Genomic DNA, 72,089 nt, shown 5'->3' on the forward strand with positions numbered 1-72,089 from the left:
GATCGAAGGGTTAACAAGGTCAATTTGATGTGGGAGTCGTGAACATCATCCGTTGAATCGGCGGTTTGCCTTCAAAATAAAAGTCCCCCATAATGCCCATGGAAACGGATAGCAAAAGTGGAATCATGCCACAATTGGACTGTATAATACTAAACAAGGTTGGAATGTTATATAAATTCAACAAAATACAATAATAGTTAATTTGACATTAAAAAAATATATAATTTGAAATCATACTGTGGATGTAGTGTATTAGAAATCAGAATTGCTTTGGGGTTCATACTTATATGCACTGTACAGCCTTACCTCTGGATCTTGGGATAATTAAATGAGTTATCAGCCTACACATTCACAGATTACAGTTCCCAGAAATATTAGCGTCGTAACTCTTATTGTGGAACATTAACTGGGGGAAATCACCTCACTATTCAGACTATTTTGTGTCTTGAACTTTCATATTGCAATGTCCAGGCTTAAAACAAAATTAAATAGGGTTAGATCAGCTTTAATATTGCAGATAGATTTTGGTTTCCATCAATGTAATGGTCTGCATCATTTTCAATCCCCATATATATATTTTTGTAAATATTGTGGCGTACATCAGGTTAGCCGGCAGGGGGACACTCGTCAATGCCTGGTGATGGCTCTCTCTGCTGGACGTGCCAGGTCTCGACGGGCTTTCCGGCCAGGACTAATTAGGGCTGATTGTGGTTGGTGAGTAATCAAAGGACCGATTGCTCACCAGCTGAACGAGTCGCATAAAGCTGCCAGAATGGCAGCACATGAGAGAGGGGACTGGGGAATAGTCATGCGCATTACCAGAGATAACAGAGGGAGCTCGGTTTTGTTCCCCACAGGAAACAGCAAGATTCCCAGAACCCAGAAGACGGAATCTCCTGGAGGAGACCTATTATTTTTTCTTAGTTTGTTATTTATTAAACAGCCTTGAAACCGAACTAATACAACTCTGTCTGATCAGTGTAAACGTCTTGACCAAACCCCCTGGTCTGCCACAATATATATATATATATATATATATATATATATATATATATATATATATATATATATATATATTTATATATATATTATCCTTTATTATTTTCCCCTAACCCTACCACCCCTAATTGGAGTAAACTAATGTAAAACAACACTTCTACTTCCAGCTTTTACATACTATATGCATTTTAGAGACGCAGTATATTATCTTTTAAGGCTGTACAGCATCTATACCTGCCAATGACCTTAACCTCCATGTTAACTGTACAGCATCTATACCTGCCATTGACCTTAACCTCCATGTTAACTGTACAGCATCCATACCTGCCATTGACCTTACCCTCCATGTTAACTGTACAGCATCCATACCTGCCATTGACCTTAACCTCCATGTTAACTGTACAGCATCCATACCTGCCATTGACCTTAACCTCCATGTTAACTGTACAGCATCCATACCTGCCATTGACCTTAACCTCCATGTTAACTGTACAGCATCCATACCTGCCATTGACCTTAACCTCCATGTTAACTGTACAGCATCTATACCTGCCATTGACCTTAACCTCCATGTTAATTGTACAGCATCCATACCTGCCATTGACCTTAACCTCCATGTTAACTGTACAGCATCTATACCTGCCATTGACCTTAACCTCCATGTTAACTGTACAGCATCCATACCTGCCATTGACCTTACCCTCCATGTTAACTGTACAGCATCCATACCTGCCATTGACCTTAACCTCCATGTTAACTGTACAGCATCCATACCTGCCATTGACCTTAACCTCCATGTTAACTGTACAGCATCCATACCTGCCATTGACCTTAACCTCCATGTTAACTGTACAGCATCTATACCTGCCATTGACCTTAACCTCCATGTTAACTGTACAGCATCCATACCTGCCATTGACCTTAACCTCCATGTTAACTGTACAGCATCCATACCTGCCATTGACCTTACCCTCCATGTTAACTGTACAGCATCCATACCTGCCATTGACCTTAACCTCCATGTTAACTGTACAGCATCCATACCTGCCATTGACCTTACCCTCCATGTTAACTGTACAGCATCCATACCTGCCATTGACCTTAACCTCCATGTTAACTGTACAGCATCCATACCTGCCATTGACCTTAACCTCCATGTTAACTGTACAGCATCTATACCTGCCATTGACCTTACCCTCCATGTCACATGTACAGCATCCATACCTGCCATTGACCTTAACCTCCATGTTAACTGTACAGCATCTATACCTGCCATTGACCTTAACCTCCATGTTAACTGTACAGCATCCATACCTGCCATTGACCTTACCCTCCATGTCATGTCTATCAAAGTACAGACCATTCTTCACAACACTTAAATTCATTTGTAAGAAGTGTGTAAACAATTATCACCTCGCCATTGTTGACATATAAATTCATGGAATGCTAATGTATGTACAGCCTTTGAATATGTAATGTACACGCGGGTTCGCTTCACACTGTTCACAGAATAATCACATACATTAACCTCTAATTACACAACAACGTCCATCTTATTAACAATGACGGCCAAACCCCGGGCGACGCTGGGCCAATTGTGCGCCGCCCTATGGGACTCCCAATCACGGCCGGATGTGATACAGCCTGGATTTGAACAAGGGACTGTAGTGATGTCTCTTGCACTGAGATGCAGTGCCTTAGACCGCTGCAACATACGGGAGCCCTAAGTGTCTAGACTGGGAGCCAGTACGTTGTTAGATTGCCTATATAACGTCTTATGAAATTGTCATGTTTGGCGTGCCAATGAATGACAAGGAGTTGACAGGATAGCAGAAACCGACTGACACCCAGGCTGTAAAGGGTCTGAAAGTCTTCAGAACATGGGCAGAACCAGGATGTATCACTGTTATTGACCTCGGTTGTTCCTCCTTCAAGAGAGACAGATGGTAGATAGAAGGTGACACAACCCTGAACCATGTATAGATGACTCTTATATATCCCTGATAGAACCCTTCTACTGAGCTGCTGCTGCTGCTGCTGGGGGACAGACACTGTATTGATGACTCTTATATATCCCTGAAATGGTGTATAAGAGATCATACAAAACGTTTTTTTTTTGTAATGATTTCCTATGTTGAAAATATTTTGTTGGTCTGTAATGTAGACCATCCTGAAGCTGCAGTTGATTAATATATGAAATTAATTCTTTAAATGTTTTGATAAACATGCACCTGTTAAGAAACTGACTGTTAGAACTGTTAAGGCTCCATGGATTGATGAGGAATTGAAAAACTGTATGGTTGAAAGAGACGGGGCAAATGAAAAAGACGGGGCAAAAGGAGAGCCTAATAAGCACCCTTTACTGGTTCCAACAGCTGACCAATCAGCTTGCTGACAACAGCAAACTTTTAGGAAATAAAATGGTGACCAGACACAATGCTATTTCTCTGTAAACAGACTTTTCGCATGCTTATAGAGAAGGGCACTCAACATGTACCGCACTGACACAAATGACTGACGATTGATTGGAAATACATAGATAATAACAAGATTGTGGGAACTGTACTATTAGATTTCAGTGCAGCCTTTGATATTATTGACCATAACCTGTTGCAGAGAAAACGTGTGTGTTATGGCTTTTCGACCTTACTACTTGACGCAGTAAGGAGAGTGAAGTTGCTAAATAGTGTAGCCCGTAGTGTGGTGAGGAGGAGGAGTCTACTGTGTCCAGAAGCGACTTCACTTTTTAATTTTCTGTATTCAGGATCACTCAAACATTGTTTTAGGCTTTGTTTTACTATTGACAGTTACAGCTGAGTTCAGGATTGTATATCGATTCGCTCTCCTTAAATATTTGTCATGTGATGTATTAGTTGCAAGACTACAAAGCTTGTAGGGATTTGTAGTCTTGCATGATGTCTACTTTGAATCTCAGAGTAAATAGAGTAGAATATATTGCTAAAAGTCACATTGTCCAAGAGAGATGGTTATCAAATCGTCACCCCAGGGTAAGCCTACACCAAACACAGGTCTTATCTGAAGTGTTTTTAAAATCCCCTTTATAGGAAAAAATGAATGGTTGAAAAACGATTAGAACCATTTCCCTGTTTGACATCCAGGTTTTATGGGTATTATGACACTTCCACTGTGGGACTCTATAGCTCCAATGAATGGCTAAATTACTTCCGGACATGAAGGGTCCAAGGAGCTCCTCCTCACCACTTCATATCAGGCTGACAGTTAATGCACATTTAGTGTAGTGATTTTCACCCCTAAAAAAATAATACATACTGTACATCTACAGTACATAAACACCAAACAATTTTTCAGATATACTGACTTATTCTGAACACACTCCCAACTTCGGCAGACAAGTTACAAATTCTCACTGAAGTTTCTAGCCACTAGCTAGCTTGGAAGGGGCTCATCAGGAGGACTGACTGAACTGACTGAATCAAATCAGGTGGCCTCCATTTGACCTTCGCTGCGCAACATAAGTTATCAATTTTGGCAGCAGGTGTGTCCGTATAGCCTCTCCCATATCAGAAAGGTGTGTAGCTAGTTCCCCAGTGCTACCTAGCGCCTACTGTATGCTACAGGAGTTTGAAAGGTGATTCATTCTACAGGTGATTATTTCTAATATCGGAAAGGTGTGTAGCTAGTGCCACAGTGCTGCCGAGCGCCCACTGTATGCTACAGGAGTTTGAAAGGTGTCACATTCTACCCCTCCTTTTCTTTTCTCCAATAGTTCATTTCCTGGTTGTGTTTTTTTTTCTTCAACAATTCAATCCCCAGCTTCAATTGAAATTGACATGGTTTATAATAAGTGCCTAATTCCGGTATATATTACTACAGTTTTTTAGATGTTTTGAGTTTTAGGTCCCGCTCCAAATGATGCACAGCTTATAAAAGCTTCATAAAGGCTTCATAAAGGCTTCATAAACACTACATAAATGTTGATTCCCAGGACCACCCATACGCATGACTGTAAGTCGCTTTGGATAAAAGCGTCTGCTAAATTGTATATAGTATACTATATTTCACTAAAACATTTGCAGGAAGGCCCAACCTCTTTCCCTCCTGGGTGCATAGTTAATATTGGACATGACCTCAACTTCCCCCACAATGCTGTGCTGCAGGATTACACACACTCTAAAGTGCAGTCACGCACAGCAAAAAACTTTGGTAGGGCCTTTTAAAATCCGTACATATTTTTTTATATTTTTTCTCCCAAATTACATTTTCTTGGTTTTGTTTTTCCAGGTTTCGGATTAAATCCCATTTTCTCTGGTTTAACCCAGTTTTTTTCACACTTTTTAAATAGAAAAACATCTAAATGGGATTTTCTGTGTTTACAACAATGCTTAAACCACATCAGGGGATTTTTTGGTGTATATTTTTTATTTCACCTTTATTTAACAGGGTAGGCCAGTTGAGAATAAGTTCTCATTTACAACTGCGACCAGGCCAAGATTACTTTTGAGGTCTGGGAAAAATCTAAGAACCTTTGATTTTTGAGTATAGTTGCCCTTTATTTCAGTGAGCATACCCTGAACTGTTGTTTGACTAGTGGGTTTTCTGTAACACAGTAAAACACACGATGTGATTCGGCCGCCAATAGAATGGGTGGATTAAAAATCTAATACAAAGTTGTGCTGCCACTGGACAGCGAAAACAAGTAACTTAACATTTATTTATTGTAATTTAAAATAGTTTTAGTTGTTGAGTGTTGAGTTAGATTACATTCTGTAGCTACCTCAATCGTTATTACAAATAATTATGGTGACCTTCACAGCAATCGCTAGCTAGCTGAAATTTAACTAGCTAGCAGGCTAAGCGAAATACTGTACAAGTCCCCCTAGATATAACCACATCTCATAGACACGTCATGAGATTTGTATTTGAAAGAGGAATATGATAATACAAATCAAATGGAGTTTCCCATCTCCCCATTTAGAGTTTCTGCCGCAGCACAGACCGTATCCAGATGGTGTGACAAAGACATTTCCTAACAGACCTTATCCAGATGGTGGGACAAAGAAATTTCCTAACAGACCTTATCCAGATGGTGAGACAAAGACATTTCATAACAGACCTGCTAACTTTCTTTGTTGTCATTTTTAAGGTTGGAACCAACATGCAGTACCTTCAGCTGGAAGAGAGGCAAGAACCATTCGTCCACCAGCTCAGGGACAAGCTACACTATTCACAGTCCTGTGTAATGTTCAATGTACAGTACCAGTCAAAAGTTTGGACACACCTACTCATTCCAGGGATTTTCTTTATTTTTCCTATTTTCTACATTGTATAATAATAGTGAAGACATCAAAACTATGAAATAAAACATATGGAATCATGTAGTAACCAAAACAGTGTTAAACAAATCAAAATATATTTTAGATTTTAGATTCTTCAAAGTAGACACCCTTTGCCTTGATGACAGCTTTGCACACTCTTCACTACAATGTAAAAAATAGTAAAAAATAAAAATAAAAACCATTGAATGAGTAGGTGTGTTCAATCTTTTGACTGGTACTGTAATTGCAACGCTGGACTTCATGTATTTGTATTGTTTAAAAAATGTACAAATAAAAGCAAATGTATGGTTTTAACATGTTTATAATGTTTAGTTGTTTTAGCTGTTAATGATAATTCCCTAAGTGTTTAATACATTGGTGTTGACATCGTTAGGGCTTTATGTATGTGTTATGAACTACCAAAGTGGTCAGACTTTAAATGAAGTATATAGAGTCTTTATGTATGTGTTATGAACTACCAAAGTGGTCTGACTTTAAATGAAGTATATAGAGTCTTTACGGATGTGTGTCTGTGTCTGTGTCTGAGTCTGAGTCTGTGTCTGAGTCTGTGTCTGTGTCTGAGTCTGAGTCTGTGTCTGTGTCTGTGTCTGAGTCTGTGTCTGTGTCTGAGTCTGTGTCTGTGTCTGAGTGTGTGTCTGTGTCTGAGTCTGTGTCTGAGTCTGTGTCTGAGTGTGTGTCTGAGTCTGTGTCTGAGTCTGTGTCTGAGTCTGTGTCTGAGTCTGAGTCCGTGTCTGAGTGTGTGTCTGTGTCTGAGTCTGTGTCTGAGTCTGTGTCTGTGTCTGAGTGTGTGTCTGAGTCTGTGTCTGAGTCTGAGTCTGAGTGTGTGTCTGAGTGTGTGTCTGTGTCTGAGTCTGTGTCTGAGTCTGTGTCTGAGTCTGAGTCTGTGTCTGAGTCTGTGTCTGAGTGTGTGTCTGAGTGTGTGTCTGAGTGTGTGTCTGTGTCTGAGTCTGTGTCTGAGTCTGTGTCTGAGTGTGTGTCTGAGTGTGTGTCTGAGTGTGTGTCTGAGTCTGTGTCTGAGTCTGTGTCTGAGTCTGTGTCTGAGTCTGAGTGTGTGTCTGTGTCTGAGTCTGTGTCTGAGTCTGTGTCTGAGTCTGTGTCTGTGTCTGAGTGTGTGTCTGAGTCTGTGTCTGAGTCTGAGTCTGATGTCTGGTGCTGTCTGAGTGTGTGTCTGGTCTGAGTCTGTGTCTGAGTGTGTGTCTGAGTCTGAGTGTGTGTCTGTGTCTGAGTCTGTGTCTGAGTGTGTGTCTGAGTCTGAGTGTGTCTGTGTCTGAGTCTGTGTCTGAGTCTGTGTCTGAGTGTGTGTCTGTGTCTGTGTCTGAGTGTGTGTCTGAGTCTGAGTGTGTCTGTGTCTGAGTCTGTGTCTGAGTCTGTGTCTGAGTGTGTGTCTGTGTCTGAGTGTGTGTCTGTGTCTGAGTGTGTGTCTGAGTCTGTGTCTGAGTCTGTGCCTGAGTCTGTGTCTGAGTCTGAGTCTGAGTGTGTGTCTGAGTCTGAGTCTGAGTCTGTGTCTGTGTCTGTGTCTGAGTCTGTGTCTGAGTCTGAGTCTGAGTCTGTGTCTGAGTGTGTGTCTGTGTCTGTGTCAGAACCATGATTTGTAAGTCGCTCTGGATAAGAGCGTCTGCTAAATGACTTAAATGTAAATGTAAATGTAAGATGATTTGGAGTAGTTCAACCTGAGACTACAGCACCAGGTATTCCTCTTCTGTTCTCATGGAAGCTAGGGCTTGATTACATCCTGTTACAATGGGGCCGACATTTTGTGACTGATCTTTCAGCAGGGGAGTGGATGTGTCAAAGACCTGACTGGGTCCAGCACCGTGTGGTATGGATAGTTATATTGTGATGTTAAAGACCTGACTGGACCCAGCACCGTGTGGTATGGATAGTTATATTGTTCTGTTAAAGACCTGACTGGGTCCAGCACCGTGTGGTATGGATAGTTATATTGTGATGTTAAAGACCTGACTAGACCCAGCACCGTGTGGTATGGATAGTTATATTGTTCTGTTAAAGACCTGACTGGGTCCAGCACCGTGTGGTATGGATAGTTATATTGTTCTGTTAAAGACCTGACTGGGTCCAGCACCGTGTGGTATGGCTCGTTATATTGTTCTGTTAAAGACCTGACTGGGTCCAGCACCGTGTGGTATGGATAGTTATATTGTTCTGTTAAAGACCTGACTGGGTCCAGCACCGTGTGGTATGGCTCGTTATATTGTGATGTTAAAGACCTGACTGGGTCCAGCACCGTGTGGTATGGCTCGTTATATTGTGATGTTAAAGACCTGACTGGGTCCAGCACCGTGTGGTATGGCTCGTTATATTGTGATGTTAAAGACCTGACTGGGTCCAGCACTGTGTGGTATGGCTCGTTATATTGTGATGTTAAAGACCTGACTGGGTCCAGCACCATGAGGTATGGATAGTTGTTGTTTGTGTACTGAGGAACATGTAACTTGGTTCCAGAAGAAAGACTCTTTCCATTTCTTTAGGTTCATCAAGGTACGTTTTTCTTTATGTTGTAGTCTTTCATCAAGGTCAGTGTTTCTTGGTGTAACGTCGTCCCCAGGCTATTGAACACACAGCACATATAAGCCTGGGATATCAACCATTCAGAGTTGGCCTTAGTGGGAGTGAACATAGAATTCTATAGGAGTGATCTTATTCAGTAAAGTATTTGTCATCATCATTACTTAATAACATGGCTAAACCCTGCCCATTTCCACAATGTATCTTGTTAAAATGGGATGTTAAACCTAACCCTAACTAATGAAGGCCAAGTTTTATGTGTTGGTCCACCAGACCATTTGGGTGAAAGTGTCTGGGAACGAGATTAGGTGTAATGTGACTAACATGACATCACTTTAGAGCGTATGACATCACTTTAGAGGGTATGACATCACTTTAGAGGGTATGACATCACTTTAGAGAGTATGCCATCCTTCAGCACAACATGCCTCCCTTTATAAAGCACACGTTTATAGCATATTTGACATATTGGGTGATAAGTTATGTCACATTTGACATTGGTGGTTATGTCACACTGTTATGCCACATTTATGAACCCTTTATAAAGCATGACATATGGTTATAGATTATTTTCTAACACATTTATGTAGTGCTTATGAAGGCATTATGAAGCCTTTATAAGCTGAAAGTCATTTAAAGCAGGATCGAGTTTTAATTTTGATTAAAGAGAAACACATTATACCTAAAATAAAGTTAAATTAAATGAACTTCCCGGTGAAATAGCCCACATAGAATATGAAAACCCATATGTAACCTCATCGAGGGAGTGTCTGGTGTATGGATTAACCCACACGTATCAGTCGGTGACAAGTATTTGATCAAACATAACAGTGTCAACAACAGACTACAATAACGCATTGTTAATAAACGTAATGACATTTCTCAGAAAGGAGGGCAATACAGCCTCCCTGCCATCCACCCTAAACCAACACTGTAGACTACCTGCTGTTAGATGGAGGAAGGGAGTGGGTGAGGTCATGACCAAGTATACAGCTGTCTAGCTGAAGGGAGTGGTTCGACTCATGCGCTGAACCTGGACGGTATAAAGATGCCTGTATTTGTCCTTGGAAGGGTTTCTATGGAGCAGCAACATATCTGACAACTGGTTGGCTGTCACTCTGTTTGGAATGGGACAGAACTGTACATTACTGTTTTGCTGCCAAGATACTGTAGCCTACATCTGCACTCTTAAAACTGTGCATTACTGTTTTGCTGCTAAGATACTGTAGCCAAGATCCTGTAGCCTATAAATTCATGGAATGCTTACAGTTGAAGTCGGAAGTTTACATACACCTTAGCAAATACATTTAAAATCAGTTTTTCACAATTCCTGATATTTAATTCTTATAAAAATTCCCTGTCTTAGGTCAGTTAGGATCACAACCTTATTTGAGAATGTGAAATGTCAGAATAATAGTAAAGAGAAGGATTAATTTAACTTTTTATTTCTTTCATCACATTCCCAGTGGGTCAGAAGTTTACATACACTCAATTAGTATTTGGTAGCATTGCCTTTAAATTGTTTAACTTGGGTCAAATATTTCGGGTAGCCTTCCACAAGCTTCCCACAATAAGGTGGGTGAATTTTGGCCAATTCCTCCTGACAGAGCTGGTGTAACTGAGTCAGGTTTGTAGGCCTCCTTGCTCACACATGTTGTTTCAGTTCTGCCCACACATTTTCTGTAGGCTTGAGGACAGGTCTTTGTGATGGCCACTCCAGTACCTTGACTTCGTTGTCCTTAAGCCATTTTTCCACAACTTTGGAAGTATGCTTGGGGTCATTGTCCAGTTGGAAGACACATTTGCGACCAAGCTTTAACTTCCTGACTGATGTCTTGAGATGTTGCTTCAATATATCCACATAATTTCAGTTCCTCATGATGCCATCTATTTTGTGACGTGTACCAGTCTCTCCTGCAGCAAAGCACCCCCACAACATGATGCTGCCACCCCCGTGCTTCATGGTTGGGATGGTGTTCTTCGGCTTGCAAGCCTCCCCCTTTTTCCTCCAAACATAATAATAGTCATTATGGCCAAACAGTTCTATTTTTGTTTCATCAGACCAGAGAACACTTCTCCAAAAAGTACGATATTTGTCCCCATGTGCAGTTGCAAACCGCAGTCTGGCTTTTTTATGACGGTTTTGGAGCAGTGGCTTCTTGCTTGCTGAGCGGCCTTTCAGGTTATGTCGATATAGGACTCGTTTTACTGTGGATATAGATACTTTTGTACCTGTTTCCTCCTGCATCTTCACAAGGTCCTTTGCTGTTGTTCTGGGATTGATTTGCACTTTTCGCACCAAAGTACATTAATCTCTAGGAGACAGAATGCGTCTCCTTCCTGAGCGGTGTGACGGCTGCGTGGTCCCATGGTGTTTATACTTGCGTACTATTGTTTGTACAGATGAACGTGGTACCTTCAGGCGTTTGGAAATTGCTCCCAAGGATGAACCAGACTTGTGGAGGTCTACAATTCTTTTTCTGAGGTCTTGGCTGATTTCTTTTGATTTTCCCATGATGTCAAGCAAAGAGGCACAGAGTTTGAAGGTAGGCCATGAAATACATCCACAGGTACCCTCCAATTGACTCAAATGATGTCAATTAGCCTATCAGAAGCTTCTAAAGCCATGACTTCATTTCCTGGAATTTTCCAATCTGTTTAAAGGCACAGTCAACTTAGTGTATGTAAACTTCTGACCCACTGGAATTGTGATACAGTGAATTATAAGTGAAATAATCTGTCTGTAAACAATTGTTGGAAAAATGACTTGTGTCACGCACAAAGTAGTTGTCCTAACCGACTTCCCAAAACTATAGTTTGTTAACAAGAAATTTGTGGAGTGGTTTGAAAAACAAATTTTTATGACTCCAACCTAAGTGTATGTAACCTTCCGACTTCAAATGTATGTACAGCCTTTGAATGTGTAATGTACGCACGGGTTCGCTTCACGCTGTTCACAGAATAATCACATACATTAACCTCTAATTACACAACAACGTTCATCTTATTAACAATGACGGCCAAACCCCGGGATTGTTCACAATGTGGTAGCCAGGGCACCAAAACAGCGGAGAAGTTGAGACTCGCACTTCATAATTGAAAAAAGTCAAGGGGTCTGAATACTTTCCCGAATGCACTGTAAATATTGCGTCTTATGAAATTGTCATGTTTGGCGTGCCAATGAATGACAAGGAGTTGACAGGATAGCAGAAACCGACTGACACCCAGGCTGTAAAGGGTCTGAAAGTCTTCAGAACATGGGCAGAACCAGGATGTATCACTGTTATTGACCTCGGTTGTTCCACCTTCAAGAGAGACAGATGGTAGATAGAAGGTGACACAACCCTGAACAATGTATAGATGACTCATATATCCCTGATAGAACCCTTCTACTGAGCTGCTGCTGCTGCTGCTGGGGGACAGACACTGGCTACATCCCAAATGGATCCCTATTACCTATATAGTACACTACTTTTAACGAGAGGCCTATGGGGCATGGTCAAAAGTGGTGTACTAAATAGGGAATAGGGTGTCATTCAGGAGACAGACACATTCTTTCACTGGCGTCATCCAGGCCTCAAGCATACTGGTACATGCATCACTACACAGTTTAAACTGAATGGTTGAAGTGCTCTTAACCTGTGTAATGTTGACATATTCACCTTAGATTACAGGAAGTTCGAGACGTTTACGGTTATGAGGATGTAATAAAGTGATCATGACTCTAATCTGAGGTATTAATCCATATTGATCATGTAAATAGTGATACTGATGCTGAGATATACTTGATTGAGTTTCAATCAGGAGTAAAAACAAGAAAACCCAGTAGGAAGTATTTTTGGTGGTTGCTAAAACAATTCTTAAGTGGGATTCAAACTGTAGGTGTCACGACTTCCGCCGAAGTAGGTCCCTCTCCTTGTTCGGGTGGCGTTCGACGGTCAACGTCACCGGTCTTCTAGCCATCGCCGCTCCACCTTTCATTTTCCATTTGTTTTGTCTTGGTTTTCTGCACACCTGGTTCACATTCCATCATCTGACTAAATGTATATTACCCTCTGTTCCCCCCCATGTCTGTGTGTGGAATTGTTTGTTTGTTACAGTGAGGGAAAAAAGTATTTGATCCCCTGCTGATTTTGTACGTTTGCCCAATGCCGAAGAAATGATCAGTCTATAATTTTAATGGTAGGTTTATTTGAACAGTGAGAGACAGAATAACAACAAAAATCCAGAAAAACGCATGTCAAAAATGTTATAAATTGATTTGCATTTTAATGAGGGAAATAAGTATTTGACCCCTCTGCAAAACATGACTTGGTACTTGGTGGCAAAACCCTTGTTGGCAATCACAGAGGTCAGACGTTTCTTGTAGTTGGCCACCAGGATTGCACACATCTCAGGAGGGATTTTGTCCCACTCCTCTTTGCAGATCTTCTCCAAGTCATTGAGGCTGATGTTTGGCAACTCAAACCTTCAGCTCCCTCCACAGATTTTCTATGGGATTAAGATCTGGAGACTGGCTAGGCCACTCCAGGACCTTAATGTGCTTCTTCTTGAGCCACTCCTTTGTTGCCTTGGCCATGTGTTTTGGGTCATTGTCATGCTGGAATACCCATCCACGACCCATTTTCAATGCCCTGGCTGAGGGAAGGAGGTTCTCACCCAAGATTTGACAGTACTTGGCCCCGTCCATCATCCCTTTGATGCGGTGAAGTTGCCCTGTCCCCTTAGCAGAAAAACACCCCCAAAGCATAATGTTTCCACCTTCATGTTTGACGGTGGGGATGGTGTTCTTGGGGTCATAGGCAGCATTCCTCCTCCTCCAAACACGGCGAGTTGAGTTGATGCCAAAGAGCTCCATTTTGGTCTCATCTGACCACAACACTTTCACCCAGTTGTCCTCTGAATCATTCAGATGTTCATTGGCAAACTTCAGACGGGCATGTATATGTGCTTTCTTGAGCAGGGGGACATTGCGGGCGCTGCAGGATTTCAGTCCTTCACGGCGTAAGGTGTTACCAATTGTTTTCTTGGTGACTATGGACCCAGCTGCCTTGAGATAATTGACAAGATCCTCCCGTGTAGTTCTGGGCTGATTCCTCACCATTCTCATGACCATTGCAACTCCACGAGGTGAGATCTTGCATGGAACCGCAGGCCGAGGGAGATTAACAGTTCTTTTGTGTTTCTTCCATTTGCGAATAATCGCATCAACTGTTGTCACTTTCTCACCAAACTGCTTGGCGATGGTCTTGTAGCCCATTCCAGCCTTGTGTAGGTCTACAACCTTGTCCCTGACATCCTTGGAGAGCTCTTTGGTCTTGGCCATGGTGGAGAGTTTGGAATCTGGTTGATTGATTGCTTCTGTGGACAGGTGTCTTTTTTACAGGTAACAAACTGAGATTACGAGCACTCCCTTTAAGAGTGTGCTCCTAATCTCAGCTCGTTACCTGTATAAAAGACACCTGGGAGCCAGAAATCTTTCTGATTGAGAGGGGGTCAAATACTTATTTCCCTCATTAAAATGCAAATCAATTTATAACATTTTTGACAGGCGTTTTTCTGGATTTTTGTTGTTGTTATTCTGTCTCTCACTGTTCAAATAAACCTACCATTAAAATTATAGACTGATCATTTCTTTTTCAGTGGGCAAAAGTACAAAATCAACAGGGGATCAAATACTTTTTTCCCTCACTGTACGTGTGGTTCGCATCAGGCTGGTTTGTGCCGGGTATGTGTTTGACTCGAGTATTTTGTTTATTGTACTTTTTGTGTACTTTGGGCATTATCGCTGTTTTCCTTGGGCATGAATAAACTGTGCCTGTTATCACCCATCTCTGCTCTCCTGCACCTGACTTACCTTCAACCAGTTTCGCACATCGTGACAGAATTCCACACCGCTTATGGAGTCAGCAGGAGCAGGTACCCCTGTTGTAGGGGTCGAGGAGCGCGTCCGGGAGCACACGGCGATGCTCCACCATCTCGGCGCCGTTATGGCCCGCGTCGTCCAGACAATGGACCGCTGGGAGAGACAGGGAGTCCCTCCAGCGCCCTCCCCAGCACAACAGGGGTCTCCACTAGTCGCCTCTCCTGCACCCGGTCCCAGTGGGATTCGTCTTGCCCTTCCCGGGGAGTTTGATGGGACGGCAGCACGCTGTCAGGGGTTCCTGCTGCAGCTGGAACTGTATCTGGCGACCATCTACCCAGCTCTTTTGGGACGTGAGAGGGTGTCCGCCCTTGTCTTTTCCACCTGAGGCAGGGGACGAGGAGCGCCCAGGAGTTCGCCTTGGACTTTCGGACCCTGGCCGCCGGAGTGGGATGGAACGACAGGGCCTTGATCAACCACTATCGTTGCAGCCTGCACGGGGATGTCCGTCGGGAGTTGGCCTGCAGGGACACCACCATCACGTTTGATCAGCTGGTGGACCTGTCCATCCGGCTGGATAACCTGCTGACCACCTGCGGACATTCAGACGCAGCTCTGTCGGTTCCTTCTCCCAGCACCACCGCTCCGGTGCCGATGGAGCTGGGAGGTGCTGCGTTCAGGGAGGCCGGAGGAGGGGCCTTCACGTGCACCATCTGTGGCCGCAGAGGGCACACTGCCGGTCGGTGTCGGGTTGGTTCCTCTGGGGGTCGAAGCAGCAGGCAGGGCACTCTGGCGTCACCCCAGGTGAGCCTGCACCATTCTCATCAAGGGCCCTCTGTTGCCCATCTGTTATTGCAAGTTAACTTTCCTGTGTTTTCCCCGCATTCCCAGCATAAGGCACTCGTCGATTCAGGCGCGGTTCTGTTATCACCCATCTCTACTCTCCTGCACCTGACTTACCTTCAACCAGTTGCGCACATCGTGACAGTAGGGCCCAAATGAGTCAAGTAATGCTGAGATGAGCTGTTGAATTGCTTCTCTACTTTGTCTCTATACTGATGCTTAGCTTGTTTGATTGGTGGTTGCTAAAACAACTCTTACTGTAGGGCCCAAATGAGTCAAGTGAAGCTGAGCTGTACAGTGTCGGCCTGGTTACACATCCAGTATTGTTGCTGAATAGGACAATGTAAAAAGGGCCAACCTTATAGTGTGTATTAGGCTATTTACTCCATATAATGTCCATATACACACAATATCGTTGCTTTTTCAATATTGTTTCATGCTCAAACAACTGGAGTAGAGGTAGCCTAGTAGTTAGAGCGTTGGGCCAGCAACAAATCCCTGAGCTGACAAGGTAAACATCTGTCATTCTGACCCTGAGCAAGGTGGTTAACCCGCAGTTCCCTGGGCGCCAAAGATGTGGATGTCAGTTATGGCAGCCCCCCGCACCTCTCTGTTTCAGAGGGGTTGGGTTAAATGCAGAAGACACATTTCACTTGAATGACTAGGTATCCCCCTTTCCCTTGAAGTCCTATGGCTGTCCCCATAGGAGAACCCTATTTGGTTCCATGTAGAACCCTTTTTGGTTCCATGTAGAACCCTTTTTGGTTTCATGTAGAACCCTTTTGGGTTCCATGTGGAACCTAAAATGGTTATTCTACTTGGAACAAAAAATGGGACTTCTGAAAGTGGTTGGATTTCCTTAGACAGGGCTGGAATAAACACAAATCTGGGGCACTGTACAATAACATTTTAGAGAACCACTCCTCTTGGCAACGAAGAGAAAATGTTGCTAATTTCCTGCAATTCTTCAAATTTTGCAATGACTTATGCCGTGTTCTTATGTTATCTGATTGCCCAGTCGGTAATCTGGCCCTGTCAATAGACATGTTTACCATGTCTCAATAAAGATGTCTGACATCCTCCTTCTGATGGGTGTGAACTGACAGACACAGATTAAACAATGCCATTATAAAGGAGGCTGTCAAGCAGCACTCTACACTTTTACCTGAAGCCCACTTCACCTGGACACTAACTATGGGGTGGACAGCTCTGTGGTTGTGTGTTCTCGCTCTGCCACTAACGAGCGCCATCCAGGTGAAAGCCAAGAAAGGTAAGACGATACAGGATCATTTTGGAAATAGCTGTGATTTATTTTGATCTATGCAGACAAAGACAAACAGTCAAACATAGAAATAGATACTGTATTGAGATGGAGTTAGATTTTGTATTTTATTTAACCTTATTTTAACTAGGCAAGTCAGTTAAGACCAACATTTGATTTACAATAGATACTATATTGAGATGGCGTTAGATTAAGTTTCTGTCTATTTCGAGTCAACTATCAGTCAAGAACAGACACATTTTGTTATTATGAACATTTTTGGTTGGAGCTAATCTGAGTGCAGTCTGTCTAAGAGTGTCATATTCTATAATATCTTGATTCACAATCCACTAGAATTTGATATTTTGAAATACATGCTGCATTATTTACAATTTACAGCAAAGTTATTATTTGTGTCTCTTTCTGATTCCATACATTTAAAGTGGGTAACTTTTTCTGTTTTCGTCTCCTCAGCGCGCCAGTCCAACCATGTGAACAGCATCTGCAGCACCTGGGGCAGAGAGCACTTCAAGACCTTCGATGGAGACGTGTACCAGTTCCCAGGGACGTGTGAATACAACCTGGCCTCCGACTGCCACTCTGAGTCCTACCAGGAGTTCTCTGTGCACCTGAAGAGGAACGAGGCTACTGAGGCTGAGGGGAACCCTACGGTCAAACACGTAGTGGTCACTATCAACGACCTTGTCTTCCACCTGACCAAGACTCAGGTCGCGGTCAACGGAGAAATGTAAGTTTTCCACAAATGTTTTATGTTATGTGTACTCTAGTTCATCAGGGAAGTCACACTGAGATTGACATCCTTTTTCAAGCGAGCCATGGAAAAATCTATCTATCTATCTATCTATCTATCTATCTATCTATCTATCTATCTATCTATCTATCTATCTATCTATCTATCTATCTATCTATCTATCTATCTATCTATCTATCTATCTATCTATCTATCTATCTATCTATCTATCTATCTATCTATCTATCTATCTATCTATCTATCTATCTATCTATCTATCTATCTATCTATCTATCTATCTATCTATCTATCTATCTATCTATCTATCTATCTATCTATCTATCTATCTATCTATCTATCTATCTATCTATCTATCTATCTATCTATCTATCTATCTATCTATCTATCTATCTATCTATCTATCTATCTATCTATCTATCTATCTATCTATCTATCTATCTATCTATCTATATAAAACATTTCCTCTCTGCAAAAAGTAATGGATTTATATTATGCTGTTACCTATTCCCATCTCAGAAAGTACTCTGACATATTTCCAAGGCTTCCAATTTGAATTCAAAGGATTTAACTGTATTTTGTGTCTCTTTGTTGTTAATTGACACATTGGTACATTTCTATGTAATCTCTATTATTAATAATGTTCTTCATCTTTATTCCCAGTGTAACTCTGCCGTACTACAATGGAGGAGTCCAACTGGAGAGGAATGCAGTTTACACCAAACTCTACTCCAAGGTTGGCCTGGTTGTCATGTGGAATGGAGAAGATGCCGTCATGGTAAGCTTTTATAAGAATCAAGACATTACTTAGAAGAATGCATACAGAAGTGTATTTATTTATTTGCTTTGTAAGAATCAATACGTTCACTGAAATTGACTGCTGTCATTAAACAGTGAACAGAGTAAAACAAACCCGTGCACATGCACAGATACCGTGTGTGACTGTGTGAGAGCAAAGTCTTGGGTCTCATCTCAATATCTGCTCTGCTGCTCGTGGCAACAGCATCTCTCTGAGTCTACCTTGAAAAATAGTTGACCCATCACTGTTTGCGTTAGGTGGAGCTGGACACGGAGTATACCAACCGTACCTGTGGTCTCTGTGGAGACTTTAATGGCCTTCCAGTCCACAATGAGTTTATTCATAATGGTGAGCATTTATAAGAATAATTAGCATTACGATTCACGAGCATTAAAACATGTATAGTCATTTATAACACACTTGTAATCATGTATATAAATATTGACAAGTATTTATAATGACTTATTCCTGTAACGTTTTAGGGTGTTAAGTGTAATCAATATATTCCAAGTGGCTAATATTATCAGTTATAACATGAATAGTCACTTATAACGAATTTCTAAGCATTTATCTAAATATTTATAATGACTAATTTAGTTGTTATTATTAACATGCTATTTATTTATATATTCTAAGTGACTGTTATATATTCTTACATCAAGTAACATCGTTGTAATTTCACACAGGTTGTAAGTTCATTAATATACATTTATACACATTTATAAGCGTTTCTAATCACTTATTGATGAAGGATGACATCATTTTATTTCCGTGCAGGTCGTAAAGTGAGCCCCATTGAGTTTGGAAACAGGCAGAAGGTCCACAGGCCCAACGAGGATTGTGAAGACCCCTATGAAGAGGAAGAGGAAGATGAACCTGCAGACGTTCAGCCTAAAGAGGACACGTGCAAGGAGTTTGTAAGTTCAACCTCATGTCTGTTCAGCCTGACAAATAGACTACAGTATTTCCATGTACTTCACTTCATTCTATTGATTTATTTGACTGCTACATGGAATGAATTAAGTTAAAATATGGTATAATATTATTCGTATTGCAACTAACAACCTCCTCCTCCTTCTCTTCCCCCTCTTCCTCTTTAACCTCTTCCTCGTCCTCTCTTCATCCTCCTCCTCCTCTGCCTCCTCCTCTCCCACTACTTCTCTCTCACTCCTCTTCTCCCTCTACCTCCTTTCCACCTGTACCTCCTCCTCCTCCCCTTCCTCTCCCACTCCTTCTCTCCCTCCACCTCCTCCTTTTCTCACACCACCACCTCCTCCCCCTCCTCCTCTCCCACTCCTCCACCTCCACCTCTAAATCCTCCTCTTTCTCTTCCTCCTCTCCCACTCCACCTCCTCCTCTCCTCCTCCTTCTCTCCCTCCACTTCCTCCTCTTCTCACACCACCACGTCCTCCCCCTCCTCCTTCTCTCCCTCCACTTCCTCCTCTTCTCCCTCCACCATCTCCTCCTCCTCTCCCTCCTCTTCCACCTCCTCCTCCTCTCCCTCCTACACGTCCTCCTCCTCTCCCTCCTCATTCACCTATACCTTCTCCTCATCCACCTCTTCCTCCTCCTCCTCCTCAGCATGCCCAGTGTGACCAGCTCCTACGCTCGCCGTTGTGGAGCTCCTGTGGTGCGGTTGTGAACCCTGAGCCCTACATCCAGGCCTGTATTCAGGACCTGTGTGGATGCAGCAACACTTCTGACAGCTTCTGTGTCTGCAGCACCCTGGCAGAGTACTCCAGACAGTGCTCCCATGCTGGGGGACAGCCACCCCACTGGAGAACAACAGCCTTCTGTGGTAATGGGACATCTCAATTACTGTCTGGGTGTTCAGGAAAACATTTCTTGGATTACAGTAGAGTTGTAGATCAAAAAGTCACATGCAAAAAATAACTCTTTATTTTCCATAGTCAGCTTCAGATCACACAAATGTTTTAAAAAACAAATAAATATATATTTACATATTTACATATAATAATAAAATGCACTATAATTAACTTTCTTTGTTTTCTTAGACAAGCAGTGTCCGTTCAACATGGTGTATCTGGAGAGTGGCTCTCCCTGCATGGATACCTGTACCCACTCAGACACCAGCTCACTGTGTGAAGAACACCTGATGGACGGCTGCTTTTGCCCTCACGGTCAGCCTTTAACCAGAACACACCTCAATGTATCAGTATAACAGTGATGATGTTATATATTTAGTCATAATACACATTTGAATTACATTTAGTAATAATAAATATAATTTATAAAGTGTATTTGTACAGATTTCTTTATTTTACAGTTATTTCCATTATACCACAAATAGCATTAGACTAACTCACTGTATCTCATTCTGTGACGTTCATGTTGTATGTTTTCACCGCTCTGTAGGGACTGTGGTGATGTTCATGACATGTTGTATGTTTTCACCACTCTGTAGGGACTGTGGTGATGTTCATGACATGTTGTATGTTTCCACCACTCTGTAGGGACTGTGGTGACGTTCATGACATGTTGTATGTTTTCCCCACTCTGTAGTGACTGTGGTGACGTTCATGACATGTTGTATGTTTTCACCACTCTGTAGGGACTGTAGTGACGTTCATGACATGTTGTATGTTTTCACCACTCTGTAGGGACTGTGGTGACGTTCATGACATGTTGTATGTTTTCACCACTCTGTAGGGACTGTGGTGACGTTCATGTTGTATGTTTTCACCACTCTGTAGGGACTGTGGTGACGTTCATGTTGTATGTTTTCACCACTCTGTAGGGACTGTGGTGACGTTCATGACATGTTGTATGTTTTCACCACTCTGTAGGGACGGTGGTGACGTTCATGACATGTTTTATGTTTCCACCACTCTGTAGGGACTGTGTTTGATGACATCTCAAAGCGGGGGTGTATCACTCAGGACCAGTGTCAGTGCAAACATGACAAAGTTTACAACTCTGGAGAAGTATTCAGACAGGACCGTGAGGAATGGTGAGTCAAATGTTTAGACTTGAAGTGCTCAATGTAAAGCACTGTACAGTTAAAATAACAAGTTAAGTTAAGACAGAAGTCGTAATAGAGGGTTCATGTATCTGGTTTATCCTGTAAATGACTTCATCATTTGTTCTGTGTCTGTGATTCAGTGTCGGTAACCATGGTCAGTGGTCCTGTAAATGACTTCATCATTTATTCTGTGTCTGTGATTCAGTGTCTGTCACCATGGTCAGTGGTCCTGTAAATTACTTCATCATTTGTTCTGTGTCTGTGATTCAGTGTCTGTCACCATGGTCAGTGGTCCTGTAAATTACTTCATCATTTGTTCTGTGTCTGTGATTCAGTGTCTGTCACCATGGTCAGTGGTCCTGTAAATGACTTCATAATTTGTTCTGTGTCTGTGATTCAGTGTCTGTCACCATGGTCAGTGGTCCTGTAAAAGTCTTCCCAGCCCTGCTACATGTGCAGTTGAGGAGGGTTCACACGTGACGACCTTCGATGGAAAAGCATACACCTTCCATGGGGACTGCTACTACCCCTTAGCCAAGGTGGAAAGCAAGGTAACTGACAATTACACTATACTTTTATGAAGAGACAATCTAGATGATAAGTGGATGGCATTTTATATGTCACAACGTTTTCTCATCAAGTTTTTTGTTTTTTGTTTCCCTTCTCTGTTTCAGGATGAAGCCAGTCCAAAGTTCACTGTGCTGGTCCAGCTGGTTCCCTGTATAAGACAGAAGTTTGACACTTGCCTCAAGAGTGTTGTGGTTTTGCTAAACAATGATAGAAACAACGTGAGTATTACCTTCATTAAAAGATCGAGATTTGACATATACACTTAACCTCTATGGACTAGGTGGGACGTTAGCGTCCCACTCTATTCAACAGCCAGTGGAATGGGGTGGCGCGAAATACAAATACCTAAAAAATGCTATAACTTCAATTTCTCAAACATATGACTATTTTACACTATTTGAAAGATAAGACTCTCATTAATCTAACCACATTGTCCGATTTCAAAAAGGCTTTACAGCAAAAGCAAAACATTAGATTATGTTAGGAGAGTGCAAAGCCAAAAACAATCACACAGCCATTTTCAAAGCAAGCATATATGTCACAAAAACCCAAACCACAGCTAAATGCAGCACTAACCTTTGATGATGTTCATCAGATGACACTCCTAGGACATTATGTTATACAATACATGCATGTTTTGTTCAATCAAGTTCATATTTATATCAAAAAACAGCTTTTTACATTAGCATGTGATGTTCAGAACTAGCATACCCACCGAAAACTTCCGGTGAATTTACTAAATTACTCATGATAAACGTTGACAAAATACATACACAATTATTTTAAGAATTATAGATACAGAACTCCTTTATGCAATCGCGGTGTCAGATTTTAAAATAGCTTTTCGGCGAAAGCACATTTTGCAATATTCTGAGTACATAGCTCGGCCATCACAGGCTAGCTATTCAGACATCCGTCAACTTCGGGCTCACTAAACTCAGAATTACTATTAGAAAAATTGGATTACCTTTGCTGTTCTTCGTCAGAATGCACTCCCAGGACTTCTACTTCATAAACAACTGTTGTTTTGGTTCCAAATAATCCATAGTTATATCCAAATACCTCCGTTTTGTTCGTGCGTTCAGGTCACTTTCCAAATGCGAGCGCATTTCGTGACAAAAAATATCTAAATGTTCCTTTACCATACTTAGAAGCATGTCAAACGCTGTTTAAAATCAATTTTGATGCTATTTTTCTCGTAAAATAGCGATAATATTCCAACAGGACAACGTTGTATTCATTCAAAGAGGGAAAGAAAAAAATTGCGAGGTCTCATGGACACACATCTCCAGTCTCTCTGTCACCAGGCAGTCCACTGACAAACTCTGCTGCTGTTATCTGCCCAGAGACAGGAGACGCATCAATCCGGTTTCTGAAGGCTTTAGAGAGCCAATGGAAGCCTTAGAAAGTGTCACGTAACAGCACAGATACTGTAATTTCGATAGAGATGCAACAGAAGGACTACAAATTGTCAGACAGGCCACTTCCTGCTTGAAATTTTCTCAGGTTTTTGCCTGCCATATGAGTTCTGTTATACTCACAGACACCATTCAAACAGTTTTAGAAACTTTAGAGTATTTTCTATCCAAATCTACTAATAATATGCATATTCTCATTTCTGGGCAAGAGTAGTAACCAGTTTAAATCGGGTAAATTTTTTCTCCGGCCGTGAAATTACTGCCCCCTAGCCCAGACAGGTTAAGCATATACACATGTATATTATACACCATCTCTATGTATGTACAGTCAGGTCCAAATTAAAAGGCATCCTTGATAAAGATGAGCAAAAAATACTATTAAATAAAGGTCTTTGGCCACGCACACCAGTGGTGGGTTTGGTGTCAAAAAGAAGAATCATATGCAAAACAGAGCCTGATACCTGCTGTATAATATGGTGGTGGATCTTTGATGTTATGGGGCTGTTATGCTTCCACTGGTCTGTATTGAGGAATGGTCTAAGATCCTTCCCAATGTGTTCTCCAATCTCCTAAAATCTTCTAGAGAAAGGCTCAGTATTGTTATCCTCGCAGGGTGAGGTATTGAAAAATAATGAAAATAGGGGTGCCAATCATTTTGGATCTGACTGGATAAGTACTTATATGTATGTAAAATGTATATACTGCACATCTAGTCTTGTGTTGAATAGGATTAGTTGATCATGGCTATTGTTTTCTTTTCCAGGCTTTGGTGATTACCGCCGATGGGAAAGTCAGCCACAATGCACAGATCACTCTGCCTTACAATACAGGTGGGAAATGGAATAATTAACCTCTTAACCTCTCTGGGCTACTCAACAGCCAGTTGAATCCTGTGGCGCGTTATTCAAATCCTTAGATATGCTATTACTTCAATTTTTCAAAAATATGACTATTTTACACCATTTTAAAGATAAGACTCTCGTTAATCTAACCACACTGTCCGATTTCAAAAAGGCTTTACAACGAAAGCAAAACATTAGATTATGTCAGCAGAGTACCGAGCCAGAAATAATCAGACACCCATTTTTCAAGCTAGCATATAATGTCACATAAACCCAAACCACAGCTAAATGTAGCACTAACCTTTGATGATCTTCATCAGATGACAACCCTAGGACATTATGTTATACAGTACATGCATGTTTTGTTCAATCAAGTTCATATTTATGTCAAAAACCAGCTTTTTACATTAGCATGTGACTAGCATGTGACTAGCATTCCCACCGAACACTGCCGGTGAATTTACTAAATTACTCACGATAAACGTTCACAAAAAGCATAACAATTATTTAAAGATTTATAGATACAGAACTCCTCTATGCACTCGATATGTCCGATTTTAAAATAGCTTTTCGGTGAAAGCACATTTTGCAATATTCTCAGTAGATAGCCCGGCATCACAGGGCTAGCTATTTAGACACCCAGCAGGTTTAGCACTCATCAAAGTCAGATTTACTATAAGAAAAATGTTCTTACCTTTGTTGTCTTCGTCAGAATGCACTCCCAGGACTTCTACTTCAATAACAAATGTTGGTTTGGTCCAAAATAATCCATCGTTATATCCAAACAGCGGCGTTTTGTTCGTGCGTTCTAGACACTATCCTAAAGGCTAAATAAGGGTGACGAGCATGGCGCAATTCGTGACAAAAGAATTCTAAATATTCCATTACCGTACTTCGAAGCAGGTCAACCGCTGTTTAAAATCTATTTTTATGCCATTTTTCTCATAAAAAAAGAGATAATATTCCGACCGGGAATCTGCGTTTAGATAAACAGACAAAGGAAAAGAAACCATTCGGTCGAAGCGGGCACGCACCTAAGGCCATAGTACTCTGAGTGGCCACTTGCCAAAAGCGATAAAGTGTTTCAGCCAGAGCCTGCCTTGATATCGTTCAACGTTTTCCAGGGCTCTGAGACCCTATGGACGACGTAGGAAGTGTCACGTTATTGCACAGATCCTGAGTCTTCAATAAAAAGAGCCAAGATCAAACACTACTTCTCAGACAGGCCACTTCCTGCTTGAAATCTTCTCAGGTTTTGACCTGCCATAGGAGTTCTGTTATACTCACAGACACCATTCAAACAGTTTTAGAAACTTTAGGGTGTTTTCTATCCAAAGCCAATAATTATATGCATATTCTAGTTACTGGGCAGGAGTAGTAACCAGATTAAATCGGGTACGTTTTTTATCCAGCCATGCAAACACTGCCCCCTATCCCCAACAGGTTAAGGTGATTACGCCTAAAATGTCATACCCAAATCTAACTGCCTGTAGCTCAGGCCCTGAAGCAAGGATATGCATATTCTTGGTGCCATTTGAAAGGAAACACTTTGAAGTTTGTGGAAATGTGAAAGGAATGTAGGAGAATATAACACAATAGATCTGGTAAAAGATAATACAAAGAAAAAAACAACTGTCCTATTGTATTTTATTGTTCCATCTATGAAATGCAAGAGAAAGGGCATAATGTATTATTCCAGCCCTCAGGTGCAATTTAGATTTTGGCCACTAGATGGCAGCAGTGTATGTTCAAAGTTTTAGACTGATCCAATGAACCATTGCATTTCTGTTGAAATGTTGTATCAAGACTGCCTAAATCTGCCAAATTTCTTTATTAATAACTTTTCATGTTCAAAATTGTGCACTCTCCTCAAACAATAGCATGGTATTCTTTCACTGTAATAGCTACTGTAAATTGCACAATGCAGTTAGATTAACAAGAATTTAAGCTTTTTGCCAATATCAGATATGTCTTATGTCCTGGTAAATGTTCTTGATACTTACAACCTAATGCTAGTCGCATTAGCCTACGTTAACTCAAACGTCCCAAGGGACACTGATCCCACAGAAGTTATTAACCTCTTGACGTTACCCTAGGATAGGGGGCGCCACAGCGCATTTTGAAAAAAATTCGTGCCCATTTTCAACGGCCTACTGGAATTCTGAATTGTGGACTCAACTTCACATCTTTCCCTATTAATCACGCCGTGAGCTATGGTTCATTGAGAACTTTCTATTGCTTCCACTAGATGTCCCCAGTCTTTACACATTGGTTTGAGCCTTCTACTGTCAAAACTGAATAAATGAGACGCTGTGGAAATTGGTCACAGGGGGAGGGCCATCACCATTATGACGCCGGCGGCCCTGTCTACCCCCTCCTTTCGAAACGTTTTGAAACACAATACAATCGTCTCCCTCGAATCTTATTGGCTCTCTTGTTGAAACAGGCCCTGAAGATGTATGTTATACAAAGTTTGACATGTTTGAACGAACCTAAATGGGGGAAAAATGTTATTTTTCGAAACCGCTGTCCCGCGCCCGACGGAGCATTTGGATACAGCCTTCAGACGCGCTAACAACAGCAAGCTAATGGAACATAAAGGATGGACTTTTTCGAACGAAAATCTATTTGTTGTGGACCTGGGATTCCTGGAAGTGCTTTCTGATGAAGACAACTAAAGGTAAGGGATTATTGACAATATTATACAAGATTAGATGTGATATGCGATTGTTCCAAGATGGCGCCGAGCTGGAATTACTAGCTAATTTTCTGAGTATCGCATCCCCTTTTATCGCAAAGTGTGATTACCCAGTAAAGTTATTTTTAAATCTGGTATGACAGGTGCTTTCAAGAGATATTCATCTATAAATCTTAGAATGACAATATTACATTTTAAAAATGTTTTCGAATAGTAATTCAGTAAATTGTAGCACTGTTTCCCGGGATGCATTTGAGGGAAAATAGTTAGTCAACGTCAGACGCCGATGTAAAATGCTGTTTTTATATATAAATATGAACTTTATTGAACAAAAGAATGCATGCATTGTGTAACATGATGTCCTAGGTGTGTCATCTGATGAAGATTGTAAAAGGTTAGTGCTGCATTTAGCTGTTTTTTGGTTATTTGTGATGCATGTGGTTGGTCGGAAAATGGCTATGTTGCTACTTTTACCATGTACTCCTCTAACATAATCTAACGTTTTGCTTTTCCTGTAAAACCTTTTTGAAATCGGACGACGTGGGTCGATTCAGGAGAGGTGTATCTATAAAACGATATGAGACAGTCCTATATTTGAAAAAAATATATATATTAAATTTCGTTATGCTAATGTCGCCAGGAGTTTTTCGCTGGATGTTGATCCCGCTTACGGGACGAGACGCTCAAGTTAAGCAATTATTGCCCGAGAGGGTGTGATATATGGCCAATATAGCATGGCTAAAGGCTGTTCTTGGGCACGACACAACACCTCTTACCAATGGTACATTGGTCACATACTACAATCCCCCAATGTGCTTTATTGCTATTATAAACTGGTTACCAACGTAATTAGAGCAGTAAAAATAAAATGTTTTGTCATACGGTCTGATATAACACATCTGTCAGCCAATCAGCATTGAGGGCTCGAACCACCCAGTTTATAATAAAGATTATGCACACCCTTCTATGTTCTGAAAGTGCAACCAGTAACATATAATGAAACATAGAATGAAACATTCGCCTGTATAAATATCAACTACCTAATTCTATGTATTATTACACTATACTTCCAAAGTTATTTACACAGCATTAAGTACAGTAATGTTTAGTGTTATTAAATAGACATTTTTTAAATAAAAAATGAATAATATTTAATTTTGGTAATCTCCCACCCCACCCCCCCACCCCTCCTTTCTGTTCCCAGCTGACATTAGTGTACGGTGTCCATATTAGGACAACCTCAGTCTCAGCAGGAGCTCTTTCAGTCTTGTTCCCAGTTGACATTAGCGTATGGTGTCTATATTAGGACTACCTCACTCTCAGCAGGAGCTCTTTCAATCTTGTTCCCAGCTGACATTAGTCTATTTGTTTTTCTTCCCATAGCTGGCATCAGTGTGTTCAAGCCGTCATCCTTCCACATAATGCTCCAGACCAGCTTTGGGCTGCAGGTTCAGATCCAGCTGGTCCCTATCATGCAGGTCTATGTCACCCTGGATGAGAGCTACAAGAGCAAGACACAAGGTAAGTTAACTCCCAAGTTGTAGGCATATACCTCTGAAGGTGAACAGATATCAGTTATATATGGAGTTTAAGTTCTACTTTATGCAAATGGATTTATATGGTGTTCATTTCTGTATGGTGTAGGTTCATATGGTGTTGATTTCTGTTTGGTGTAGGTTTGTATGGTGTTGATTTCTGTTTCTATTTCTTCTAGGTCTGTGTGGGAACTTCAACAAGGTTCTGTCTGATGACATGAAGACCCCTCAGGGTATGGTGGAGGGAACAGCCTCTTCATTTGGGAACTCCTGGAAGGCTAATCCTACCTGCAAAGACAGAGAGGAGAGGCTGGATGACCCCTGCTCCCTCAGTGTGGAGAATGGTAAGACCTCTTCACTAACTCTTTTTTAATTGAAGGATAACCCTTACATGACACAATAAAAAGCAGAACATAAGCATTTCATAAATGTTTACGTCAACAACCGCAGTATCATGTCATTGGATCCAAAGCGATGCAGCAAGCAGCAGTTTATACAGTATCAGACATATTTGAACTCTTACCACCTGTTTACTCAGAGAACTATGCTAAACATTGGTGCTCCATGCTAAGAAGTTCTGACAGCACTTTTGCCAAGTGCCATGCCATGGTGGACCCCGAGCTTTACTACAAGGTAATACATTTTGTATAACTGGAACTGTAACATTACATTGAGTTACATCTGGTTTGGATTGCTAACAATTATATCTTGGCTGGTTTGTGGTATATGTACACTTGTACGTATTTGTCCTAAACTTTCTTACTGTTTTTAATGCTGTTTGTAATACTGTTTGTCATGCGAAAGCTCTGGCCAATGAGATTTGTTATATATTTATTACATATGGAACATTTACTTAAACTTGATATTTTCTGCAGCGATGCACGTACGCTAGCTGCAACTGTGAGAAGAGTGAAGACTGCCTGTGTGCCGTCTTTTCGTCCTATGTGCGAGACTGTGCTACCAAGGGAGTGGTCCTGTCGGGCTGGAGAGAGAACGTGTGTGGTAAGTGATTTACACTTCTCATATTTATGTCTTGTCATATATTAGTGAAAGGAGATGACATTATAGGCCTCTCCTGGCTACCAATGAAAGGTTCACTAATATTCTGATTAGAATATACGCATTCTGCAAATGGTTCTACTGCCATTGCTAAAAGTATGGGAGACAGGGGACAACCCAGGGAAATTTCACTGCCATTGCAAAAAGTAGGGGAGACAGGGGACAACCTTGACGAATTCCACTGTCATTGCAAAAAGTAGAGGAGACAGGGGGTAACCCTGACAAATTCCCCTACTCAGGGGAAATTGCAGTAACCAGTCGACCGGTTGTGGATGTTTCTAAAAGTTTTTATTGTGGCATCTAGTTTGTATGACAAACACATTTTTCATTTCCTCTTGGGGAATAAATTAATACCTTGACCAGAGCTAAAAAATAAAGTACCGTGTCTTCTCATCTCATCTGATGTCAACTTTAACCTCTCTAGGCTAGGCAGGACGAATTCGTCCCACCTACGTAACAGCCACGGCTATCCTGTGGCGCGATTTTCAAAACCTTAAAAATCCTATTACTTCAATTTCTCAAACATATGACTATTTTACAGCCATTTAAAGATATGACTCTCGTTAATCTAACCACACTGTCCGATTTCAAAAAGGCTTTACAACGAAAGCAAAACATTAGATTATGTCTGCAGAGTACCAAGCCAGAAATAATCAGACACCCATTTTTCAAGCCAGCATATAATGTCACCAAAACCCAGAAGACAGCTAAATGCAGCACTCACCTTTGATGATCTTCATCAGATGACAACCCTAGGACATTATGTTATACAATACATGCATGTTTTGTTCAATCAAGTTCATATTTATATCAAAAACCAGCTTTTTACATTAGCATGTGACGTTCAGAACTAGCATACCCCCCGCAAACTTCCGGGGAATTCGCTAACATTTTACTAAATTACTCACGATAAACGTTCACAAAAAGCATAACAATTATTTTAAGAATTATAGATACAGACCTCCTCTATGCACTCGATATGTCCGATTTTAAAATAGCTTTTTGGTGAAAGCACATTTTGCAATATTCTAAGTACATAGCCCAGGCATCACGGGCTCGCTATTTAGACACCCGGCAAGTTTAGCACTCACCATAATCATATTTACTATTATAAAAATGTCATTACCTTTTGTTGTCTTCGTCAGAATACACACCCAGGACAGCTACTTCAATAACAAATGTTGGTTTGGTCCAAAAAAATCCATCGTTATATCCGAATAGCGGCGTTTTGTTCGTGCGTTCCAGACACTATCCGAAATAGTAAAGAAGTGTCACGCGCTTGGCGCAATTCGTGACAATAAAATTCTAAGTATTCCATTACCGTACATCGAAGCATGTCAACCGCTGTTTAAAATCAATTTTTACGAAATTTTTCTCGTAGAAAAGCGATAATATTCCGACAGGGAATCTCCTTTTCGGCAAACAGAGGAAAAAATCCCAAAGGCGGGGGCGGTCGGGGTCACGCGCATAAGCTAGTGTCTCTTGATGGGCCACTTGAGAAAGGCGATAATGTGTTTCAGCCTGGGGCTGGAATGACGACATTCTGTTTTTTCCCGGGCTCTGAGAGCCTATGGAAGACGTGGGAAGTGTCACGTTAGAGCAGAGATCCTTAGTAAATGATAGAGATGGAAAAGAAGTTCAACAAATGGTCAGACAGGCCACTTCCTGTAAAGGAATCTCTCAGGTTTTGACCTGCCATTTGAGTTCTGTTATACTCACAGACACCATTCAAACAGTTTTAGAAAATTTAGGGTGTTTTCTATCCATATGTAATAAGTATATGCATATTCTAGTTACTGAGTAGGAGTGGTAACCAGATTAAATCGGGTATGTTTTTTATCCAGCCGTGTCAATGCTGCCCCCTAGCCCTAACAGGTTAACAACACTTACTTACTTAATTAATCCTCTTCCTTCCTGGAGTAAAATAGAGCCTTTAGTAAAGTTTTCCAACACTGCCAATCTTAACTTTATCCAACACTTTACATATTTCCCTGCAACCAGACAAATACACTGGTAACTGCCCAGCGTCTCAGACCTACTCTGACCAGCTCCAGAGATGTCAGCTGACCTGTAGCTCCCTGGCCAGCAAACGGCAGGGTTGTACCAACGACTTCCTCCCCGTGGATGGTTGCTCCTGCCCGGACGGACTCTACATGGATGACAGGGGCACCTGTGTACCCATGGACAAATGCCCCTGCTTCCACAACGGGGTCCACATCAAGCCTGGGAAGTCCATCAACATTCAGGAGGAGCACTGGTAAGAGACTGTTTCCATGTAATAAAGTATCTAGCTACCTATTTAACTGACTACTGTCGTGTCTTTGGCTATGCCGGATTAAGTGATATGACATGCAATCCTATAAAATCCTTTCTCTGTAATTAATATTCCTGATTAGCTAATCATGTAAATGTAATTAACCTCTCTAGGGTATGTGGGACGAAATCGTCCCACCTACTCAACAGCCAGTGGAATCCCATGGCGCGATATTCAAATACCTTAGAAATGCTATTACTTCAATTTCTCAAACATATGACTATTTTACACCATTTTAAAGACAAGACTCTCGTTAATCTAACCACACTGTCCGATTTCAAAAAGGCTTTACAACGAAAGCAAAACATTAGATTATGTCAGCAGAGTACCCAGACAGAAATAATCAGACACCCATTTTTCAAGCTAGCATATAATGTCACCAAAACCAAAACCACAGCTAAATGCAGCACTAACCTTTGATCTTCATCAGATGACACTCCTAGGACATTATGTTAAACAATACATGCATGTTTTGTTCAATCAAGTTCATATTTATATCAAAAACCAGCTTTTGACATAAGCATGTGACGTTCAGAACTAGCATACCCACCGAATTTACTAAATTACTCACGATAAACGTTCACAAAAAACATAACAATTATTTTAAGAATTATAGATACAGAACTCCTTTATGCAATCGCTATGTCCGATTTTAAAATAGCTTTTCGGCAAAAGCACATTTTGCAATATTCTGAGTAGATAGCTCGCCATCACGGGCTAGCTATTTTGACACCCACCAAGTTTGGCACTCACCAAACTCAGATTTACTATAAGAAAAATTGGAGTACCTTTGCTGTTCTTCATCAGAATGCACTCCCAGGACTTCTACTTCATCCACAAATGTTGTTTTGGTTCAAAATAATCCATAGTTATGTTCAAATATCCTATGTTTTGTTCTTGCGTACAAGACACTATCCGAAGGGTGACGAAGGGTGACGCGCGGACGCGTATCGTGACAAAAAAATTCTAAATATTCCATTACCGTACTTCGAAGCATGTCAAACGCTGTTTGAAATCAATTTTTATGCGATTTTTCTCGTAAAAAAGCGATAATATTCCGACAAGAAAACCCTGTTTTCGTTCAAAGACTCAAAGTTGAAAATGGCCTCTTCACGTGCATGCGCGAGCCCGTCTCATTGTTCTCAGATCGACCACTTACCAAATGCGCTACTGTTTTTCAGCCATGGGCTGCAAAATCATCATTCAACATTCTGCCGCCTTCTGAGAGCCTATGGGAGCCGTAGGAAGTATCACGTTACAGCAGAGATCCTCAGTTTTCAATAAAGAGAGTGTAGAAGGCCAAGAAATGGTCAGAGAGGGCACTTCCTGTACAGAATCTTCTCAGGTTTTTGCCTGCCATATGAGTTCTGTTATACTCACAGACACCATTCAAACAGTTTTCGAAATTTTAGGCTGTTTTCTATCCAAATCAAACAATTATATGCATATTCTAGTTTCTGGGCAGTAGTAATAACCAGATTAAATCGGGTACATTTTTTATCCGGATGTGAAAATACTGCCCCCTACCCTAGAGAGGTTAACCTCTATGGGACCGGCGGGACGAATTCGTCCCACCTACGTAACATCCACTGCCAGCCTGTGGCGCGATTTTCAAAATCTTCAAAATCCTATTACTTCAATTTCTCAAACATATGACTATTTTACAGCCATTTAAAGATAAGACTCTCGTTAATCTAACCACACTGTCCGATTTCAAAAAGGCTTTACAACGAAAGCAAAACATTAGATTATGTCAGCAGAGTACCAAGCCAGAAATAATCAGACACCCATTTTTCAAGCCAGCATATAATGTCACCAAAACCCAGAAGACAGCTAAATGCAGCACTCACCTTTGATGATCTTCATCAGATGACAACCCTAGGACATTATGTTATACAATACATGCATGTTTTGTTCAATCAAGTTCATATTTATATCAAAAACCAGCTTTTTACATTAGCATGTGACGTTCAGAACTAGCATACCCCCCGCAAACTTACGGGGAATTCGCTAACATTTTACTAAATTACTCACGATAAACGTTCACAAAAAGCATAACAATTATTTTAAGAATTATAGATACAGACCTCCTCTATGCACTCGATATGTCCGATTTTAAAATAGCTTTTTGGTGAAAGCACATTTTGCAATATTCTAAGTATATAGCCCAGGCATCACGGGCTCGCTATTTAGACATCCGGCAAGTTTAGCACTCACCATAATCATATTTACTATTATAAAAATGTCATTACCTTTTGTTGTCTTCGTCAGAATGCACACCCAGGACGTCTACTTCAATAACAAATGTTGGTTTGGTCCAAAATAATCCATCGTTATATCCGAATAGCGGCGTTTTGTTCGTGCGTTCCAGACACTATCCGAAATAGTAAAGAAGTGTCGCGCGCTTGGCGCAATTCCTGACAATAGAATTCAAAGTATTCAATTGCCGTACGTCGAAGCATGTCAACCGCTGTTTAAAATCAATTTTTACGTCATTTTTCTCGTAGAAAAGCGGTAAAATTCCGACAGGGAATCTCCTTTTCGGCAAACAGAGGAAAAAATCCCAAAGGCGGGGGCGGTCGGGTTCACGCGCATAAGCTAGTGTCTCTTGATGGGCCACTTGAGAAAGGCGATAATGTGTTTCAGCCTGGGGCTGGAATGACGACATTCTCTTTTTTCCCGGGCTATGAGAGCCTATGGACGACGTGGGAAGTGTCACGTTAGAGCAGAGATCCTTAGTAAATGATAGAGATGGCAAAGAAGTTCCAGAAATGGTCAGACAGGCCACTTCCTGTAAAGGAATCTCTCAGGTTTTGACCTGCCATTTGAGTTCTGTTATACTCACAGACACCATTCAAACAGTTTTAGAAAATTTAGGGTGTTTTCTATCCATATGTAATAAGTATATGCATATTCTAGTTACTGAGTAGGAGTGGTAACCAGATTAAATCGGGTATGTTTTTTATCCAGCCGTGTCAATGCTGCCCCCTAGCCCTAACAGGTTAACTAGAAAGTCGGGACACCACGGAAGAGTGTTTATAGAGCTGTTATCTTCCGAATAAACTCTTAAAAACGTAGTAATATTTCACATCGATAGCCGTCAATATTAATCCTCATCTTATTTTCAGTCTCATAATGAAAGTTGTAAATTCTTGGTTATCTTCACGAACCCTGTCTAACAAGTTGAATCAGCAATACAAAATTGGGTTTAATTATTTATATACCAAATACCTAAACGAATCACACAGAATTACATGTACACAGAATGCAAATTATGTCATACAGAAAACGGCCCTGGTGGACGGAGCCGACATGGCGGCTTGTTACACAAAGAAAGGGGGTTGGGCTTGAATGAAAGAGCGGGAAGACTGAGGAACAAAAGAAACAGCAGCTATGCTATCGTAAATACATTATCGTATGCAGTCTAAATTACCGCCCATTTGGAAAAGGGAAATGCAATAAATATTTACTCTGAGCTGCGCTTCGGTAGGTTGGTCGTAGATGCTGGCCGTGTTGGCCAACAGAGATCTTCCTGTCCTCGGAAGAATGTCTCTGGTGGTAAATTGGATACGTTGTGGTATCTTCGTCGTGTGTTAGACTGGATCTGTCGTCCGTCCTTTCCTAGCCCACGTCTACAGCGTCCGCTGCTAACTCAACGGCTAGGAAGTATCACTTCTGTAGTGAATAAGTTCAAAGTTCATACCATTTGCCACCAAAGCTCACGCCGAGGTTGGCTTAGTTCTGTACTTGACATGTGTGTCCTTTTAACGCAGAGGCTGCAGACCTCCATAGTGGAACCCTGGTTACATTGTGTCATTGTCTTATATAGTGGCGAGGGGAGAAGGGTGTGTTTCATCGTTTATAACCCCTGTCTCTTCACAGGGGCAGGCCACTGATTAAGCAGGGCACTTTCCTTATGAAAACCCAATTCTCTCATTTGGAAGCTAAAATTACATTTAATCTCCTAACAAACAATCTCAATATCAAACATTTAAATGGCACAACAATTCCATGTGAATTTGATAACTAGAATGTGTGGACTTTCCCAGGTACAGTTTATGTACCTGGGAAAGTCATAATGTCTCAGATGACAACCGAACTGACATCCAAACTCATTAAGTTCCAACGCATATTTCCAATTGGTTCTATTACCGAAATATGGATCCTTTTCCCCATTTGTTTGATGTTCAAAGCAGCAAATATGTCATATTACCTGCTAGTATAAAAAGTACACAATCCTGCAATGTTATTCCAATATTAAAATAGCTCTTAATATCATGTGTGTTCTTCTAGTGTCTGCAATAATGGGAAGCTTCACTGCCGTTCCTGGAAAATGCGTTCAGAGAGTAGTAAGTAGCCTTTCTGTGTCCCTTTGCTATTCATATCCCATTATCCCTTTGATGTATACAGTATTTGACCTAGACTTGGGCTGAAATACTATATGAGAGATAATTTCAATTACTTGAGTCCAGGACTAGGCTTAATCTGTTTTAAAACGGCCCTAGAAGTATTTGAAAGATAGTATTTGAACCCAAATCTAATTTGACAACTTATTGTGTAAAAATAATGAAACTGCTTCTGTTACAGCCTGCCAGTCGCCAAAGGTGTTCTTGAACTGCTCCAATGACCTGGGAGTACAGTGTTCACGGAGCTGTAGGAACCCGGATTTCATGGACTGTGTGAGTTGACTTGTTGACTTCCATTAGTACCTGACCTAAGGGTTGTGTTCTTTATTTAATTCCGTCTCTCTTCTTGACCACAGTTCTCCGCAGAGTGTGAGTCTGGGTGCAAGTGTCCCATGAGTCTGTGGGAGGATGGGAAAGGTATGTGTGTGAAAAAACATGAATGCCCATGCAGCCATGATGGATTCCTCTACGCCCCAGGAAAACAGATCCCAAACGGATGTAACACTTGGTGAGTTATTGAGGTTTTATGGTTATATGTTATTATCTGATCAAAAACGATACAGTGTAAGGTTATGCGGTATGATATCACGCTATATGATATGGTACCATAAATAATAGAAATTCTAGACTAAAATGAAATGGAATGAGATTTCATGACACAATATGAGGGCTTCCTTCATCCTTTCTAGCTAATGTGATCATGATTGTTTTTGAAGAGGATATTTGACTTAGTGTCTCTCATACTGTACACATGTAGCACCTGTAAGAGTGGGAAATGGGACTGCACAGATAAGAAGTGCCCAGGAACCTGTAGCATCTATGGCAGTGGCCATTACAAAACCTTTGATGAGCGCACGTATGGCTTCCAAGGAAAATGTGGCTATGTGGCTGTCCAGGTAATCAATGCGTATCAGGACATCTCAATACATTGCAATTTATTTAAATTAAGTGGTGATGTGTTTTTATACAAAAAAATATGTTTGTATAATAGTACTGCTGTTGTCTTCTATATTACCAACTAATCATTTAAATTGCAAAAGTCTCATTTGGTCTCTAAAGTACTCTCTCCCTCTGTCTCTCTTTAAGAACAAATGTGGGAACCAGCCTGGCCAGGACAAATTCATGGTGATCACAGAAAACATACCGTGTGGAACCACAGGCACCACTTGCTCCAAGTCTGTCAGGGTTCAACTGGGGGTAAGACTGGACAAAAGACACACTCGAACAGGCGGCTGGTGGCACCTTCAATGGGAAGGATGGGCTCATAGTAATGTCAGGAATGGAATGAATTGAATGGCATCAAATGCATGACTGGTTTTGATGTGTTTGATAACATTCCATTTACTCCACTCTAGGCTTTATAATGAGCCATTCTACTTTCTATACCAGTTGGATCATAATGTGAGATCATTTGACATTCATAAATACAAAAAATACATAATTTTGCATTATTTAGCAAATGCTCTTATTCAGAGCGACTTATTCAGAGTGACAGTACAATTAGTGAATTCAACTAATGTAGGTAAAATCACCATCACAATCATTGCAAGTAAAACTTTGCAATTAAAATGTTCTTCCAAATAGCCACTAACTGCAAAAATCAGTACGAAATTCAAGCAATTTATTTTCTTCATAAAAAGCTTTAGAAAGTGTATTGTCTGTCATAGTTTTGCAAAATTCCGGTAACTTTCCCCAAATTCCCTGTTTTTCCAGAAATCATAATTGCAATTTTTCTGAAATTACGAGGGAATAAGGAGGAAATCCTTGAAATCCTTTCTGGAAAACCTGGGATTTTGGGGAAAGTTACCTGAATTTTTCAACCCTAATTGTCTGTGAACAGGAAGTTCTAAATACTTATCCTTACAGAGAACAGAGCTGAAACTATCAAAGAAGACCTATGAAGTGGTGGACCTAGGAGTGGGCTCTCAGATCCAGTACCGAGTGAGGACCGTCGGTCTGTACCTGATTGTTGAGTCAGACATTGGGATCGCAGTGCTGTGGGACCGCAAAACTACCGTCCGCATCATCCTGGAGCCACAGCATAGTGTATGTTTAGTGTTGAAGAGTTAACACATAGAGAGCAGAACCTGTGATGAAACAGACTTGAAATAGATGAACAAGACATCAGACATCATTGTGTATTGCTAACAGTGATTGATTTGATACAGTTCCACTGTGTATGCCTTATCGTTTCTATGTGTCTATAGGGAGCAGTGTGCGGCCTGTGTGGGAACTATAATGGAGACGGCAGAGATGACTTCACCACGCAAGGTCAGCTGATAGTCAGCAGTCCTGTGGATTTTGCTAACAGCTGGAAAGTGTCAAGCACTTGTCCCGACGCAGAAAGCAACGTCGACCCATGTGGAGCCAGACCCAACCGTCACAACTGGGCTAAGATGCAGTGCAGCATCATCACAGGAAAGACTTTCCAATCGTGCCACAAGAAGGTACAGTGCTGCAGCGGATTGCTATGAATATACCATACAATTATAAACCTAGTGAAAGTATCAGACAGAACACTGAAAGACTGGTGGACAGTCAAACTTCTGAACCAAAAAATACACCCAAATCGTTTAAAACATTGACTTTCTTGTCATCCTCCATGATTTTATTCATGAACATGTCTGTTGTTATATGTGTTTTGAAAAATGCTCTAAGAAACAAACAAAACAAAACAATACAGTATTAGTGCATCTTGTGTGTTCTCTCTGTATGTGTTTTACAGGTACATCCTACTCTGTTCTTTGAGAACTGTGTGAAAGACTCCTGTGCCTGTGATACTGGTGGAGACTGTGAGTGTTTCTGTACAGCTGTAGCAGCCTACGCCCAGGCCTGCACTGAAGCTGGAGTCTGTGTTGCATGGAGAACACCAGAAATTTGTCGTAAGTACAACAAATCTTTTTGGGGTTCATTATGCTTGTGTTCCAAAGGTCACACACTTCCACTGTTTGACTGTCAGGCGTGGCATTGAAATGATTTAACATGTCAGATGTAATTTGACTGATTAGAATTTACAATGCTAAGTAAATGAAGATGTTGTTGAAAGAACCCAAACTTGGAGACAATGTGAGGACGTGGATCTAAAGTATATTTTAGCTTGTTGGTTTAAACAGATATCTTAATGTGTAACGTTATAGTGGATCACTTTTGACCAGGGTACCTAGGGTTCTGATAAAAAGTAATGCACTTCATATGGAATAGGGTGCCATTTGATGAGGGCATGCAATGTGTATTCAGTGTATGAACCTGTACGTTTTCCCTCTTGTAGCTGTGTTCTGTGACTACTACAACGATCCAGGTGAATGTGAATGGCATTACAGCCCTTGCCACACACCTTGCTACAAGACCTGTCTGAATCCAAGTATGACCTGTAACAACTCTCTTCCAAATCTGGAAGGTGAGGCAGCATGCTGTTTGATTTGATTGGCATCAGCCTGTATGTTTGTTCCATATGCACATGCCCTTATTAACAAAGTATTAATATGTTTTTTGACCTCAACTTTATTAAATGTAATAACTAAATCAAAACAACTAAATCACACTGTCTTCTTTATAGGTTGTTACCCACAATGCCCTCCAGAAACACCTATATTTGATGAAGAGACCGGGGAGTGTGTTGAGGAATGTAATAAAACAACAACACTACCACCATCAACAACACCATGGACACCAACAACTACCACACTGACAACAGAACCTCCAACAACAACACCAATACAACCAACAACAACACCACCAACAACCACACCAATACCACCACCAACAACACCAACACCACAAACAACAACAACCACACCAATGCCAACAACAACCACACCAACACCACCAACAACAACAACACCACAAACAACAACACCAATGCCACCAACAACAACAACACCAATACCACCAACAACGACCACACCAATACCAACAACAACAACACCCCCACCAACAACAACAACACCCCCACCAACAACAACAACACCAATACCAACAACAACAACACCAATGCCAACAACAACAACACCAACAACAACACCAACACCAACAACACCAATACCACCAACAACTACAACACCAATACCACCAACAACTACCCCCCAGACAACAGAGCCAACAACTACTCCTTGTATTCCTACCTGTGAGTGGTCAGAATGGTATGATGAAGATGATGATAAAGACAAGAGTGACTGGGAAACGTATTGGAATATCACACAGAGTGGAAAAGAAGTGTGTGAAGATCCACAGGATATTGAATGTGTAGCTACAGACTACCCTGATATGAGCTTAGAGGACTATGTAGCTTCGACAGGACAAGTTGTGGAGTGCGATGTTGACTTCGGTTTAATATGTGAAGAAAATAAACAGACTCAGAGACCATATAAGTGCAAGAACTATAAGATTAGAGTCCTCTGTTGCGTTGAATGTTTATCAACAACATCACCAAAACCAACAACAACAGCAACACCACCACCAACAACCACACCATTACCACCAACATCTACCACCTCAAAACCACCAACAACAACAACATTACCACCAACAACAACACCAATACCAACAACAACAACTACACCAATACCACCAACAACAACAACACCAAAGCCAACACCACCAACAACAACAACAACCACACCAATGCCAACAACAACCACACCAATACCACCAACAACAACACCAATACCACCAACAACAACAACACAAATACCAACAACAACAACAACAACAACACCAATACCAACAACAACCACACCAATACCACCAACAACAACACCAATACCAACAACAACAACCACAACAATACCAACAACAACACCAATACCACCAACATCTACCACCCCAAAACCACCAACAACAACCACACCAATGCCACCAACAACAACACCAATACCAACAACAACAACTACACCAATTCCACCAACAACAACCACACCAATACCAACAACAACACCAATACCACCAACAACAACAACACAAATACCAACAACAACAACAACAACACCAATACCAACAACAACCACACCAATACCTCCAACAACAACAACACCAATACCACCAACAACAACACCAACACCAACAACAACTACAACACCAACAACACCAACAACTACAACACCAATACCACCAACAACAACCACACCAATACCACCAACAACAACAACACCAAAGCCAACACCACCAACAACAACAACAACCACACCAATGCCAACAACAACCACACCAATACCACCAACAACAACCACACCAATACCAACAACAACACCAATACCAACAACAACAACACAAATACCAACAACAACAACAACACCAATACCAACAACAACCACACCAATACCACCAACAACAACAACACCAATACCACCACCAACAACAACACCAACACCACCACCAACAACAACCACCACACCAATGCCAACATCAACCACACCAATACCACCAACAACAACCACACCAACACCACCAACACCACCAACAACAACAACCACCACACCAATGCCAACATCAACCACACCAATACTACCAACAACAACCACACCAACACCACCACCAACAACAACACAAATACCAACAACAACACCAATACCACCAACAACAACAACAACACCAATACCACCACCAACAACAACACCATTTCAAACAACAACAACCACACCAATACCAACAACAACAACCACACCAATACCAACAACAACAACAACACCACCAACAACAACACCAATACAACCAACAACAACCACCACACCAATACCACCAACAACAACAACAACAACCACACCACCGACAACAACAACACCAACACCAACAACAACAACACAACCAACAACAACCACACCAACACCACCAACAAGAACACCAATACCACCACCACCAACAACAACACCAATGCCAACAACAACCACACCAATACCAACAACAACAACAACACCAACACCTACAACACCAATACCACCAACAACTACAACACCAATACCACCAACAACAACCACACCAATACCACCAACAACAACAACACCAATACCACCAACAACTACAACACCAATACCACCAACAACTACAACACCAATACCACCAACAACAACCACACCAATACCACCACCAACAACCACACCAATAACAACAACAACAACAACACCAATACCACCAACAACAACCACACCAATACCAACAACAACAACAACAACAACACCAACACCTACAACACCAATACCACCAACAACTACAACACCAATACCACCAACAACAACCACACCAATACCACCAACAACAACAACACCAATACCACCAACAACTACAACACCAATACCACCAACAACTACAACACCAATACCACCAACAACAACCACACCAATACCACCACCAACAACCACACCAATAACAACAACAACAACAACAACAACACCAATACCACCAACAACAACCACACCAATAACAACAACAACAACACCAACAACACCAATACCACCAACAACTACAACACCAATACCACCAACAACACCAACACCAACAACACCAATACCACCAACAACTACAACACCAATACCACCAACAACTACCCCCCAGACAACAGAGCCAACAACTACTCCTTGTATTCCTACCTGTGAGTGGTCAGAATGGTATGATGAAGATGATGATAAAGACAAGAGTGACTGGGAAACGTATTGGAATATCACACAGAGTGGAAAAGAAGTGTGTGAAGATCCACAGGATATTGAATGTGTAGCTACAGACTACCCTGATACGAGCTTAGAGGACTATGTAGCTTCGACAGGACAAGTTGTGGAGTGCGATGTTGACTTCGGTTTAATATGTGAAGAAAATAAACAGACTCAGAGACCATATAAGTGCAAGAACTATAAGATTAGAGTCCTCTGTTGCGTTGAATGTTTATCAACAACATCACCAAAACCAACAACAACAGCAACACCACCACCAACAACCACACCATTACCACCAACATCTACCACCTCAAAACCACCAACAACAACACCATTACCACCAACAACAACACCAATACCAACAACAACAACTACACCAATACCAACAACAACCACACCAATACCAACAACAACAACTACACCAATACCAACAACAACCACACCAATACCTCCAACAACAACGACACCAATACCACCAACAACAACCACACCAATACCAACAACAACAACACCGATACCACCAACAACAACCACACCAATACCAACAACAACAACAACAACACCAATACCAACAACAACAACCACACCAATACCACCAACAACAACACCAATACCAACAACAACAACAACACCAATACCACCACCAACAACAACAACACCATTACCACCAACAACAACCACACCAACAACAACACCATTACCACCAACAACAACAACACCAATACCACCAACAACCACACCAATACCACCAACAACAACAACAACGACACCAATACCACCACCAACAACAACAACACCAACAACAACACCATTACCACCAACAACTACCACCTCAATACCACCAACAACTACCACCCCAATACCACCAACAACAACAACACCAATACCAACAACAACAACCACACCAATACCACCAACAACTACAACACCAACACCACCAACAACTACAACACCAATACCACCAACAACTACAACAACACCAAAGCCAACACCACCACCAACAACAACACCAATGACAACAACAACCACACCAACACCACCATCAACAACCACACCAATTCCAACAACAACAACACCAATACCACCAACAACAACGACACCAATTCCACCAACAACAACAACAACCACACCAATGCCAACAACACCAACACCAATACCACCAACAACAACAACAACAACAACAACAACAATTCCACCGACAACAACACCAACACCACCACCACCAACAACAACAACACCAACAACGACAACACCAATACCAACAACAACACCAACACCACCACCACCACCAACAACAACAACACCAGTACCACCAACAACAACACCATTACCACCAACAACTACCACCTCAATACCACCAACAACTACCACCCCAATACCACCAACAACTACCACCCCAATACCACCAACAACAACAACACCAATACCAACAACAACAACCACACCAATACCACCAACAACTACAACACCAACACCACCAACAACTACAACACCAATACCACCAACAACTACAACAACACCAAAGCCAACACCACCACCAACAACAACACCAATGACAACAACAACCACACCAACACCACCATCAACAACCACACCAATTCCAACAACAACAACACCAATACCACCAACAACAACGACACCAATTCCACCAACAACAACAACATCAATACCACCAACAACAACAACAACCACACCAATGCCAACAACACCAACACCAATACCACCAACAACAACAACAACAACAACAACAACAATTCCACCGACAACAACACCAACACCACCACCACCAACAACAACAACACCAACAACGACAACACCAATACCAACAACAACACCAACACCACCACCACCACCAACAACAACAACACCAGTACCACCAACAACAACAACACCAATAACAACACCAACAACAACACCAATACCAACAACAACACCAACACCAACACCACCACCACCACCACCACCAACAACAACAACAACAACACCAGTACCACCAACAACAACAACCACACCAATACCACCAACAACAACAAAACCAACAACAACAACACCAATACCACCAACAACTACCACACCAATAACAACAACAACACCAACAACACCAACACCAACAACAACAACACCAATACCACCAACAACAACAAAACCAACAACAACCACACCAATACCACCAACAACTACCACACCAATACCACCAACAACAACCACACCTAAACCACCAACTACAACAGAAGCCATAACTCTAACCACAACCCCAACGACAACAGAAGGATCAACCACAACCCCCAGGACATCTGAAGAATCAACCACAACCCCAACGACAACAGAAGAATCAACCACAACCCCCAGGACAACTGAAAAACCAACCACAACCACCCCTGTCACAGACACCACAACCACTAAAGCTCCTACAACAACACCTAAACCACCTACTACAACTGAAGCCACAACTCCAATGACATCCATATCACCAACAACCCATGAATCGGTTGTCACTGGTCCTCCAATAACTGTTCCGACACCTCCAATTACAGGAAGTGTAGTCAGTTCAATACCAACCACAACTGGGACACCAACCCCACCACCAATCACTTGTCCTGAGTGGGACAAAGTGGTAAGTACCTCAATATAACCATCACATAATCAACTGGGCTTCCTTTACTTCGATAACACATAGCCAACATTTGATGTCAATGAGGTGGAAAAGTCCTATCAGAGACTTAGCAATTGATTCCTGTGTGTATTGTGAAAGATCTCTGATGACTTGTAATTTTCTTTCTCTCGAAACATCAGCAAAATGAGACTTTCTGGCTCTGCAACTGCACTTTGGCCAGATGTATTGAAAACAACACCATTGAGATAATTCCATATGAATGCCCAGAGCCTGAGCCAATCACATGTACTAATGGCAAGAAACCAGTGCTACAGTGGGATGAGTTCTACTGCTGCCAACACTACGTGTGTGATTGTGAGTTGTGAAAGCTTCTTCTTCTTCTCCTCTGACCTGGTCAGGAAGGTAGATGGCCATGTTCAGTTTCTGTAACTAATAACATACCCGTCCTTATCACTAACATTTGGAATAATACTCAATATAAATATTACTTCATTAAAAAAAAAATTGACAGAGGATCGTAATGTCTGTCTGCTTTATAACAGTGTATATTTTCATGACAGGCGTCTGTGAGGGTTGGGGAGACCCCCATTATATCACCTTCGACGGGCTCTTCTACAGCTTCCAAGGGAACTGTACCTATGTGCTGATGGAGGAGATGTGGCCACGTCACCACTTTAAGATCTACATCGACAATGTAAACTGTGATCCCACCGAGGATGTGTCTTGTCCTCGAGCCATCATCGTGTCCTACCGCTCAACAGTTATAACACTGAAGAATCACAACCTCATTGGAGCTGCTCAGTTGGAGGTAACTTCGGTGGATAAACTGGCTCAGAAATCAATATAAGCAATTAAAACCATATATACGTTGAATGGCTGGATTTGGGGCCTGAAGGACTGAAAAATGATTTCTTTGAAAATTTGAAAACGAAAGACAATTATTTTCCATTATTTCATTCTCTGAACTGAATTGTGCATTAGTTCTCAACATCCGCAGCTTTCATTGATACAAAATATGAGTTTGATGTTCTCGATCAACTTAATTCAACCTGTAATGTCATGATATTAGTAAGTCACCTTGCCTTTCTTTAAGAGATCCTGAAGATGGATTGATCTCTCTCTCTCTTCCATCCCTTTTTCCTATCCTTTTCTATCCCCCCATCTGTCCGTCTCTCTTTCATCCCTCTCTCCCTGCCATCTGTCTTTCAGGCTCTTATTGATGGAGTTTCCCTGAGACTACCCTTCACACGGCACGGTGTGAAGGTGATGAACTCTGGTATCAACATGGTCTTGGAGATAGCACAACTCCAGGTGGTAGTTACCTTTGGTGTCACTGGCTTCAGCGTCAACCTTCCTTGGCAACACTTTGGCAACAATACACAGGGTCATTGTGGTAAGGACTTAGTTTCATTCATTTGTTGTCCTCAAACTATGTATCGTGTGCAGAGCTGAGAGATTATTGTGAATCACTTAACTTAAACAGAGAACGGTCACTTGGTATTCTGAGCAAGGTGTGAGAAAGCCTAATGGAGCGGTCTTTGAATTGATGGAAATCATTTATCCAAGGTTGGAGGTGAACAACTAGCCTGGTCCCAGATCTGTTTGGGTTATTTTTTTACCAAAAGCCTATGGTTGTTGTCAGATATCGAACCACAGGGTTTGGCAAGACAACACAAACTGATCAGGGACCAGGCTAGCAAACAATGGTTTGGGCTTTCCTGTCTGATGTCTGTGTCTGATATTTTTACTGTATGTGCTGTACTAAATGTGAGAAAGCTCCAACAAAGATTTCAAGTGTATGTATTACTTTTAATAGCTGCAAATGGCAAAATAAACGACTTGAACCTGAACTGTATGCATCTCTTTCAGGAACATGTAGCAACAACCAGGCTGATGACTGCATGTTGCCTGGAGGTCAGCTGGTGGAGAACTGTGCTGTGATGGCAGACTACTGGCCAGCCAAGGACCTTTACCAGCCTGACTGCCATGTGCCACCTGGAATCCCCACCAACTCTCCTCTCCCTGAACCCACACAGAAGCCATGCAAGCCAGACTCCTCTGTCTGTGATCTCCTAAAGGACAGGTAAACATTCCTAAAGGCACTGTGATCTCCTGAAGGAAAGGTAAACATTCCTAAAGAACTGTGATCTCCTGAAGGAAAGGTCAACCTTCCTAAAAGCACTGTACAAGTTCTCTAATAAAATGTCCTGCTTAGGGTGATCACATGTAAATTACCCAAATGCCTGGAATGTGTGGGAATGTAATCATCTACTCCATTAAACAGTCTGTCAGGAGTGGCCAGCTACTTCATTGAACAGTCTGTCAGGAGTGGCCAGATACTCCATTAAACAGTCTGTCAGGAGTGGCCAGCTACTCCATTAAACAGTCTGTCAGGAGTGGCCAGCTACTTCATTGAACAGTCTGTCAGGAGTGGCCAGCTACTCCATTGAACAGTCTGTCAGGAGTGGCCAGCTACTCCATTAAACAGTCTGTCAGGAGTTTGAGTAAAGTTAGAAGTCCTGTTGTAACAATCAACAATCTAACTTATCACAGACTAAAATCTCACATGCACAAATATAGCTCTTTACCCCTAAACTATACACAGAAGTGTGGTTTTGTGTATGACAGAAACATATATGATTCTTACAGTGTATTTGGAAGGTCTGTTTCTCATATACCTTCATCTCTGGTTTTCAATCCACAGCATTTTTGCAGCCTGTCATCCATTTGTCTCACCTGACAACTTCTTCAAGGGCTGTGTCTATGACAGCTGCCACGTGTCCAACCCAGCGGTGGAGTGCACCAGTCTGCAGACATACGCTGCTGCCTGTGCCCAGTTTGGAGTATGCATCTACTGGAGAAACCACACCGCCCTATGTGGTAGGCTTACTGTAGTCGTTGTAAAAATCCAGACTCACCATGTTAAATAGAACTCACCTAATAAGGATAGATAAATAAGTCCACCATTGAAGAGATAAGAAATACTGTGTAGATGACCAGGAACCAGGAACTGTGTTGATGAGACCAGGAACAATACTATACTAACACAACTTAGTATGTGTTATAGATGACCACACAATAGAGGAGGGGGTTTCTATTTGTAAATATTAGATTAGTGCATTTTTGTATTTGAGGTGATAAATTATGGAGATAGTGGACATCCTTGTCTGGTTCCCCTTTGTAATGTGTAATATAGTATGGGGCTTCAGTCCAACAATCAAGTGATTGTAAATAATTAGTCAGAACATTTTTCAATGGTGATAACACTTTTTACATCAGCAGTTGTCACAAAGTGCTAATACAGAAACCCAGCCTAAAACCCCAAACAGCAGGCGATTCAGATGTAGAAGCAACAGTGGCTTTGAAAAACTCCCTAGAAAGGCAGGAACCTAGGAAGAAACCTAGAGAGAAACCAGAATCTGAGGGGTGGCCAGTCCTCTTCTGGTTGTGCTGGGTGGAGATTATAAGAGTACATGGCCATTAAGGCCAGATCGTTCAACAGCAGGTTCGGTAGAGAGAGAGAGAGAGAGAGAGAGAGAGAGAGAGAGAGAGAGAGAGAGAGAGAGGGTCGAAACAGCAGGTCCGGGACAAGCACATCCGGTGAACAGGACAGGGTTCCATAGCTGCAGTCACAACAGCAGAAATTGGATCAGCATTACGACCAGGTTGACTGGGGACAGGCACAGCCAGGAGTCGTCAGTGCTTGGGCTCAGGTCCTCTGTGAAGGTAGAGAGAGAGAGAGAGAAGAATTAGTAGCACACTTAAGATAACACAGGACACCAGAGGAGACAGGATAGTTATACCAGATAGGACAGACTGACCCTATCCCCCTGGCACATAGACTATTGCAGTATATATACTGGAGACTGAGACAGGGGGTTCGGGTGTCACTATAGACTGAGTTGTATCTTTCTTCAACAGCCAGCGACTGCCCAGCTGACAAAGTCTACAAGCCCTGCGGTCCTGCCGAACAGCCAACCTGTGATGATAAGTAGGTTTCTATTTAGAGAGTGGTAGTGCAAAATAATCCTTGCTTTCATGTTTTATGTTAACTGAGGTAGACAACGTTATGACTGTCAAATAAGACAGAGAGAAAAGACCTACCTACAGTTAAAGATAGAGTTGCTGTAGATAGGAAATAGGAGTTGTTACTGTAATGTTGTGTTGTACAGTCCAGACGAGTCTAGGATGAACTTCACCACAGAAGGCTGCTTCTGTCCTGATGGGATGAAACTCTTCAACAAGGACTCAGGGATCTGTGTTGATAAGTGTGGTGAGTGTTCCCAGTTACGGCCATTGGTCCATTTCATGTGGATGATACAGGGAAGATGGATAGGACTTAGCCTTTTCAAGGATGTTTCAGGTCTATGAAAGTTCTACTAAATTGTCGTGTTTGTGTTTTTGAAGGATGCATTGACCCTGAAGGTGTTCCGCGAGAGGTAAGTTAGGCCTTTTGGTTTTGATTCATCGTTATTTTATTTTACTAATTAATATAGCCTGTTATCTAGTTCACTGGCTCTGTCATGGATGATGCCAGAGGTTTCTATGAGGACCTACTTACAGCGTCCACACAGCATTAACCACATTATCTGAAACCAAAATGGCCCCCTCTATGCCCTATATTTAGCCCCCTATGCCCTATTTAGTGCACTACATTTGACCAAACCCATTGATAGAATCACACTCCTTTCTTGTTGTATCTCATCACAGTTCAACGAGAGGTTTGAGTACAAGTGCCAGGATTGCGTTTGTTTGGAGTCCACCAAGACTGTGACCTGTAAACCCAAGGTCTGCTCCAAACCACCAGTAGAGATATGCACTGGGCCAGGCTTTGTATATGTCAACCAAACCGATCCATCGGATCCATGCTGCTCCAGCCTCGTCTGCCGTAAGGATCTCCCAACACTTTTTTACCTTACATATTATAATCAGATCTATTTCAACAGTATTGTGCCGACCTGAACCGTACTGTGCTGGCTTGGATATGTTCTTTTCACATTGTTCTTTCCAGCACGGTCCCAGGAACTATGGTGGATGTGTAACCAGGCCAGTGCCGTACAGCTGGGCTCAGCTCAGTCGTGTTGAAAACACCCACATAGTGAAGACATGAATCAGCTCATATTATGATGTCCATACTCTGTTATTGTTTCCCCTCCTAGGTTGTGACAGCAGCACTTGCCCACCTACCAACATGAACTGTCCTATTGGGTTCGTGCCAGTGGTTTCAGTCCCTGAGGGAAAATGCTGTCCAGAGCACACATGTGGTATGGTCTCTTTACCTATATTTAGACTATCTACATGTGGTATGGTCACTTTACCTATATCTAGACTATCTAGACTATCTACATGTGGTATGGTCTCTTTACCTATATCTAGACTATCTTGTATTGCTGTGTTTGTATGGCTGAGATAATACCAGTTATTTTAGACAGTCCCATGGATTGGTTGTCTGTGTCTCTCTCTCAATTGGTTTTTTGTGTCTCTTGTCTCTTCCAGAGCCTAAAAGAGTTTGTCTTCACAAAGGCATTGAATACCTGGTAATGACAAACTATTCTGCTCTCTCATCTGAAATGTTCATTACATAAATAAACACTCTAGATATACTTGTTTTAATATATTGCAGTACATGTACATTAAATCTCATATTCTATAAGGGTTCATGTCAAATAGTGTTGGAGAGAGTGGGTTTCCTTGTTCCAATGTGTCAGAGAGAGTGGATATCCTTGTTCCCCTTTGTCGGAACGAGTGGGTATCCTGGTTTCCATGTGCTACAGCCAGTGGATATCTTTGTTCCCCTGTGTTAGAGAAAGTGGGTATCCTGGTCCCCCTGTGTCAGAGATAGTGGGTATCCTGGTTCCCCTGTGTTAGAGACAGTGGGTATCCTTTTCCCCCTGTGTCAGAGACAGTGAGTATCATGGTTCCCCTGTGTTAGAGACAGTGGGTATCCTGGTTCCCCTGTGTTAGAGACAGTGGGTATCCTATTCCCCCTGTGTCAGAGACAGTGGGTATCCTGGTTCCCCTGTGTTAGAGACAGTGGGTATCCTGGCTCCCCTGTGTCAGAGACAGTGGGAATCCTGGTTCCCCTGTGTTAGAGACAGTGGGTATCCTGGTTTCCCTGTGTCAGAGACAGTGGGTATCCTGGTTCCCCTGTGTTAGAGACAGTGGGTAACCTGGTTCCCCTGTGTTAGAGACAGTAGGTATCCTGGTTCCCCTGTGTTAGAGCCAGTGGGTAACCTGGTTCCCCTGTGTTAGAGACAGTGGGTATCCTGGTTCCCCTGTGTTAGAGACAGTGGGTATCCTTGTCTGGTTCCCCTGAAGTAATGTGTAAAATATGATGACTTACTTGTTCTTCTAGCCTAATTCTAAAGTACCAGGATCAGAGTGCCAGGAGTGCACCTGCACCAACAAAGTGGACCCCAAGTCTGGTCATTACCAAATTGACTGTGGATTCATGCAATGTGACGAAGATTGTGAAAAGGTAAGAACTGGTATAGCTGCCGTGTCTGCTCAAATTTCAAATATTTACCAAAAGATGAAATACCATTGAGTAGCATAAATTTATTCAGTCAACACGTTTTTATACTTTAATCGGCTGGTTTCCTAGACCCAGATTAAGTAAGTAAGTAAACCTTGTCTGATTCAGAACTGCCGACAGATTAAGCCTAGTCCTTGATTTAAAAATAATTCTCAATTGGTGGTGAGCCATCCGGGCGGTGAGACATCTGTTCTTGAGTTATTCTCTTCTATTGAGTCTACTGGGAAGGCAATCGGTTGTATTCACACTTTAATACCATGTATTATTATTATCGTTATCATTATTTTTAGGTGTTGTAGCAAGTCACTCATGTGTTCCTCTTCTCCTGCAGGGATATGAGTACCAGGAGCCAGGCTATTCTTCAGATGACTGCTGTGGTAAATGTGTTCAGACCCACTGTGTCCTCCAGATCAATGGGACCAAGCAGTTGTTGAAGGTAGGTATCGTTTCTGTCAGTTTAATTATCACAGATTAACTAAGAAGTAGTAAGTAGTTCTCTGATAAATGTCTATATTGTTTGTGGGTGTGTGTGTGTGGAACAAGCTTCCCCATAATATGAGGACAGCGGAGTGCCTGCCCATCTTCCTAAAACCTCTGACACCCTACATCTTTAAAGAGCTTGTTAAATAAATCCCAGTCCGCCCCACCCCCTACGAGTGTTATATGTTGTTGTCTCACTTAGCTATCTTAAGACAAATGCACTAATGTAAAACGTTTTGGATAAGAGCGTCTGCTAAATGACAAACATTTAATGTCAAACGTGTGTGTGTGTGTGTGTGTGTGTGTGTGTGTGTGTGTGTGTGTGTGTGTGTGTGTGTGTGTGTGTGTGTGTGTGTGTGTGTGTGTGTGTGTGCCCAGCATGGAGATACATGGTCAGCTCCTGGTGATAAGTGCCAGCAGTACAGCTGTGTGAAAAATGGTGATAGTTATCTGACCCAGAGCTCCAACATCCATTGCCCACCCTTCCAGGAGGCCAACTGCCAGCCTGTGAGTACAGTACACAACATAACAAGAACAGAAAGGCCAGCCTGTGAGTACAGTACACAACATAACAAGAACAGAAAGGCCAGCCTGTGAGTACAGTACACAACATAACAAGAACAGAAAGGCCAGCCTGTGAGTACAGTACACAACATAACAAGAACAGAAAGGCCAGCCTGTGAGTACAGGACACAACATAACAAGAACAGAAAGGCCAGCCTGTGAGTACAGTACTCAACATAACAAGAACAGGAAGGCCAGCCTGTGAGTGCAGTACACAACATTACAAGAACAGGAAGGCCAGCCTGTGAGTACAGTCCAGTACTCAACACAACAAGAACAGAAAGGCCAGCCTGTGAGTACAGTACACAACATAACCAGAACAGAAAGGCCAGCCTGTGAGTACAATCCAGTACTCAACATAACCAGAACAGAAACGCCTGCTCACTGCAAATGCTCTCGATTACCAACCTTATTGACAATGTTTCGATCCACAATCATTTTCATCAGATCGACAGTACAGTACACACACTATACCAGTTTTCATTTGACAGAAACATTTCTTCACTTATCCTAATATGAAATGTATTATGTAAAGAAAACATTGAAACTTTTTTTCACCACAGGGTTCAATTCAGACCGCTGCAAACGGCTGCTGTAGAATTTGTAAGTATGAAAATGAAATATTCAAAGCTGTTAACAATTTCATATTAGGATTGGAATGTGATCAGATTCATGCATCATAAAACCACTGATATTCATAATTGATAATGATTGAGAAGGAGAGCCACCTTGTAGTCAGTGAACTCAAACAGGTGCAGCTCTTTTTCATGGTCTTTCCAGACAGATCATGTTTAATGTTGTGTCTCCCTCCAATACCAGGTGTGGAGAAGGACAAGGCCTGTAAGAAAGGATCCATGAAGAGTTTCATCAACCACATGAGCTGCCAGTCTATTGAGGAGGTGGAGATGCCGTACTGTGAGGGATCCTGCAACACCTTCACCAAGTGAGTGTGGAAACAATGCTAATATCACAACCAAGTGGAGCCTCATAACAGCCACAACACCATGGGGGTGTTTCCAGTATCCAGTTTAAGCAGAGTGATGGACTGAAAATCATTTTAAATGAATCTCCATTGAACATGGTTCTTATTCCAGGACTAGGTTTAATCTGTCTCTGGGACAAACCCCCATATGTATTTGTGTTTTGTGAAACATGTCATTTTTTGAGGTGCCTTTGTCTCTTGGGGAGTAGATGATCTCTTAATCTCTGTGAACACCTCTCTTTTTTTTCACTCCCGTCCTCAAGGTACTCTGCGATGGCTGCGTCTCTGGACCACTCGTGTGCGTGTTGCCAGGAGTCCCGGTCCAGTAACCGTACGGTGGACCTACAGTGTCTGAATGGAGATGTGGTGCCCTACACCTACCTACACGTGGAGGAATGTAGCTGCAGACACAGCGACTGCCACAAAGCCATTAGGGTGCCTGCCCGCAAGACACGCAGCAACACGCTGGTCTAAATGGGATCCGTACTAATCCAGATGGGACTAGTCCAGCACCAATCCACTCGCTGCTTACTAAGGAACCCCCTGCTACCCTGCTTCACATGGCTGTTATTTATCTAATCGCTTGGTTTATATATAACATGTAGATTAAATGATATTTAAAACGAAGAAATGTAGAAACTTGTGCTTACTTATCTTATTAAAATGCAACCTTCAAATAGTTATGTCTGTTGTTTGTTTTATTGTAGAAGTGCATGCACCTCGTTTTGGAAAGCTTTGTTTTATTAAGCTGTGTACCCTCTTTAGCCTTCTTCACGCTGGCAGTTTGAAGTGATTCTCCTCCAAAAAATGTTGCATATCCGATTAGAATCTGTATATTTTCCAACAGTTTGAACAGTCAAAAAGCACATGGAAGCAGATATTTCCAGCCACATTTCAAACCACCTTGGTAGGTCATGCGACTTGTGTCGGAACGGTCAAATCTTGCTCAATTTGACCTCAGGTGGTTTTTAGACTGTTATTTGGCATTTTGCTTGCTAGCTTCTATGATGACAGTTTAACAAGAACGTTTGGTACAAACAAATGAGTGAATATGCTAGAAAGCTAAACAACTACCTAGCTAGCTAGTTGACTGCTGTGGCTAGCTAAACAGCTACCTAGCTAGCTAGTTGACTGCTGTGGCTACGTAGCTAGCTAGTTGACTGCTGTGGCTCGCAAAAACCGACTTGTTTTGAAAGTTGGATAATCTTGTCCTTTGAGGCTTTAAACGTGTTCTTCCACTATGATTCTGAACATTCTAAACAACTAGGAAATGTCCATGGCAGGCATTATTGTCACCTTAGCTTGCTACTTAACTTCTGAGTGATAGGAAGCATGAGCGCCACCACCAATCAGCCTACACCACTGCTCACACATTACTAAGACAACTAGCATAGCCATGTCAGCAAATGACTGCTGTCTGAATACACACATAAAGGTGATTTGGTCACTTGTAACTGTTTGGACAGTCAGTATTCCTAAACAGATTTGAAAAACAAAACTGATCTGAGCATTAAGACCTGCAGTGTAAACAAGGCTTTAGAGCTTTGGTGGATGGCAGTTAGAGAGTCATCCCTGACATTATAATACAGAAATATATAGTTGTTGTTTCATGTTTTATCATACAGCACTAAAGTAGTACTATGTTTACATGAGGTTAGGGTTCACCGTGCAAACAAAAATTAACATCACGATATCATCACATAAAGGACAGTGTCACGGTTATGTCTAGTTCCCGGTTTGTTCCGGAGATATCCCCAGGGACAATTTTAGAACGTTCAGTCATGGTCCCCTGGATGTTTTTGTCTAGTTCCCGGCTTGTTTTTGGGGCGTACTGTGAGGGATCCTGCAACACCTTCACAATGTGAGTGTGGAAACAATGCTAATATGGACCTGATTGTTCCAAAGAAACACACCATCCCTAGTTACTGTTGACAAGCCCATTAAGTATTTTGGCAATGTTAGGGACCCCCATACATACAAACAGTGCTTTTAACATAGTGTTTTCAACTTACAAATTTGACACCGTTTGATGTACAGTACCAGTCAAATGTTCTGAAACACCTTCTCATTCAAGGGTTTTTCTTTATTTTTTTACTATTTTCAACTATGAAATATCATATGGAATCATGTAGTAACGAAAAAAGTGTTAAACAAATCAAAATATATTTGAGATTTGAGATTCTTCAAAGTAGCCACCGTTTGTATTGATGACATCTTGGCACACTCTTGGCACACTCTTGGCATTCTCTCAACCAGCTTCATGAGGTAGTCACCTGGAATGTGTTCAATTAACAGGTGTGCCTTGTTAAAAGTCAATTTGTGGAATTTCTTTCCTTCTTAATGCGTTTGAGCCAATCAATTGTGTTTTGACAAGGTAGGGGTGGTACACAGAAGATAGCCCAATTTTGTGAAAGACTAAGTCCCATATTATGTCAAGAACAGCTCAAATAAGCAAAGCGAAATGGCAGTCCAACATTTCTTTGAGACATGAAGGTCAGCCAATTCGGAAAATTTCAAGAACTTTGAAGGTATCTTCAAGTGCAGTCACAAAAACCATCAAGTGCAATGATGAAACTGGCTCTCATGAGGACCGCCACAGGAAAGGAAGACCCAGAGTTGCCTCTGGGATACGTTAATTAGAGTTTCCAGCCTCAAAAATTGCAGCCCAAATAAATGCTTCACAGAGTTCAAGTAACAGACACATCTCCACATCAACTGTTCAGAGGAGACTGCGTGAATCAGGCCTTCGTCGTCGAATTGCTGCAAAGAAACCACTACTAAAGGACACCAATAAGAAAAAGAGACTTGATTGGGCCAAGAAACACAAGCAATGGGTATTAGACTGGTGGAAATCTGTCCTTTGGTCTGATGAGTCCAAATTTGAGATTTTTGGTTCCAACTGGTGTGTCTTTGTGAGATGCAGAGTAGGTGAATGGATGCTCTCCACAAGTGTGGTTCCCACCGTGAAGCATGGAACAGGAGTTGTGATGGCGTGGGGGTGCTTTGCTGGTGACACTGTCAGTGTTTTATTTAGAATTCAAGACACACTTAAGCAGCACGGCTACATCAGCATTATGCAGCAATACTCCATCCCATCTGGTTGGCGCTTAGTGGGAACATCATTTGTTTTTCAACAGGACAATGTTCCAACACACCTCCAGGCTGTGTAAGGGCTATTTGACCAAGAAGGAGAGTGATGGAGTGCTGCATCAGATGACCTGGCCTCCACAATCACCCGACCTAAACCCATTTGAGATGGTTTGGGATGAGTTGGGCCACAGAGTGAAAGGAAAGCAGCCAACAAGTGCTCAACATATGTGGGAACTCTTTCAAGAGTGTTGGAAAAGCATTCCAGGTGAAGCTGGTTATGAGAATGCCAAGAGTGTGCAAAGCTCTCATCAAGGCAAAGGGTGGCTGCTGTTTAACTTGTTATGGATAGGGGGCAGTATTTTCACGGCCGGATAAAAAACGTACCCGATTTAATCTGGTTATTACTCCTGCCCAGAAACTAGAATATGCATACAATTAGTAGCTTTGGATAGAAAACACTCCAAAGTTTCTAAAACTGTTTGAATGGTGTCTGTGAGTATAACAGAACTCAAATGGCAGGCCAAAACCTGAGAAGATTCTGTACAGGAAGTACCCTGTCTGACCATTTCTTGGCATTCTTTGTCATCTCTATCCAAAACAGAGGATCTCTGCTGTAACGTGACACTTTCTAAGGCTCCCATAGGATCTCAGAAGGCGCCAGAACGTTGAATGATGACTCTGCAGTCTCTGGCTGAAAAACAGTAGCGCATTTGGATAGTGGTCGATCTGAGAACAATGAGACGGGTGCGCGCATGCACATGAAGAGTCCATTTTACTTTTTCAGTCTTTGAACGAAAACAACGACTCCTGGTCGGAATATTATCGCTATTTTCCGAGAAAAATCGCATAAAAATTGATTTTAAACAGCATTTGACATGCTTCGAAGTACGGTAATGGAATATTTTGAATTTTTTTGTCACGAAACGCGCCGGCGCATCACCCTTCGTTACCCTTCGGATAGTGTCTTGAACGCACGAACAAAACGCCGCTATTTGGATATAACTATGGATTATTTGGAACCAAACCAACATTTGTTGTTGAAGTAGAAGTCCTGGGAGTGCATTCTGACGAAGAACAGCAAAGGTAATCCAATATTTCTTATAGTAAATCTGAGTTTGGTGAGTAACAAACTTGGTGTGTGTCAAAATAGCTAGCCTGTGATGGCCGGGCTATCTACTCAGAATATTGCAAAATGTGCTTTCACCGAAAAGCTATTTTAAAATCGGACACCGCGATTGCATAAAAGAGTTCTGTATCTATAATTCTTAAAATAATTGTTATGTTTTTTGTGAACATTAATCGTGAGTAATTTAGTAAATTCACCGGAAGTGTTCGGTGGGAATGCTAGTTCTGAATGTCACATGCTAATGTAAAAAGCTGTTTTTTGATATAAATATGAACTTGATTGAACAAAACATGCATGTATTGTATAACATAATGTCCTAGGAGTGTCATCTGATGAAGATCATCAAAGGTTAGTGCTGCATTTAGCTGTGGTTTGGGTTTATGTGACATTATATGCTAGCTTGAAAAATGGGTGTCTGATTATTTCTGGTTGGGTACTCTCCTGACATAATCTAATGTTTTGCTTTCGTTGTAAAGCCTTTTTGAAATCGGACAGTGTGGTTAGATAAAGGAGAGTCTTGTCTTTAAAATGGTGTAAAATAGTCATATGTTTGAAAAATGGAAGTTTTCGGATTTTAGAGGAGTTTGTATTTCGCGCCACACCCATCATTGGATATTGGAGCAGGTGTTCCGCTAGCGGAACGTCTAGATGTAAGAGGTTAAAATCGGACACCGAGATTGCATAAAGGAGTTCTGTATCTATAATTATTAAAATAATTGTTATGTTTTTTGTGAACGTTTATCGTGAGTAATTTAGTAAATTCACCGGAAGTGTTCGGTGGGAATGCTAGTTCTGAACGTCACATGCTAATGTAAAAAGCTGGTTTTTGATATAAATATGAACTTGATTGAACAAAACATGCATGTATTGTATAACATAATGTCCTAGGAGTGTCATCTGATGAAGATCATGAAAGGTTAGTGCTGCATTTAGCTGTGGTTTGGGTTTATGTGACATTATATGCTAGCTTGAAAAATCGGTGTATGATTATTTCTGGTTGGGTACTCTCCTGACATAATCTAATGTTTTGCTTTCGTTGTAAAGCCTTTTTGAAATCGGACAGTGTGGTTAGATAAAGGAGAGTCTTGTCTTTAAAATGGTGTAAAATAGTCATATGTTTGAAAAATTGAAGTTTTCGGATTTTCGAGGAGTTTGTATTTCGCGCCACGCCCTATCATTGGATATTGGAGCGGTGTTCCACTAGCGGAACGTGTAGATGTAAGAGGTTTTAACTCTCCTGTGATGATCTGAATGATCAGGTTAAAGTGGGTCCGCTCTACAGTTTGCTCTCTCTCGTAGAGGGGGAGAGCGGGAAGTCGGCTGTTTTATAGCGGTCGTAAAATATGCTTCCCCTATGCTATGTAGTGTTTGAGATTGTAATGCAAACTGTGGAACACAGGCAGACACCTGGACATCCAAAGTTTAACCTCTCTAGGGTAGAGGGCAGTATTTGCAAGGCCGGATAAAAAACGTACCCGATTTAATCTGGTTATTACTACTGCCCAGAAACTAGAATATGCATATAATTGTTTGATTTGGATAGAAAACACCCTAAAGTTTCTAAAACTGTTTGAATGTTGCCTGTGAGTATAACAGAACTCATATGGCAGGCAAAAACCTGAGAAGATTCCAAACAGGAAGTGCCCTCTCTGACCATTTCTTGGCCTTCTACACTCTCTTTATTGAAAACTGAGGATCTCTGCTGTAACATGGCACTTCCTACGGCTCCAATAGGCTCTCAGAAGGCGGCAGAACGTTGAATGATGACTTTGCAGCCCATTGCTGAAAAACAGTAGCTCATTTGGTAAGTGGTCGATCTGAGAACAATGAGACTGGGGCGCGCGTGCACGAGAAGAGTCCATTTTAGATTTTTAGTCTTTGAACGAAAACAGGGTTTTCTTGTCGGAATATTATTGCTTTTTTACGAGAAAAATCGCATAAAAATTCATTTTAAACAGCGTTTGACATGCTTCGAAGTACGGTAATGGAATATTTAGAATTTTTTTGTCACGATATGCGCCGGCGTGTCACCCTTCGTTACCGTTCGGATAGTGTCTTGAACGCACAAACAAAACAGAGGATATTTGAACATAACTATGGATTATTTTGAACCAAACCAACATTTGATATTGAAGTAGAAGTCCTGGGAGTGCATTCTGACGAAGAACAGCAAAGGTAATCCAATTTTTCTTATAGTAAATCTGAGTTTGGTGAGTGCCAAACTTGGTGGGTGTCAAAATAGCTAGCCTGTGATGGCGAGCTATCTACTCAGAATATTGCAAAATGTGCTTTTGCTGAAAAGCTATTTCAAAAACCGGACATAGTGATTGCATAAAGGAGTTCTGTATCTATAATTCTTAAAAAAATTGTTATGTTTTTTGTGAACGTTTATCGTGAGTAATTTAGTAAATTCACCGGAAGTTTGCGGTGGGTATGCTAGTTCTGAACATCACATGCTAATGTGAAAAGCTGGTTTTTGATATAAATATGAACTTGATTTAACAAAACATGCATGTATTGTATAACATAATGTCCTAGGAGTGTCATCTGATGAAGATCATCAAAGGTCAGTGCTGCATTTAGCTGTGGTTTGGGTTTATGTGACATTATATGCTAGCTTGAAAAATGGGTGTCTGATTATTTCTGGCTGGGTACTCTCCTGACATAATCTAATGTTTTGCTTTCGTTGTAAAGCCTTTTTGAAATCGGACAGTGTGGTTAGATTAACGAGAGTCTTGTCTTTAAAATGGTGTAAAATAGTCATATGTTTGAGAAATTGAAGTAATAGCATTTCTAAGGTATTTGAATTTCGCGCCACGGGATTCCACTGGCTGTTGAATAGGTGGGACGATTTCGTCCCACATACCCTAGAGAGGTTAAATAATTAAACAATATTTATATTTTTGAGAAAGTGGGAGTGGTCCGTGGACACTTAATCTCTTGACGACCCCTTCGAGATAAAATCCCGTTAACTGGATTGGTTGGACAACAACCAGTGAGATAGCACAGCGCGAAATTCAAAAAAAAATATCTCAAAATTTAAATTCAAGTATTATACGGCATTTTAAAGATACTCTACTCGTTAATCCAATCACATTGTCCGAATTCAAAAAGGCTTTACGGTGAAAGCAAAACATTAGATTATTTTAGCATAGTGCCTTAGCAAAAAAAAGAAAAGAAAAGCATTTTTCCAAGCACGGATAGCCGTCACAAAACCAGATATACAGCTAAAATTAAGCACTAACCTTTGACAATCTTCATCAGATGACACTCCTAGGACAACATGTTAGACAATACATGCATTTTTTGTTCGATCAAGTTCATATTTATATTCAAAAACCACATTTTTACATTGGCGCGAGACGTTCCGAAAATGTTTACTCCCCATAACTTCCGGTGAATAGGCACTTTCATTTACAGAAGAACTCATAAACGTTGACAAAATTTATAACAATTATTTAAAGAATTAGAGATAATCTACTCCTTTATGCAACCACTTTGTCAGATTTCAAAATAACTTTACGGAAAAAGCACATTGTTCAATATTCTGAGTACAGAACTTAGCCTTCAATGCTAAGCTATACAGTTAGCCTACAACCACGGCGTAGACAAATCTCTAAAAATATGTTTGAAATATTTTCTTACCTTTGCTGATCTTCGGCGGAATGCACTCGGAAGGGGTCCCGCTTCCACAAGAAATGTTCATTTGTTCTGCAAAGTCCATCATTTATGTCCAAATACATCCGTTTTGTTGACCCATCCAGAACACTTTACAATGCCATGTGGCGTGGACGCAAATCCAGAGACGAAATGTTCAAAGTTCCATTACCGTTTGTAGAAACACGTCAAACGATGTTTACAATCAATCCTTTAGGGTATTTTTTAACCTGTTTAGGATAGGGGGCAGTATTGACACGGCTGGATAAAAAACGTACCCGATTTAATCTGGTTACCACTCCTACCCAGTAACTAGAATATGCATATACTTATTACATATGGATAGAAAATACCCTAAAGTTTCTAAAACTGTTTGAATGGTGTCTGTGAGTATAACAGAACTCATTTGGCAGGCAAAAACCTGACAAGGTTTCAGGCAGGAAGTGGCCTGTCTGACAAGGTGTCGTTCTTCTTGTCTCTGTTTATTGAAGAGTGAGGATCTTAGCTGTCCCCTGATACTTCCTACGGCTGCCATAGAGTCTCAGAAGGCGGCAAAAAGCTGAATCGTGGCTTTGCAGGCTCTGTCTGAAACAAAGTAGCGCGTTTGGGTAGTGGCTGGTTACAGTACTGTGAGACTCAGGCGCGTGCCCGCGTCGACCGAAAGCTTTGTTTACTTTCCTCCGTTTAGCTAAATGGACATTCCCGATATAATATTGCGACCGGGAATCTCCTTTTCGGTAAACAGAGGAAAAAAAGAAAGACGGGGGTGGCCAGTGCACGAGCCTAAGCCCTTTGTCCTCTGATAGACCACTTAGCAAAAGCGCTCGTGTGTTTCAGCCAGGGCTTTGAATTACGTCATTCAGCTTTTTGCCGCCTTCTGAGCGCCCATGGCAGCCGTAGGAAGTGTCACGTAACAGCAGAGATCCTTTGTAATGGATAGAGATGAAAAAGAAGGGCAAGAAATGGTCAGACAGGGTACTTCCTGTACAGAATCTTCTCACGTTTTGGCCTGCCAAATGAGTTCTGTTATACTCACAGACACCATTCAAACAGTTTTAGAAACTTTGGAGTGTTTTCTATCCAAAGCTAATAATTATATGCATATTCTAGTTTCTGGGCAGGACTAATAATCAGATTAAATCGGGTACGTTTTTTATCCAGCCGTGAAAATACTGCCCCCTAGCCATAACAGGTTAAGTTAGTTAGTAAATAAATAATTAAGCAAATTTGTATATTCATGATTCTATGCTAGGGTTCGTGCAGATATCCAAGGGTTTACAACGTTCAGTAATGAGACTGATGAGGTAAAATTCATTAACCTCTATGGGCTAGGTGGGACGCTTGCGTCCCACCTACGTAACAGCCACTGCCAGCCTGTGGCGTGATTTTCAAAACCTTAAAAATCCTATTACTTCAATTTCTCAAACATATGACTATTTTACAGCCATTTAAAGACAAGACTCTCGTTAATCTAACCACACTGTCCGATTTCAAAAAGGCTTTACAACGAAAGCAAAACATTAGATTATGTCAGCAGAGTACCAAGCCAGAAATAATCAGACACCCATTTTTCAAGCCAGCATATAATGTCACCAAAACCCAGAAGACAGCTAAATGCAGCACTCACCTTTGATGATCTTCATCAGATGACAACCCTAGGACATTATGTTATACAATACATGCATGTTTTGTTCAATCAAGTTCATATTTATATCAAAAACCAGCTTTTTACATTAGCATGTGACGTTCAGAACTAGTATACCCCCCGCAAACTTCCGGGGAATTCGCTAAAATTTTACTAAATTACTCACGATAAACGTTCACAAAAAGCATAACAATTATTTTAAGAATTATAGATACAGACCTCCTCTATGCACTCGATATGTCCGATTTTAAAATAGCTTTTTGGTGAAAGCACATTTTGCAATATTCTAAGTACATAGCCCAGGCATCACGGGCTCGCTATTTAGACACCCGGCAAGTTTAGCACTCACCATAATCATATTTACTATTATAAAAGTTTGATTACCTTTTGTTGTCTTCGTCAGAATGCACACCCGGGACTGCTACTTCAATAACAAATGTTGGTTTGGTCCAAAATAATCCATCGTTATATCCGAATAGCGGCGTTTTGTTCGTGCGTTCCAGACACTATCCGAAATAGTAAAGAAGTGTCGCGCGCATGGCGCAATTCGTGACAATAAAATTCTAAATATTCCATTACCGTACTTCGAAGCATGTCAACCGCTGTTTAAAATCAATTTTTACGACACTTTTCTCGTAGAAAAGCGATAATATTCCGACAGGGAATCTCCTTTTCGGCAAACAGAGGAAAAAATCCCAAAGGCGGGGGCGGTCGGGGTCACGCGCATAAGGCCAGTGTCCCTTGATCGGCCACTTGAGAAAGGCGATAATGTGTTTCAGCCTGGGGCTGGAATGACGACATTCTGTTTTTTCCCGGGCTCTGAGCGCCTATGGACGACGTGGGAAGTGTCACGTTAGAGCAGAGATCCTTAGTAAATGATAGAGATGGAAAAGAAGTTCAAGAAATGGTTAGACAGGCCACTTCCTGTAAAGGAATCTCTCAGGTTTTGACCTGCCATTTGAGTTCTGTTATACTCACAGACACCATTCAAACAGTTTTAGAAAATGTAGGGTGTTTTCTATCCATATGTAATAAGTATATGCATATTCTAGTTACTGGGTAGGAGTGGTAACCAGATTAAATCGGGTATGTTTTTTATCCAGCCGTGTCAATACTGCCCCCTAGCCCTAACAGGTTCATTAATAAGTGACTGTTTTGATAAGATATGAAAATATAGTTATATTCGGGAAATTGAAACTCTCAGCATATGTGGGTTAAATGAAACAAAACATAAAATGAACACAAAACTGTGAACATACATTTTGTGTGCATCACACACTCCACAACAAACAAAATGGCTCCTGACGTAACGAAACATTGTCCCATAATTACATAATGAAACATCGTCCCATAATTATAATCACGCTCAGACTGGTGGCTGCTGTGTGAGATGTTGCTATTTCCTTCTACACTAGGTATCTGTACAGGAGGTGGAGTGCAACTCTGGAGTGGGTCTTTGTTCACAAGAAGCTTTTTTTTTACCTTGCTCCTCCTGGGTTGGTGTGGTTTATGAATGCACGACCACAAGCACCTTTTTTCACCCCCAACTACTATCAATAAAATCATTGTATTAAGTAATACAAAAATGTTACTGTGCATGGAGTTGAAAATGCATTCTGTCATGACTAAATGTGTAATGTGATTTATTTTAGCATTACTATTTTTTAACACACAGACAAAAAAGGCTACAATATGTTGAGTTTTGAAGCGCCGGGGAAGCTGTGAAGTGAGCTGTAGCCTATTGTTTTATCATGTTTATGAGTCTGTTATTAAAGAATGTGAAACAGTGTTCTGTATGTTTACTATTGCTTGATTATGTTCATGACTCTGTTATTAAATGTGTATGTTGACTGCTTTACATTAAATCATGTATGGCTACAAATACTGTATATACATTTGTTCATATGGTCAGAATATTGTATATACAGTGAGGGAAAAAAGTATTTGAGCTCCTGCTGATTTTGTATGTTTGCCCACTGACAAAGAAATGATCAGTCTGTAATTTTAATGGTAGGTTTATTTGAACGGTGAGAGACAGAACAACAACAATAAAATCCAGAAAAACGCCCCGTCCATCGTCCCTTTGATGCGGTGAAGTTGCCCTGTCCCCTTAGCAGAAAAACACCCCCTTAGCATAATGTTTCCACCTCCATGTTTGACGGTGGGGATGGTGTTCTTTGGGTCATAGGCAGCATTCCTCCTCCTCCAAACACTGCGAGTTGAGTTGACGCCAAAGAGCTCCATTTTGGTCTCAGTTGTCTCTGAATCATTCAGATGTTCATTGGCAAACTTCAGACGGGCATGTATATGTGCTTTCTTGAGCAGGCGGACCTTGCAGTCGCTGCAGGATTTCAGTCCTTCACGGCATAGTGTGTTACCAATTGTTTTCTTGGTGACTATGGACCCAGCTGCCTTGAGATCATTGACAAGATCCTCCCGTGTAGTTCTGGGCTGATTCCTCACCGTTCTCATGATCATTGCAACTCCACGAGGTGAGATTTTGCAAGGAGCCCCAGGCCGAGGGAGATTGACAGTTCTTTTGTGTTTCTTCCATTTGCGAATAATCGCACCAACTGTTGTCACCATCTCACCAAGCTGCTTGGCGATGGTCTTGTAGCCCATTCCAGCCTTGTGTAGGTCTGCAATCTTGTCCCTGACATCCTTTGAGAGATCTTTGGTCTTGGCCATGGTGGAGAGTTTGGAATCTGATTGATTGAATGCTTCTGTGGACAGGTGTCTTTTATCCAGGTAACAAGCTTAGATTAGGAGCACTCCCTCTCTAGGGTAGGTGGGACGAAATCGTCCCGCACTATTCAACAGCCAGTGACACATCAGAGCGCCAATTTTAAAACCACAAAATGTCATAATTCAAAGTTCTTAAACATATGACTATTTTACACCATTTGAAAGATAAGACTCTCGTTAATCTAAACACATTGTCCAATTTCAAAAATGCTTTACAGCGAAAGCAAAACATTAGATTTTGTTAGGAGAGTACATAGCCAGAAATAACCACACAGCCATTTTCAAAGCAAGCATATATGTTACAAAAACCAAAAACACAGCTAAATGCAGCACTAACCTTTGATGATCTTCATCAGATGACAATCCAGGACATTATGTTATACAATACATGCATGTTTTGTTCAATCAAGTTCATATTTATATCAAAAACCAGCTTTTTACATTAGCATGTGATGTTCAGAACTAGCAACTAGCATACACACCGCAAACTTCCGGTGAATTTACTAAATTACTCATGATTAACGTTCACAAAATATATAACAATTATTTGAATAATCATAGATACAGAACTCCTTTATGCAATCACGGTGTCAGATTTTAAAATAGCTTTTCAGCGAAAGGACATTTTGCAATATTCTGAGTAGATAGCCCGGCCATCACGGCTAGCTAATTTGACACCCACCAAGTTTGGCCCTCACCAAACTCAGATTTACTATAAGAAAAATTGGATTACCTTTGCTGTTCTTCGTCAGAATGCACTCCCAGGACTTCTATTTCAAAAACAAATGTTGTGTTGGTTCGAAATAATCCATAGTTATATTGAAATAGCTCCGATTTGTTCACGCGTTGAGGTCAGTATCCGAAGGGTGATGCGTGGGCGCTTTTTTTGACAAAAAAAATCGAATTATTCCATTACCGTACTTCAAAGCATGTCAAACGCTGTTTAAAATACATTTTTATGTGATTTTTCTCGTAAAATAGCGATAATATTCCAACCGGGCGACGTTGTATTCGTTCAAAGAGAGAAAGAAAAACATGGAGTCCTCTCGTGCACGCGCGCTCCAGTGTCAGTGTTCCCTGCCTGACCACTCACAAAAACTCCTGCTTTTTTTCGCCCAGAGACTGCAGAGCTCTCATTCCACTTTCTGGCGCCTTCTGAGAGCCAATGAAAGCCTTAGAAAATGTCACGTTACAGCAGAGATGCTGTATTTTTGATAGATATGCCCTAGAAGGACAACAAATTGTCAGACAGGGCACTTCCTGCATGGAATCTTCTCAGGTTTTGGCCTGCCATATGAGTTCTATTATACTCACAGACACCATTCAAACAGTTTTGGAAACTTTAGGGTTTTCTTTCCAAATCTACTAATATTATGCATATTCTCATTTCTGGGCAAGAGTAGTAACCAGTTTATATCGGGTACGTTTTTTATCCGGCCGTGAAAATACTGCCCCCTAGCCCAGACAGGTTAATATGGGCACAATATTGTAGCCCAGGCCTACAGTCCCTTCAGAAAATATTCACACTGTAACGGCTGTCTTCGGGTAGAGAGGACCAAAACGCAGCAGGAATGTGGATGCTCATCTTGAATATTTATTTTAAATAAAGTGAACACCAAAACAACAAAACGAGGAACGACAGACCGACAGTTTTACAGTCTATACTACTACAGCGGTGCTAAAGACAACTACCCACAAAATACCAAACCAAACACACACCTATATATAGGACTCTCAATCAGAGGCAACTAGAAACACCTGCCTCCAATTGAGAGTCCAACACCCAAACCTAAACATATAAAACTAAACTAGACAGAACGTAGAAATACATACAAAAACACAAACCCTCTGCCACGTCCTGACCAAAACTAATACAATTACTCCCTCTGCTGGTCAGGACGTGACACACACCCCTTGACTTTCCCCACATTGTGTTACGAAGTGGGATTCAAATGGATTTAATTATAATTTTTGTCAGTGATCTACTATGATCTACTAAAAAACTATGTGAAAATAAAACACTAATATACTGTATATTGACTGCATAAGTTTTCAACCCCCTGAGTCAATACATGTTAGATCACCTTGGCAGTGATTACAGCTGTGAGTTTCTGGGTAAGTCTCTAAGAGATTTTCGTAACTGGATTGCAATATTTTCTCATTTTCTCAAAAAAATTCTTCAAGCTCTGTCAAATATCTTTGCTAGACAACCATTTTCAGGTCTTGCCATAGGTTTTCAAGCAGATTTAAGTCAAAACTCTTACTTGGCCACTGAGGAACATTCACTGTCTTCTTGGTAAGCAACTCCAGTGTAGGTTATTGTCCTGCTAAAAGGTGAATTCATCTCCCAGCGTCTGGTGGAAAGCAGACTAAACCAGGATTTTGCCTGTGCTTAGCTCCATTTTGTTTATTTTTTTATCCTGGAAAACTCCCCAGTCCTTAATGATTACAAGCATAACCGTAACATGATGCAGTAATCAGTATGCTTGAAAATATGGAGAGTGGTACTCAGTAATGTGGTGTATTGGATTTGCCCCAAACACAACACTTTGTATTCAGGACACAAGTTAATTGCTTTGTCACATTTTTTGCAGTATTTTTGCAAACGGGAAACCACATATCCTGAGGCTGCATTTATTGTAGCTGGGGATTTTAGCAAAGCAAATCTGAGAACTAGGCTGCCGAAGTTCTACCGACATATTGACTGTCCGACTCGCTCTACTAAGACTCTCAATCATTGCTATTCAAACTTCTGGGATGCTTACAAGGCCCTCCGCCGCCCTCCTTTCGGCAAATCTGACCACGATGCCATCTTGCTCCTCCCATCCTGTAGGCAGAACCTCAAACAGGAAGTGCCCATGCTTTGAACTATTCAACGCTGGTCTGACCATCGGAATTCTCGTATATAGTGTATAGTGATTAGGAGATGTACTCTGTAGGACCCGCTGTGACTATTAAAACCTACCCTAACCAGAAACCGTGGATAGATGGTGGCATTCGCACGAAACTGAAAGCATGAACCACCGCATTTAACAATGGCAAGCCGACTGGTAATATGGCAGAATATAAACAGTGTAGTTAATCACTCCGCGAGGGAATCAAACAAGCTAAACGTCAATATAGCGATAAAATGGACTCGCAATTCAATGGCTCAGACACGAGACATATGTGGCAGGGACAACAGACAATCACGGACTACAAAAGGAAAACCAGCCATGTCGCCGAGACCAAAGTCTTGCTTCCGGACAGGCTAAACACATTCTTCGCACGCTTTGAGGATAACACAGTGCCACCGACACAGCCGCTACCAAGGACTGTGGGCTCTCCTTCTCCGTGACCGACGTGAGTAAAACATTTAAACGTATTAACCCTCGCAAGGCTGCCGGTCCAGACGGCATCCCTAGCCGCGTCCTCAGAGCATGCGCAGACCAGCTGGATGGTGTGTTTATGGACTTATTCAATCTCTCTCTATCCCAGTCTGCTGTACCCACATGTTTCAAGGTGGCCACCAATGTTCCTGTACCCAAGAAGGTAAAGGTAACTGAACTTAATGACTATCGCCCTGTAGCACTCACCTCTGTCATCATGAAGTGCTTTGAGAGACTAGTCAAGGATCATATCACCTCTACCTTACCTGCCACCCTAGACCCACTTCAATTTGTTTTACCGCCCTAATAGGTCCACATACAATGCAATCGCCATCACACTGCACACTGCCTTATCCCATCTGGACAAGAGGAATACCTATGTAAGAATGCTGTTTGTTGACTATAGCTCAGCATTCAACACGATAGTACCCTCCAAGCTCATCATTAAGCTTGAGTCCCTGGGTCTGAACCCCGCCCTGTGCAACTATGTCCTGGACTTCTTGACGGGCCACCCCCAGGTGGTGAAGGTTGGAAACATCACCTCCACTCTGCTGATCTTCAACACTGGGACCCCGCAAGGCTGCATGCTCAGCCCCCTCCTGTACTCTCTGTTCACCCATGACTGCGTGGCCAAGCACGCCTCCAACTCGATCATCAAGTTTACAGACGACACAACAGTAGTATGCTTGATTACCAACGATGACGAGACGGCCTACAGGGAGGAAGTGAGGGCTCTGGGAGTGTGGTGCCTGGAAAACAACCTCTCACTCAACATCAACAAAACAAAGCAGATGAACGTGGACTTCAGAAAACAGCAGCGGGTGCACCCCCATATCTACATCGACGGGACTGCATTGGAGAAGGTGGAAAGCTTCAAGTTCCTTGGTGTACACATCACTGATAAACTGAAATGGACCACCCACACAGACAGTGTGGTGAAGAAGGCGCAACAGAGTCTCTTCAACCTCAGGAGGCTAAAGAAATGTAGCTTGTCACCTAAAGCCCTCACAACGTTTTACAGATGCACAATTGAAAGCATCCTGTTGGGCTGTATCACTGCCTGGTATGGAAACTGCACCGCCGGCAACCGCAAGGCTCTCCAGAGGGTGGTGCGGTCTGCCCAACGCATCACCGTGGGCAAACTATCCGCCCTCCAGGACACCTACAGCACCCGATGTCACAGGAAGGCTAAAAAGATCATCAAGGACATCAACCACCCGAGCCACTGCTTGTTTACCATGTTATCATAAAGAAGGCGATGTCAGTACAGGTGCATTAAAGCTGGGATTGAGAGACTGAAAAACAGCTTCTATCTCAAGGCCATCAAACTGTTAAACAGCCATCACTAGCACATTAGAGGCTGCTGCTTATAGGCATAGACTAGGAATCACTGGCCACTTTAAGGAATGGAACACTAGTCACTTTACAAATGTTTACATATCTTGCATTACTCATCTCATATGTAAATACTGTATTCTATACTATTCTACGGTATCTTAGTCACTTAATGATGTTTACATATCTGGCATTACTCATCCCATATGTATATACTGTTTTTTCTATAACATTCTACAGTATCTTAGTCCGTTCCGCTCTGACATCGCTCGTCCATATGTATACAGTCTTAATTAATTCATACTTAGATTGGTGTGTTTTGGGTATATGTTGTGTAATTTGTTACATATTACTTGCTTGAAATTACTGCACTGTCGGAGCTAGAAGCACAAGCATTTCGCTACACCCGCAATAACATCTGCTAATCACGTGTATGTGACCAATAAATGTTGATTTGATTTCATTTGATTATTGGATTTACCCCGAAAACAACACTTTGTATTCAGGACAAAAGTTAAATGCTTTGCCACATTTTTTGCAGTATTACTTTAATGCCTTGTTGCAAACAGGATGTTTTGGAATATTTGTATTCTCTACAGGCTTCCTTTTTTTCACTCTGTCAATTAGGTTATCATTGTGGAATAACTACAATGTTGTTGATCCATCCTCAGCTTCATCCTATCACAGCCATTAAACTGTAACTGTTTAAATTCACGATCGGTCTCATGATGGAAATCCCTGAGTGGTTCCTTCCTCTCCGAAACTGAGTGAGGAAGGACGGCTGTCACTTTGTAGTGACTGGGTGTATTGATGCACCATCCAAAGTGTAATTAATAGTGTCACCATGTTCAAAGGGATATTCAATGTCTACTGATATTCAAATATTCAATGAAAAATGATAATAACGATGATGGTGAGAGCCAGTATAACCAAACCCATTATTTATAGGCTATTGTTACTTTTTGTCTCTATAAGCATAATATTTCAATTTCTATAGTCATGTGACAAAGAGTATTTTTTAAATTGAAACGTCCAAATGTTAGCCTGTACAGCATCCATACCTGCAATTGACCTAGGAGGCTCATGGTTCTCCCACTCCCACAGAAA

At 41.5% G+C, this 72,089-nt stretch overlaps 1 protein-coding gene across 1 annotated transcript; it reads left to right on the forward strand.

The window, feature by feature from the left end:
* The first annotated feature begins 16,659 nt into the window (after positions 1 to 16,659).
* LOC106591811 (uncharacterized) lies at positions 16,660 to 54,695 on the forward strand. The gene is made up of 43 exons (XM_082968186.1): positions 16,660 to 16,819; positions 17,285 to 17,558; positions 18,243 to 18,357; positions 18,636 to 18,726; positions 19,156 to 19,295; positions 19,960 to 20,176; positions 20,394 to 20,519; positions 21,235 to 21,349; positions 21,762 to 21,912; positions 22,036 to 22,149; positions 24,113 to 24,179; positions 28,273 to 28,410; positions 28,604 to 28,768; positions 28,963 to 29,057; positions 29,300 to 29,426; positions 31,485 to 31,740; positions 36,091 to 36,146; positions 36,385 to 36,476; positions 36,560 to 36,711; positions 36,961 to 37,099; positions 37,290 to 37,400; positions 38,070 to 38,249; positions 38,411 to 38,650; positions 38,929 to 39,085; positions 39,472 to 39,600; positions 39,760 to 45,455; positions 45,635 to 45,809; positions 46,016 to 46,263; positions 46,665 to 46,848; positions 47,325 to 47,538; positions 48,160 to 48,335; positions 49,377 to 49,446; positions 49,628 to 49,728; positions 49,863 to 49,894; positions 50,166 to 50,343; positions 50,615 to 50,719; positions 50,952 to 50,992; positions 51,811 to 51,933; positions 52,322 to 52,426; positions 52,849 to 52,977; positions 53,598 to 53,637; positions 53,854 to 53,977; positions 54,280 to 54,695. Exons 1-43 carry the CDS (start codon positions 16,744 to 16,746, stop codon positions 54,488 to 54,490), a joined length of 11,475 nt encoding a protein of 3,824 aa, XP_082824312.1. The 5' UTR covers positions 16,660 to 16,743; the 3' UTR covers positions 54,491 to 54,695.
* Positions 54,696 to 72,089: the final 17,394 nt, after the last annotated feature.

The sequence above is a fragment of the Salmo salar genome, chromosome 23, assembly GCF_965601325.2.
Source record: "Salmo salar chromosome 23, fSalSal1, whole genome shotgun sequence".
In the NCBI taxonomy this organism is placed as follows: Eukaryota; Metazoa; Chordata; class Actinopteri; order Salmoniformes; family Salmonidae; genus Salmo; species Salmo salar.

What these genes read in the sequence shown, in the direction of transcription:
- LOC106591811 (XM_082968186.1), top strand. Translation starts at nt 16,744, where the DNA reads ATGGGGTGGACAGCTCTGTGGTTGTGTGTTCTCGCTCTGCCACTAACG. An exon ending in ACCCCGAGCTTTACTACAAG is followed by an intron (nt 29,058 to 29,299) that starts GTAATACATTTT and finishes TATTTTCTGCAG; the next exon opens with CGATGCACGTACGCTAGCTG. An exon ending in TTGGAGCTGCTCAGTTGGAG is followed by an intron (nt 46,264 to 46,664) that starts GTAACTTCGGTG and finishes TCTGTCTTTCAG; the next exon opens with GCTCTTATTGATGGAGTTTC.